Here is a 71248-nt window from a genome sequence, read left to right as displayed (position 1 = left end):
CGGATCTATTGGATATTCTCAGCTTCCTCGCCACTATGACATGGGTATGTCCATCCTTCTTCCCATGTAAGGTCTCTTGAAAAATTATATCACCTATTTCTTCACGGAGCTTTAAGCTATGCGATTTCAGGTCTCAAGAGTTAAAACCTAAGCCCTCCGAAGAGGAAGGCGGCATCTTTCATAATGCTCAATATATATGCGTTAACAATTGCAGCAATTCCGCACAACATTATAACAACTCTGTATAAATTGATTCAACGGTTCTCTTATCTCTCACCTCGCTGGTAGGGAAGCCGTCGGTCGGCGGAGAGTCGTCGCGGTAGTCAGAGCGACATGGGGAGGCAACGCCGCAGGGAAAGCTGGGAAGAAGCACCCACTGGGAAGAGGGGAAGACGCACAGCAAGGAAGCCACGCCGTCGGATCCCTCAGCTAGAGATGGACTCTATTTGAGTTTTTCTTTTTATGGGGGCGATCGACCTAATTTTTTAAGAAAATTTACGTTTGGCCTCCTAGGAAACTTAAACTCATCTTTGGACCCTAGGGGTCGGTGTCATGAGTCCTGTCCTCCTGGGAGATCTTCGGCACCGAGACTTAAACTCATCTTGGTCCCAGGAGGCCATGACTCATGACGCCGACCCTAAGGGTCCAAAGATGAGTTTAAGTCTCTCAGGAAGACAAACGTAAATTTTCTTCGAAAAAGGGTTAAATAGTAAAAAATTAGGTCAAGCGTCCTCCTAAAAGGAAAAACTCAAACAGAGTCCATCTCTAGCTGAGGGATCCGGCGGCGCGGCTTCCCTGCTGCGCGTTTTCCCCTCTTCCCAGCGGGTGCTTCTTCCTGTCTTTCCAGCTTCCCCTGCGGCGTTGCCTTCCCATGTCGCTCTGATTACCGCAACTCCCCGTCGACAGACGACTTTCCTACCAGCGATGTGAAGTGAGGAACCATTGAATCAATTTGTGCAGAGTTATTATAATGTTGTATGGAATTGTTGCAAGTGTTAACGCGTGATATATTGAGCATTATAGAAGATGCCGCATTCCTCTTCGGAGGGCTTAGGTTGCACCTCTTGTGAACTGAAGTCGCATAGTTTAAAGCTCCGTGAAGAAATAGGTGATGTAATTTTTCAAGGAACCTTACATGGAAAAAAAGGATGGACATACACATACCATAGTGGCAAGGAAGCTGAGGATATCCAATAGATCCGAAGAGCTTAAGAAGACGGTTGATTTGCTTCAAAAAGCTTTCAAATGTATAGAAACGTGTCAGTGCTACATGATACTAGCATGGATAGTGATTACCTATGGATAATCATGAATTTCTACAACATGTCTTTAAGCAAAAGAATACTATCTCTTGATTTGAAAGATACTTTAAGGTTAGTACATTTTCTTACTCGTTACTAATATTCTTATTTAAATTGGTGGATGATTGACCGTATATTAAATGACACTACATGATCAATGCCTTTTACAGGATGACCGAAGACATCACTCGAGGAACATTGGGTCTGTGGAATGTGGGCTGTAAGTGTATGGACATAGATTCAAACAGTATTTTAATTGACCATAAGAGGACTGCAGATGTTACTTGTTTCAAAGACGATGACATAATAAATAAATATATGGCATCTGAAATATGGACCAATCCTTCCACAAAAACTGAAAAATCTATTTCATGGAGTTTGAGATTCATTTTCTATGAAATGTTCACATGCCATAGCTTGTAAGTAATCATTTGCTTTTTGTGAGGCCATAACTTGTAAGTACCAATGGTGGTCATATTGTTATTATATTATATAATTGAAATGCAGATGGAATGAAATGAATGAGGATGAAGTTATGAGTTTCATGAAGAAACGGGATCTTCCTCCCTTTTTAAATGGAAGTTTTTATCTCCTTAACTGAACAAGATTATTGGTTCCTGCCTTAAGTTTGAAGCTTCAGAAAGACCAACTTTAAATGAACTACTACTTTCATTTTTTGAATGCCATGATGATGAAGGTGGGAGTCTTACATGGAGGTATGCCTCCGGTTAAACGTGCATTGTCTCTTACTTGCTTGCTACTTGCTTAATAATCTTATAAGTGTGAGCAGTTCTATAAATTGAACAAATCTTTCAAACAAGACCTTGCCAGAGAGGGAGGAAGAGTTGAATGCTTATCTGTAGAAGTGATGTCCTCATCATGTGGTCCAGTTAGAGTCTATATGTTCATCACTATATCTCCTCCGGCTGATGCCAACATATTGGGCTCCTGGAAAAATAAAAGCGCTGAACATTACCACATCACGAAAGTACTAAAATGCACAAAAAAAACTTAATTTCTAGTGTACCTCACAGCACCATTTGATATCATGAATAAGCTCTTTATGCGCTCTAGTCCTTTTTGCACTCAGCACATACACCTACATTGCACATTATTGTACTACAATTCACCATGTTATCACTTACTAAAACTACCAAAGAAGTTTTGGAGAAATCCACCTCTTTATCTTCCTCATACACACATATGGCCCTTCCCCTGCATGCGCTAGATATAAGATTGTTCATTCTGCACCAAAAGTAACAACTCAATTTACCCACCACCCAATAAGTGTGAAATAAGTCAGTCCTTTTTGTTTACCTTGACCAGTCTGTGCAAGTAATCCTTGTGATGTGTTCGTTCAGAGATGTTCCGAATCTGAGAAAAGAATGCATCAAAGGAAGGATTAAATTTGATACAATATATTCTTAAAAGATTTTTTTTAAAGTTGCATAAAAGCTTTCTACTTATGATTGTTTCTTAATATATACAAACTTGGTAGCCACTCATCATAATTTAGTTGAACCTTATTGACTATGTGTCTTTATCATCAATTTCTAATTTCTAAAGGTGTTAACAACCTTTTCATTCCCTCCTCTATCTACTCAGTGCTAAAGCTGTATGACCTAAATCTTTTAGAGAAGTACCATCTTTATTATTGTGAAGAAAAAAAATGAAGATCAGATATTGTGCACATAGTTCTGTAGTTTAGTTTATTCCTTTGCTTATTCTACACTTATTCTACACCCTGGTGCATCTACACCCTTTGGAATTACTACTCCACTAATGTTTACTCATGAGAAAGAAAATTAGTGACAATCTGAGTGTCTAACGTTCATATCAAGATGAGCAGATTTAGTAAACTTACTCCATGTTAGTAATTATTTACATGCTATTGGTATGTGTGTTTAAAATAAGCGCTATCATTCTCAATATTTCTTTTTGGTGATTACAGTTTCGTGATTTTGTATTAATTATTGTCTTTTTACACCTACACGTGGAAGCTAAAAGAAACCAAAATGGTACTTACTGCCATGTTTCTTTAGAGACAGCTGCCTTCTTGGGATTTAAATCCACTTGGCCTTTAGAGTCCAGCCATCAAAACTTTAAACAGAAATCATCCCTGCATTCACATTAATTTCATACAAACTTCAATTGGAGAAAAACATGAAATAGAGAATTTAAACATTACATATCATATTGAACAGGAGTGTCAGACATTACCCAGCGGATACTATTCTTCCATTTTGAGTACCAAAGCTAATAGCATTTACTCCTCAATGTTTATGATAGTTGCTACACAATATTGATCAGGGATTTAACTCAACGCAAACTTCACAGTTTATTTACTTAAATGTTGCTTTGAACTTACTTGTTTTTCTTGGAGTTAATAGATGCAGCCTCATGAATTTCCACACCCTCATTGCCATCTTTGACCCCATACATCTGTTGAGTTCAAAATTTTAGAGCTCAGAACAAATACATGAGTTAGAAACAATCTAATGTGCTAAGTTGAGGAGGATACATACTTGGATGCTATTAAAAGCTGCAACAGCAAACTTGGCGCTCCCTGGAGTCCACATTGCGCATGAGACCGGTTGATTTTTACCTATTGACATCCTAATACTCACCTCATAAGCTCCCATATGTTCTCTGATGATGGCTATGTACCCTTTATTGGTGCAACATAAGAGGAGCTTCCCACTTTCATTCCACGAAAGACTCATAATTTCCTCATTATTCAGATGCTAGTATTTCAAAGATTGAGGCAATATTAGTGAGTATATTATGGAATTCTATAAAAATGATATTTAATATAAATTATGGTTCACTCTATCACAAAGTAATTTGGCTCCATCTCTTAGGAGAGGGTCAGACATCAATGCTTCAAACTTTGTTTGGCTGCATTAACAATGGCCATCAAATGGAAAAGGAAGAAGGTTTTGGTGTCATTCAGATTGAAACACAAAACGAGGCAGTGTTAATGAAGAACTTGCACAAGTACATGGTCAAATAACAATGCCTCATTAACAATTTCTCCTGTTCTCTTTCTTTGCAAGCTAATTTCTCTTTCTAAACTCTTCCGTCAAAACAATGCAACCCGGTTCCATGTAAAATAGACAGTGCAGCTGTGTAGCTACACACACTAAGATGTATTGATAACTACTTATCCAAACCTCTCTATCTAACTCTTGCACACCAAACTCCAAACAGTTTCTAAATTTTTTAATGAATTGGCGTATTTTATTGATCACTTTAATAAAAAAGCCACTTACATGAATTTCTGTCATGACTGAGAACTCCTCTTTGGCTTCATCATATAGCCATAATGTTACATGATTCCAGTCTCCCGCAGCAAGCACGAGCCCATCTGGATGCCAAACGCAAGACCTGAGATGCTCCTTTGATTTCAAATCCTGTAAAGGCAAACTTAGCTAAGCTACGAATTGAGTGTCAAAAAATTTGAAAAAATAGTTCTCTAACACCATCCATTACCTTGGATGTCCACCGGGACTTGGTACATGACCACACAATTAGAGTGTCGTCTCTGGCTGAAGCAAGCATGTGTTCAGCCCCATTACATGGCTTGGGGTTCCACGATAGTTTCCGCACTTGCCCTTTGTGACCATTCAAAGAATCTTTATACTCCAATGAGCGAGACATCCAGATCCTGGGAAAGGATAGCACTCATATCACATTTGTGCCAACAGTTAGGAAAACCTACTTACCAATTAAATAAACAGTCAGAGCTAATTTTTACCCTACATGAGCCACTACTTGGAAAGTTAGCAAGAAAAGGGAAATGGAGGGAATTAGGGAAAGGAAAAAGTCTACTTAACCCCCGCACCTTTCATACTTGGTCTACTTCACCCCCAAACTATGAAACCGTCTGTTTTACCCCTGAACTTTATAAAACCGTTTATTTTACCCCCTGGGCGGTTTTCAGCGGCGGTTTACTACAATAACAGCGGGTCTGCTACAGCAACGGGGGTTTGCTACAGTGTCATTGGTTTTCAATTTTTTTTATTTATTTTCGGTGAATTTTTGAAAAATCATAGAAAAATCATAAAATGAAAAATCTAATTTTATTGGACTCCACATGAGTAGATCTACACAGTGAATATATAATACGGTATGCTTTAGTACAATTTTTTTGTAGCTTTAGATTAATTGGAAAATCCAATTTTGTCTGTAATTAATTAGAATTTATCTATAACTAAGTTATACATAGTCCAATGAGCACGAAATTTTTACTATAGTTCAAGCATACAATAATTAGCGTACCATAAAAATTTCACCATAATTGGACCATAGAAGCTGCAGCTATGAATTATTCCAATTAATTACAGACAAAATTAGATTTTTCAATTAATCTAAGGCTATGGTAAAAAATTTGTACTAAAGCATACCGTATTATATATTCACTATGTAGATCTACTCATGTGGAGTCCAACAAAATTAGATTTTTTATTTTATGATTTTTCTATGATTTACTGTGATTTTTCAAAGATTCACTGAAAATAAAAAAAAAGAAAATTCAAACCCACCGTTAGTGTAGCAAAACCGTGGTTTCTGTAGCAAACCGCTGTCAAAAACCGTCCGGGGGGGTAAAATAGACGGTTTTGGAAAATTCACGGGGTAAAACAGACGGATTCATAGTTTGGGGGTGAAATAGACCATGTATTAAAGGTGGGGGGTTAAGTAGACTTTTTCCATTAGGGAAACATACTAATAGTAGGGAGGTAGAACAGTGATGCCCACAACCATGCGTAAGTTGCACATAGTTCTTAAAAAGGGAAATAAATGATTCATTCTAGATTTACTAACGATAACCCCTATGTGAGTTACAAGGTGAATGAATGATTCCTTATACTGCTATGAGGAAATAGGATAGCACGTGCAAGTTCAACAAAACGGCAACAATGCCCAAAATTAATTTGGTATCTCAATCCGTCAAAATGCTGGTCAAGATTGTAAATTTGGCCTTACTAAAACTCAGATGTCGTCAAAATTGTAAATGCATAACAGGAGAGCAGCGTTGGCCATACTCATCTTTAGAAAAGACTTCGTTTTCAATTTCAATTGTTGTACGCAAACAAGGATAGTATGTAACACAGATAAACGTGGGCACCCAACCCCGTTCCTTAACTATCTGCACAGGTTCAGTAAATTTCAATCCCCGTTCGTCTACTGGGGCGAGGAGGGGAGCCAGAAGAGACGAGGTTCGTCTGTAGCGGTCGACTCCATACTAGTACTACTAGGAAAAGGGAAGAAATGGAGGAGGGGATTAGGGAAACCTAGGAAAGCTTGTCACCTCTTTATCTGCCGAATCTTGGCGACGGTGAAGTTGTAGCAGTCGTCCGCCGTGATGACTTGTCCTAGCTCCTATTCCAGCGTCCTCCTGTGGCCGGCGCACAAGATGCGGGCGGAGAGCAGCAGCAAGAGGTTAGAACAAACGGAGGAGAGCAGCAAGACTGCAAGAGGTTAGAACAAGCGGACGGAGAGAAGGAAACTGAGATGAATCTCACCACAAGCTGAAGAGGATTGTAAAGTGCAACGCGCCGCGGCGCTCGCCGGAGAAAGGATGTGTATTTCCTTTTTTCCTGCATTATAGACGGTGCGGGTCTCGTGGTCGTGGGTGAGCAGAGCGAGCGGTGGATAGCAGAGAATCTTTGACTGTAGGGGAGCTGCTCGGCGGGCTCCTTTTTTGCCGTAGTTGGGTCTGGAGGTGGAAGACGACCCTGATGCGGGCCCCATGTGTCAGCGTAACGTAAACAGAAAGCGGGGCATAGAGATACAGAGAAAAAGAAACCGGGCAAAAATTTCGCCGCGTAGGCAGACTGTAATAGAAAGCTGGGCTCTCTTGTCCATTCATAATGGGCTGGATGGCCTTGGGCCTGGCTAAGGGTCGGTCGGATGCAGGCCAGCCTGAGCCAGGATCCGTAGATGCACCCCGGCTGGTTATGGGTGAGCCAGGCTGGGCAGCGCTTATGTTTGGTTGGGTTGGCTGCAAGATAGTTTTCGCACCTGGTTGTGGCTACCTCAAACGTGGGCTAGATTGCAATAGGAAATATGACCTAGTCAAATGAGTTGGTGTTCAGTAAAGGTGAGCACTATGACCATTTGTTCCAGATAAACCAAACACCGCTACATGATTAGGAACGTTAGACTAATTATTATAGACATTATAATGCTACTATCATACCGCATACAACTTTGAAGGTGTAACTCTGCACAGAAAAGGGGGCAAAAAAGAAATCAGCAGATTAAACACTGCAGTCTGGACAAGAACCGATGAAGGACTTCTTGTCTTCTTCCCAAGATGGAATCAAGATGCGCAGGAAACACTGACGAGCTTCCATCCATCGCCGACTTCTTGTCTTCTTCACCATCTCGAACTTCACCGCCATGGCATGGATCTGCCTCTCCGTGCTTGTGGGGTTGCAAGCGCAACAGCAGCAGCAGCATGCATGCAGAGACGTGCGCAGCCTCTCCGACGGTAGGGTTGAACTAGACAGAGGGCGCGAGGGAGAAGGACGACGAGGGTGCAGCAGAAGCGAGGACGGCGGGGGTAGGCGTACCAAGGAGAAAAAGCGGTGCCTCGACAATGACATGTGGACCTCAGGCTGCATCGCCCCAGCCTAGCGAAGCTCGATTCGTACGTTCCCACCGGGACTGGCTGAGAGCAGTGGTCAGCCAACCAAACACACGAGTTGGGCCTGGCCGGGGGTTGAGCCAGGCGACCAATCACGCCCTGTCGGACCGGTCCCATGTCATTGAAATATATTTTAATAGTTGTACTCAATAATTTTTTAGAAAACGGAATTTCTTATTTCCACCCTCTACACTTCCAGACTCGGAGGCTTTGCCAAATGTAAGCAACTTTACCGAATGTAGGCAAAATTGTCCAAAGTCTTTGCTCAAAACTTGTCTCAGGATTCTGCTTTTGGAGCTCCAGGCTCGATGGTTGTTCCAGCAACGGCTGCATTGTTTACCTGAAGAAACACTAAGTAACTTAAGATTATAATAATCATCACTAAATAACTAAAATGATAATCATTTATGGCTAATAACATCTGATTATAATTTATTTTTAGCTAGAAATCCTTAATAACCACTAATCATAAGTAACTATGGGAGTTGACAGAAGCTAGCTGGATGGCGTGGTTCAGTCTTTTTTCTTGAATGGGATGGTACATCTTGATGGCATATTCTCAGAATTTGTATCATCTCATTCTGAACGAAATGGTTCAGTTCAGCCAACCAAACAACACGATAGGGGCATATCCAGCATCATCTCATACATGCACTACCCAAATCCCCGTAACAGTGCATCTGAAGCTGCTGCAGTAGAAAACTTGGTATACACACCAAGATGTCGAGCTTCCTGAACTTGGCCTTGACGAACTCAACTAGCTGCATGATGCTCGACCCATCCGCGACGTCCAAACGATGGAAGATCACGTCGGAGAGGCCGGACTTCTGAAGCTCCTCCACGGACTGTGACTCTGGTGTTATATTCATCTCAGTCTAATTTAATCGCGTTTGCTAACCGATACAAATGCGGAATTAAGACTCTCGGTCTAGCCAAGACTATACCCCACTATATGTGTTCACCAGCACCTTGCAAAGATAACAATTATGCAATAAAGGTGCCGGGCTAGTTAGAGCTCTCCTAACCAATTCTATAAGCAAGGTCATACAAACCTATGCCGCTAGTACTTTAAGCAACAAGGGAGCTCCTACACTTGCTAGTAAGCAAAAGCACAAAACTAACTAAGCTCACTAGCAAGGCTCAATGTGACAGAACCGCCCAATTTATACAAGATCAAGTATGGTTGTCCTCGCTAACACGTTGACACACCCATACTTTCACTCATATAAACCCGGTAGTCCGCCGAGTGTCCCGAAAGACCTCGGTAAATCAACATCACAACCAAGATCACGTGATTAAGCAAATACACATCACATACATCGGGTTGCAGCGGAAATAATATTAAAAAGTGGTTAACAAATAATAGTACAAGTTTGGGGTTTCAAAACTGCTTAGTGGAAACAACATAGCTTTCAATGATTACATTAATATAAGTTTCAAATATATTGCTAGCATAGTGACATCATCCGACAAAAGCATATAGATGAGAAGTAAGTATAGAATCACCGAGCCCGCCGTTGGTTAGCCACCATCATCAACAGGTCGAGAACATCACCTGCAACAAGGTGGGATAAACCCTGAGTACTCGAATGTACTTAGCCAGACTTACCCGTCGTAAACCAGAAATAAAGTGACGCCAAGGATTATGCAAGGCTTTCTTTAGTGGGCTAGCTGACTTATTTGCGAAAAGCATAAGCTATCATGAAGAAACCATTTTAAGTACTTTGCATCATCTTTATTATGACCTATCCATCTAGGTAAGCACCTGTACTATAGCAATCACTTGATTAACCAATAACATCCAGTTACCAATTTAGATTTAGCATATCCCATACCATCTAGATAACCATCATTGTTCCATAATAATTACTACGATGAAGTAACTCGAGTCAAGTGCTCACTATCTAGGAGCGATGGCGATTCGAATCGATTCCTAACCAGCTGGTGATTTATTCCTTACACAAACCTCACTCACCCGCTAAAGTGAGATATTGATCACCGAGTCAACTTTCCAGGAATCTCGAGTTTGCCAGGAACCACATGTACCCGGGGGCCGACCGACTGCACTTTGGCCTTATCATCCCGCCCCCGTGTCCTACCACACCTGCTCCGGCATAGTGCGTTGCGGGCAATCTACTCGGCCCGAAAAATCTCCCAGCTTCGCGGTCGGAAGGTACTTTATCCGGCCAGCTAAATGTAAGGCATGCGTTCAACATGACTCGAGGCCCAACAACGGTCGGTCCTTAATCGACACAGACGGGGATAGATCCACACCCAAGACCTCCATGTCTTGTTGCTTCTCTATCGACATCCCGCCCGGTCTCCATTTACATTACCCCATGGTTACTTCCAGGATATCATTCTTTCCATAGCTAAATTCTTCCAGTAACCACCTACAATGTAGGTGACCGGATATCACCGATCGCTACCGGTCTAAGCAAGGCTAAGCAGTTATTCGATCCTGACCTAACAGGGTAACAAGGTAGTAAGGTAGGCAAGGATAGTAATAAATGCATCAACGGTTTCAATCAACTCCTACAACTTAATGCAACAATATATATATAAACTCATATATATAGAAAGAATTGCTTTTATAAAGTAGGAGACTTATAATGCTCCGGGGCTTGCCTGGGATCCGACACAAGTCAGTTCAGTTAGCTTGCACCATCCTGGTGACATCTCAGATCCTAGCACTCGCTTAGTCCTTCCATCTTCGGGACAGATCCATCCAACACCATCTTCGGGTTTGGCTCCAACATCACGTCCTTCACATGGTTCATCTAGCGTACCTAAATGAGATGCAAGATGCATGTGTATGAATGGGATGAATGGTAATACAAGATGCATCACATAAGCATTCAAGACAACACAAGATTATGTAAGACATAGACACCAATAGCTATTTAACTATCATCACACAACTAAGTATAGAGAGCAAGCACATCAAGCATGACACAAGTTTAATAAGGTCACAAGTATCATAACTTGATTATCAACAAAGCCACACTTAGCAATATACAAGCAAACAACTATAATTGGAATCTGTCAATTTCTGGACATGCAAACAGCAGCTATAAGATTTAGCTATAACTGGAGTTACACAAATCCAAATGACTTGCAAGAAGACATTCTAGAAAGCTTATGAAATTTTCTACAATTCATCTTTAATCATCTTAGCATGATTCTCAAGTTAACTAAGTCAAATATATCCATTTACAGAAACTGGTCCACAATTGACAGAAAACAGCCATTTCTAAAACCCAACTTTAAACAGCTATAACTCTTAAACTACTTGGCCAAATGACACCAAATTTTAATAGAAGCTAGATACATGAATTATCTACAACTTTTGTATAAACAAGTTTCACAACAAAGCACATTATCATGAAGAACTCTGCTAAGTTCCCAGATCTGTCCATAAACCACATCGGCAAGAAAATAATTATTAACTTATGTTGCAAATACATAATTAGGCAAAACCAACTTTACCAACATGTCACACATGACTAAAGAACACCAGAAAACCTAGTGTCCATGACCAAATAAATTCTTTTAATGCATTTCTTAATTTATTTTAGATAATGAGGTGACTTAATGAACATATACCAAAAGTATACAATAAACTCTACAAAAATTACAGTGGCTCACATATCCTCTCAATAGTCTACTGTACAAATTTCACTCCATTTGAATATGTATAGCAACCTCTATGAAAAAGACAAGTTGCTAAAGCAAGAATTCATGTGAGAGCAAGGTAAACCAATAACTCACTCATACTTCATCCAATACTCATGAAATTTTTACCACACATCAACTATCACATGAGTAGCATGCCACAAAAATTTCACTTCATTTGGAGCCCTAGATCTACAGTTATGAAAAATAACAAATTCAACTAGCATTACAACCTTACTGCACAAATCTATTTTTACCGCAAAACATTTAAACTAAAACATGCCATATTATAGATCCACTGCATAGACAATTTCACAAGGATTCCAAAAAGTCCTCATTTACTATTTTACGAATTTCCTATGAATTACTATGAATTTCCAAAGTTCTTGCAAAATAATTACAAACCAGTCCTTACGGTACTATTCACATGAGTCACTGACTTCGCAGTTAGGACCCTGAACTTCGTCGAATTCTTGTAGGAGGTCCCTGACGGGATTTTGGAGCAGAGGATCGCTGCTCCGGCCGGAGGAGGCCATGGCGTCGGCGGCTGAGGGGCGGGGGAGCACCGGTGGGTCCACGCGCACCCGTAGGTGGCCGCAGCTTGCTCCGAGGAGGCCCGACGCGGCCTGGCCACGCACGCCGGCGGCCTACAGCGACGGCGGCTGCTGTCCTCCGGTGGCGACGGCGATACGGTGACCGATGGCTTGGGCGAGCGTGCACGCGAGGTGCAGCACGACGAGGCAAATGCGGTGGTGCACGTGGCTGCGGCCGTGGGGGCTTGGAGCGGCGAGGACGCGGCGGCGGCGAGCTCGGCCAGCCGGCCATGGCGGACGCGCGTCCCGGCGCGGAGCAGAGCGAGGAAGAGCAAGTGAGGGAGAGCGCTGGGGAGTGGGGAGCTCGGCGTCCAGCTCTATACCGCGCAGGGGAGGCAGGGCGCGTGGCAGAGGAGGCAGGGCACGCGGCAAGGAAGCTCAGCAATGGTGGGGGCGCTCTCGGTGCATGGTGGCCACGCAGACATAAACTCGAATACGTGGCGTGCGTCGCTGTGCCCGACTTGGAGTTCGTTTTTCGGCATATTCCGTGCATATTCGGACCTTGGCGCCAGTAGCAAAGTTGTTCTACTCTGGATGCTCTACAAACTTGATTAAGGCGGTATGGTCGTTAGAGCTCTTCATCAGCAGATAATTAAGCCATAAAATGACAGTGTCAGCGCCTTGCTAACGGTCACAGAAATTCACTTTCGGAGGTCGAAACTCGGTCAAACTCAGTGCAACTTTTTGCATGCTCTTCTCCATAATATAACCTTCAACTTTTATTTTTGGACCAACTCAAATTGCTTAACGAATTTCGGAGAACGCGGAATGCCAACAGTGATGACAATGGATTCCAGACTTAGAAATTTTTCTAAGTACTGAAAACAGCTGTCAATTCAAAGTTCGAGCCTCGATTTGACTTACTTCCAAGCTGATCTAGCTCTTAGTCCAAAGACAAAGTTTGTTCTACATGATATGGACTACAACTTTCATTTAAGGTCCAACCTCAAAACTGGTATAGAACCTACTGTTCTAGTTTGACCAAAGTAGGATCACTATGAAGCTTAAATTATCCTTTTTGCTCTATTGGAGCGTTTTCTTGGCATTTGCCCAACATGAACCTTTCATGACTTTTGTTGTAGAGTTCATCTAGAGTCATTTGGGCATGTTTGCGAAATTTGGTTGATGATCGAGAATTCCCTTCACTTTATAAAATAATTCAAGCAACGACATAACTCGTCATTTCATGTGACTTCTTGATTCCAAACTTCACGAAACTTTTCCACGGATCAATATAGGTGGTTATTGATGTGAGACATACGAAGATATTCCAATAACACCACCCAAGCATATGTCTTGAAAAGGGGTCTATAGGCGAGCAAAGGTGCAATCTCCAAGTTTAGGTTGGGGCTTGTTTCTATAGGTTCGACCTTGACATCTTCATCATCACTTAATATACCATGTTTTAGCTCAAACCCATTGCTTAACTGGTGGCAAACACCTGGGGTGTTACACTCAATAACAAGGCAACCAATGCCAAATTAGAGAGCGCAATTACTTAGCTACACAAACTAAGTAATGTGACTAATAAGGTTACACAAATCAAATTAGCCACGCAAGGGAGCTACTTCTATGCTACACAAGCATGAAGGTAACTAGCAAGCTACACAAGCTAACTAATTACAAAAGCAACAACACAAGCTTAATGTATATGAAAGTAAACGCAAGCTTGTGTAACGGGGATGCAAACCAACGGGAAGAACAAGGTTGACACGATGATTTTTCTCCCGAGGTTCACGTGTTTGCCAACACGCTAGTCCCCGTTGTGTCGACCGCTCACTTGGTGGTTCGGCGGCTAATTAGCATCACCCGCTAAGCCCGCACGTCGGACGCCGCAAGAACCTACCCCTTGAGTGAGGGTAGCTCAATGACACGCTTTACTAAAGTTGCTCTTCGCGACTCCCGCGGGGCGAGCACAAGTGCCCCTCACAAGCACTTCTCCGGAGCGCCGCACAATCTTCTTGCGCGCTTCGACGGAGACCACCACCAAGCCGTCTAGGAGGTGGCAACCTCCAAGAGTAACAAGCACCACCGGCTTACAACTCGATCACCTAGTGCCACTCGATGCAACCTCACGATGCAATCGCACTAGAATCGCTCACTCACACAGTCGAATGATCACTATCAAGTATGTGTGTGATGGAGGGCTCCCAAGCACTCTCAAGCATGGACACAAAGTCCCCCAAGGTGCTCCACACCAGCCATGGCCGAAGGCTACTTTTATTTATAGCCCCAAGGGCTAAACTAGCCGTTACCCCTTCACTGGGCAACGGTCGGGCCGACCGGACGCTCCGGTCGTGTTGACCGGACGCTGGACCTCAGCGTCCGGTCGCTCGCAGACGACCACGTGTCCCGGTTCCAATGATCACTTGACTTGACCAGACGTAGCAACATCAACTGACCGGACGCTAAACCCCCAGCGTCCGGTCATTTCCAGTAAGCTCCCGAGCATGACCGGACGCGTCCGGTCGAACGCGATCGGACGCAGCCAGCGTCCGGTCACACTCCAGTTACTACGTCACCGTACGTCAGCCTGACCGGATGCAGCCTTCCAGCGTCCGGTGCATTCAGATCCAGCGTCCGGTCAGTTGACCGACGCCGGCATCTTCGCGACCAACTCGTTTTCACTTCTAACTTCTTCACCCTTGCACCAATATGCTAACCACCAGAATTTGCATCCGGCGCAATAGAAAATAGGCATTCCATTTTTCCAAAAGCGCCAAATCCCGCCGAGCAAGCTCGGCGGGAGGGAGAGAGGGACCCAAACCCATCTCACCCCTACAAACACCACCTCCTTTGTAAATGTGCCAATCACCACCAAGTGTACACCACCATATGTATGTGTGTTAGCATTTTCACAATCATTTTCCAAAGGATGTTAGCCACTCAACTTGCCACGCCACTCGATCCTAGCGATAATGCAAAGTTAGATCACTCGAGTGGCACTAGATGACCGATATGCAAACAAGTTTGCCCCTCTTGATAGTACGGCTATCTATCCTAAACCCGGTCATAAACTTCTCTACACACCTATGACCGGTGAAATAAAATGCCCTAGGTTATATCTTTGCCTTGCGCATTTCATTCCATCTCCTTCAATATCGATGCAACACATGTACCAACACGATCAACAATGATATGATCCACTTCATATCATCACATGATCATATTGGTTCATCGATCTTGACTCTACTTGCACTTCACCGTTGCCATCGTCCATCGGCGCCAAGTCTTGCTCAAGCTTCACCGCCACGCGGTCCATCACTCCAAAGCCTTCGACTTGCCCTTCACGCTTGCAACCGGTCCATCAAGCCAAGTCTTGTCTTGATCTTCTCCGCCTTGATCACATGACTCAATGTCATGTCTCATGTGCATTTAAGCTCCTTCATCATCACATGTGTGAGCTTTACAACATCTCCTAGCCATTTTCACCTTCATGGCATATGTTGCTCACACACATGTACCTGTGGACTAATCACCTGTGTATCTCACATAAACACAATTAGTCCACCTAAGTTGTCACTCAATTACCAAAACCAAATAAGGACCTTTCAGGCACCCAGCCATACTCCTAGCTGGTGGCCCCCATCGCAGTGCCTATAAAAAGGAGGTGGGGGCCAGGGGCTCAGGATATGAGGTTCGCCGCCGCCAGTAACCCCACCGAGAAACCCTAATCGATCAGAGAGGCGCTGCCAGCGACGGAAAGCTCCACCGGCATCGCTGCCTCCACACCACCGACACCGACGCCACTTTCATTTCATCTCCGTGATGAGCTCCTCCACCAACTAGGATGGTTAGTAACATCTTCTCTCTCTCTCTCTATCTCTCTCTGGTTTGTGCTCTATGATGTTCTACTGGTTTTATCCCAAATGGAAGAACTGTACCCGCTACATCTACACCTAGAGGTCCTAAAGAAGCTATCAATGGTATCAGAGCCAGATTTTGGAGTAGATCTAGGCAGGGGTAGAATTTAGAAGAAGCTGATTCATTTTGGATGAAATCCTAACCCTAAAAATCTCGATCCCGAACGAACCCAACCCTAGCACTCCAATGGGAAGAGACGGAGAAAGGGGGCTCTCACCGAGGTTTCTCCGCCACTGTCACCACCGCCGTCGCGTGGGAACAAGACCGCGCTGCCACCACCGCTCGTCGTTGTGTGTGCAGGCTCTGGCCTACTTCGGCAATGGGCACCGCCGCTAGATCGCTTGACGGCGGCGCGTTCACCTTACGGTGAGCGCGCACACCGGCGAGGGGATCGACGGCGGCGCCGCCATCTTCCTTCGGCCATCGCGCTGAGATGGGGAGAGCAAGGCTGAGAAAGGAAGGAGAAAGGAAAGAAGTGGAGATGCCAACCGGGACTAGACTAGCGGCACCAGCCCCTCACAGTCGCCGGCGGCCACCGCAGCTGCCGCCGCTGCCGTCTGCGGCGCTGAGGAAAGAAGGGAAAATGAGAATGGCTAGGGTTCAGGGAGGCGACGCCGTTGCGCCATTTTGATCGGCCGAGAACGCCGGACAGCCGTCCGATTGAGATCGACGGCTGGCGGCAGCCAGGCCGCCTTTCGGCCTAGGCGGGAGGGCGCTTTCCCGGCCCAGGCCGAGGTTGCGGCCTAGGTGCGGGGAACGCGGCGCGCGCGCCTCTGCTGATTGGCCGGCCCGCTTCGCCGAGAGCCTTCGGGCCAAATTCAAGAAGTCATATTTTTTAGTCTTATTATTTCAGAAGCAATTTTTATGAATCAAGTTGTATTTTGATGTTTAAATCTGTGTCAAAATTTGAACCAACGGAACAATTTTGCAGAGAGTAGCACAGTAACATGCTTCTAAAAAGTAGATAAATTTATTTTTAAGTTTTCCGCTGCAAAGTTAATGTTTACTATCTTCCAATTAAATTCAAACCAATGGGAGGATTTAATTTGAAGAGCAGCTAAATTTATTTAGTAAATTATGATTATGTTGATCCTCTAATTAAATTGGAACCAACGGGAAAATTTAATTAGAGGCGTAGTCATATTTATGTTAAGTTAATTATGGTATTGTTATTTTCTGATCAACATTGATGATAATAATATTATAATGTTATTTGTGAGATTAAGTTTGAAGTTTAAATCTCTGATAAATTTTGCACCAACGTGATCAAATTTTTAGAGAGTAGATAAGGATCAAGAAATGCTTCTAAACTAGTAGAATGTATTTTATTCTCATGTTTCGATGGAATTATGTTGATTATCTTGTAATTAAATTCGAACTAACGGGGGAATTTAATTTTGAAGAGTAGCTATACGTGGTTTTCAAGTTAAGAAAAATATTATAGGATTATTCATGAGTTTTTTCATATATTAATTCCATTTTTGACCAACGGTGATGTGGAATTAATGTAGAAGAATGATGTTTTATTCTATTTTCTGCCCAACGGAGATATAGAATATGCTCATTATTGTTTGATATTTTTCAGACAAAGATCTCCCTGCTTTCATTCTTGAAGGCAGAAAAAAAATAAGATGGGTACTTGTGACTCAATGATGAAAAACCTAAGTGCAAGTTCTGTAAGAAAGAAGGCCATTGCATGAGGGATTATGTTCTCTTTAAAGAATGGCTTGAAAAGAAAGGGATTCATGGATATAATTAAGCCAAGAAGAGGTGACGAAGCAATAAGAGTCACAAATAGTGTCGAAGTTGATATGGAAGATGTTGGTCAACTCCTATGAGAGCTTGACAGCAACTTCACACTTAGTTTAAGAAATGTCTTTTATGTACTATCTATGAAGAAGAATTTAATTATAGTTTCAGTCATTATGATAAGATATGTAATAAGTCAAATGCATATTTAATTTGACCAATGTTGGATTAAGCATATATGTTACACAATATTTGGATTTATTTCTGAATCTGATGGATTCAATGCTCAAACACTTCTAATGTCCTGAGAGCTAATTATAGTATTTATGTCCCTTATAGAGAATTATTCCGCATGGCGAGAGAAGTTTTGTCATAGCATTCATGTTGTATCGCGGGAGAAGTTCGTGATGTCTCATGTGTTTAGTATATCCCGCACAGCGAGAGAAGTTTAGGGTAGCTCTTATACTACCTTAGTACTAACCGTGTGATTATATTGTATCATGGACATTAAGCACTCAATGAGTTTAAAGACAAAGGAAGTTTCATATGAATCAAAAGATAAGAAAACATGCGAGCATGACTTGCAGAAGTATTGCTAAAGACTTTGTTAAGTTCTCGAAGTGGAATGAGGAAAGTGTACTTCCATATGAATTAAGAAATAACTTTGTTTGCATGATATATTCATGTAAATGAAGTAAGTCATAAATGTCTCCTCATCCACAAGAGTTTTGAATAGTTTTCGAAATTATGGCAGCAAAGTTTATGCCATATTTCGAGGGGGAGAATTGTGAGATCAATTAAGAAAGACAGTTAAGAAAGATACTCCCCTATACTTCAGATAATGCAATGCATAGTGTGCATTGAGGCAAGAGTGATTTATAAAATATAAATGTGATCGTTGAGTGAGTACAGCGGTCATAATAATGATACCCCTAAGTAGAGAAATAGCTAAATTCCTGGACCTTTTTTAATAGATTAAACCCAAATTAGAAATTTAAAGATACACTATATTTATAAAAGATGGAATAATCTGGAGAAGCATGATATGCAGAGACCTAAGACTTGAAGAGAAGTGGGACTGCACGGCCACTCCAGTGATTCAAGAGCAACAAATAACTGTCGATGATGTATGACTTATACAACACCTGTTGTTAGCTCATCAAAGAAGATGAAAAATATAAACAGGGATCTGTTACACAGGAGCATGTAGAATCAATTATCTTCTAGCAATAAAGAGCAACAACAGCTCCATATGAAAGAAGTGACAATAGCTGAGGCCACGTAAGGTCTCAAAGAATTAGAAAATCAGCTATTTTTGATGACTATAAAGACTATGTTAGTGAAGAATATGCTAGTCAAGAATATGTTAGTGAAGAATTTTGGGTGATCCCACCTCGTTTAAAGAAGCAACAAATTTTCTTTTGATACATCTTTCTACCTCCTTATGACGATTAAGGGCCTGTTTGATTCTAGGCAGTAAGATCTTCGCATCCTTACTTTTTTCATCCATAAGGACATCCTGCAACAACCTTATTATCGTCATGTGCTTCCACCGCTATTGGATAGCCGACGAACCTCGAGTACGGAGTAGTTGAGTACAAGGTCTTTGATTCACACACTTGCCATTCTAAAATCGAATCCGTAACCCATTCGACTTTGGCGAGTATATATAGCCTTCTCTCGCCATCCTACCAAACATCAGTTTTCGGCTCAAGGACAAGACAAAGTTATTAGCAAGTGCTACCAGCCATTCAGGGGTGTATATCAGTGTATGACCCTGACACCCCGTCAAACACTCGTTTCTGGGCTGATCGATCTGCTAGAGTATTTCTTTTGGGCTTGCTCGATCGAGCTCCGGTCTCCCGCAAAGGCTACGTCGAGCAAGCGTGGATTCTTGGCTGTTTGGACTCATATATACAAGCGTACATGCGACTCCGTATTAGTATACATAATAATAAATTATTACGAAATGTAGTAGTCAAGTCATTCAGAGCCTGAAAAGGACGATCTCTACTCTCTAGCTAGTGGCCAAAGCAGTCGACGAGGATGGACAGAGCCATCTCGGCGGTGAGACGACCCGGCGACGGCGACGGCGACGGTGCGGCGGCTGCAGCAAGAAGCGCATCATCAGCATCGCCAGGCGAGCCGGAGCCGCCCGTTCCAGAGCCGATTGGATGACGACGACTCACAGCCGCCGCAGCAGACTCCGACGAGCCATAACACGGCGGTGGCCCGGCCGCCCGTACGACGCCGCCGCCTGCTCGCTCGTTCGCCACCGCCGCCGCAGGGACCGGGCGTCCGAGGGCATGCATCAGGATCGCTCGCCGTCCCTGCAGCCCGCCGCCGACCAGCTCGCTCAACGACATCGCCGCGCGCGCCGGCCGGGCGACGATCGAGTACTGGTGGTCGACTGGACGATGGACTCGGGGCGCGCGTGGCCGAGAAGACGACGGACGACGCGGAGTTTGTTTGGCTCCCTCGATCTGGTGGGTGGGTGCAGCTAGAGTGCAGACTGCTTGGTCTTGGATGTCTCCGTGGTGTGAGTGAGTTCTTTATAGTAGTGGCGGTGTGGTCGGCGCACGAGACGGATGCGCGCCCCGTGGGGAAACCAGGGCCACATGCCCGCCCCTGGAACGGAGACGACGCACGGCTGCGGTTTTTTGGGGCCAGACCACACAGCTTCTGCGAAGTTTCGGCGCCGGGCCAACAACGCCGAGTGTCCGCGTCGCAAACACGTGATGTTGGAAAAAAGCACTGGCCAGCGGCGTGCTTGTCAATCCCGTTCCAGAAACGGAGCCGGATTCAGTAACTTTACAGAGCAAAGTCATGTTGTAACTTTCTTTCAATCTCCATCCTCCAGTTAGCATCCGACGGCTCCAATACTTTTAACGCCCGGCTCTAGGTTTCTCAATCGGTTTTCCGGCCGCAGGCCGCACGGACACGGGCCTTAGCGCACGAAAGCGGCCGAACTCGTGGCAGAGCCGGCAGGGAGCGCCGTCGCCCGTCGCCATCGCGGGCACGGACGGCCGCGGGTGCCAGGAGCCGCGCGCATCGGACCCACCGGCACCACCATCGCGGGCGTGCGTGCAGCCTTGCGGATGCTGCGCTACTCGCTGTCGCGGATGACCGGAACTTGAGCCGTTGCGGGAGATGCGGGAGCACCGTGGTGGGCGGCTGGGAGCCGCACTTGGGATGCATCGGCCTCCCGACGGACTTCACGGAGCTGCGGTCCCGCGCCAAGAAGCTTGCCGAGCTCTTGCAGCAGGCGACGCGGGCCGAGCTGAACGAGTGCCCAGCCACGCACGTCAAGGCCGACACGGAGGGGGCGCTCCACAAGGCAGCGGGCATGGCCGCACGCTGCTTCCAGAGCCACTCCCGCCTCTGCCGCTTCTTCACGTTCAACCCGGTGTTCGCGCTCCCGCGCACCCTCGCCCTGCTCGACACCGCGCTCGCCATAAGACGTCCAAAAACCTTTTCACGGAGTCCTCGCCACACTGAGTTGCTGCTTCTTCACGTTCAACCCGGTGTTCGCGCTCCCGCGCACCCTCGCCCTGCTCGACACCGCGCTCGCCATAAGACGTCCAAAAACCTTTTCACGGAGTCCTCGCCACGCTGAGCCGCTGCTCAGAGCTGCACAGCACGCCGCGCCGCCGCAGAAGTCTCGTGCCACACTAGCCCTCCCGCACCGCGTGCAGCTCGTGCGCAGCCCTCCCGCATGTCGCCGTCATCAGCCCCTTCCCGGAGAAGGCGGAATTCGAGTTGTCCCAGAGAAGATGGAGTCCCGCGCAGAGTCAGATCTCTCCGGCGTCGCGTCGTCCCGGAGGAGTGGGAGGAGATGGGGACAGGCATGCTACTCGCCGCCGTGGAGGAGATGGGCGCCACCATCTCAGGCGCAGTGCAAGACCTCGTCGGAAGGGGCCATGCTCTTCCGCGTCGACAGGCTCACCTCCGCGGTCTGTCGCCGCCAGCACGCGTCCACGCACGTCCAGCACGCTGAAATGGTCAAGTTTGGGAATTGTTTATGCTAGAAATCACTAGATACGTTAGATGTTAAATGGACGCACCAGATGAATGAAAAGTTACGACGTAACTTTACAGAGCAAAGTTACTGAGGCTACGACCCACTTCAATTTCCTGGGGTGCAACGATGTTGCAGGCACGTAGGACTGAGCTAGTATAGGCAACAGCAAGGCAAGGAGCATTAAATATAGATGAAAAAAAAAACTAATTGCACAATTTGGTGGAAAATTACGGGACGAACGTTTTGAGCCTAGTTAGTCCATGATTGAACACTAATTACTAAATAAAAACGAAAGTGCTACAGTAACCCCAAATTCCAAACTTTCTAAAGCTAAACACACGCTTAATTCCGGTGGTGTGCTGGTCGCTCTGGAAACACGTACGGCTGCCTCCACTATGCCTGACAAAGCACTGCGATGGGGTGGGGTCCCATAATCCACAGCTTTCCCCAGCAGCCAACAGTGTACAGTGTGGCGTGAACTGGCCTGGACCTGGGCCTGGAGGCTAGAGCGTAATGAAACGTTCCTTTTGGCCCAACAAATATTATTTTTGGCATTTTCTATTTTTTATTTATGGGACTTTGCTTGCTTGTAGCCTTTAGTACTCTCTCGGTTCAAAAAAAATGTCATTATAACTCTTGGATTTAATCACACATCGGTAATTGATGGTGGTAGAGCATAATATTTTTTTTATAAACTTAGAAAGATGGACGGCCTAGATTGCTTCGTGGTTGATGTTTCTTTCCTTTTAGGCCCCGTTTGGATCATTGGTATTGAATTCATTGTATAAACTATAGTTGTGGAAGAAGAATCTTTAGAATCCGTTAAGTAAAGTCTACAGCTTTACTAAGTTGGAGAAGAAGAATCCATATAATCCATTTCCAATCTTCCACCCTATGAATTTAAGATAGGATTATATGTGAACTTTGGAAAGTTGTGCAATCTCAAATTCCAAGCCAAATAGCCTAATTTCTTAAGTAGATTCCACTTCCTCCAAAATGAAGGGATCCAAACAGGCGGGCTTCTCTAGTGTTTTTTCGAAAGCGACTCATAAGAATATTTTAATTACATAAGTCGATGGAGGGACCACTACAGCAAAACTTTTGTGTGTCAGGACTCAGGACTCAGGAACCGACCGCAAAACATGAGCTAATTTTCACACCGATTAAAATAGTATTCATGCAGAAAGAAGACGAGGAGAGAAGGGATGGAAATCACTGGCTCTCTTTTGCATGTGTCCTGCTCACGAGAAGAAAACATTTTTTTATTTGATTGGCCCATGGGAAGAGTTGATCGACCTCCGGAGATTATTGGAATCGACTCACTGCCGCAGCTTACGTGGTCTTCTCTCTCCTAAAAAAATCGACTCACCACTGCGGATGCCCTTAGTCGCCTGCTCTACCTGGCAGATTTCACAGCTCTTTCTATTTTCTCCGTTCAATATCATGGACTGTTTTGACTGTTTAAATTGTGGTTGTAGAGCACGTGAAGTATTTCCTTTGGAAGACCACGGAATTCCCCCTGTCAAACAAATCCAAATTCCCGCATGCTCTTTTCCTCAACAAGATTTCTGCGGAATATGGTTTGGGCACAAGGAGAATCCAAGTCAATACGAAAGTCTTGCAGCAAGAGATTAAAGTATTGACATATAATTTAAGGCCAACAAAACACAAACTATTGACATATAATTTAAGACCTTCATGCTATGGGTTTGCTCCTCTTCACTGGAAACAGAGCATTTGATCCCCCAGTATATCTGTACTTGTATTTTTCTGACAGATTTGCTCTCTTTTTTGAGTAAGTATTCCAACCTTTCTTCTATTTCCCTACAAGATTCCATTTCCGGTCTTCTCTGTCCCTATTCCCGTTATCTCTCCAGGAGTACAGGTTACATGGTTTAGAATTTCAGGTGCAGCAAGTGGTACACTGGTTCTACTAACTGACTTTCCTTTTCTTTCTGAACCCAGTCCAAGATCAATCCTCGTAGCCGAACGGGCGCATGTGCAGCCCATAAGTCGAGCAAGTGAGAGATCCGATGCTGCAGATCCTGATCCTTTCGTTGCACCAGTTTCTCACCGCCGTGCGCCACAACATGGCAGCCCGAGGTTTACCGTGCGCCGCGACACGCATGGAGTTATGGATGAAAACGGATCGGATACGAACGGATATCTCCGATATTGTATTTGTTTTCACATTTCTATTCAGAGTCGGATTCGGACACGGATAGCTACCGGATACATATACGAATACAGATTGTCTCGGTTACGGATACGAATAATGAGTATCGAATACGGTATGAATCGGATTTGAAGAATGTCGGAAACAAATATCTATTGGGATATTGAGTAAAAGCAACATTTATATATATCAAACCATTACACCATTATATGAGTCTAGAATCCATCTAGATTAAGCCTAAAGAGTAAAACAATAAATAAGAGACTGGATTTGGGCCAAACCATCGCTATTGGGCCACACGGAGAAAGCTAGCAGCAAGTCAGCGCTGTTGCATGCTGCTGTTGTCTGCACTCCGCGACGCGAGGAATCGAATTTGTACCACCTCGCTAGCAAAGCAAAGCACCCATGCCCAGGTGGGGATGCTCCAAAGGCACGTAGCCTTGTAGCATTGTCTTGTTCAGCCTAACGTTGGGCAAGGGTTGGCCTGGGCTCTGGTGGGCTATGGTGGCCGATGGCCAGAGCCATCTGGGGCGGATGTTGTTAGGCTGGGTGGCTAGGGCTTCTGCCTTCCCTTACCCGACCCCCTCTTTCTCCTGTCATCCTTCTTTCCCTTGTTGCTGGCCAGTTCGGCTTGCTGCTAGCTGGCTTCGGCTGGTTATGGTGCGTGGCGGCGGACAACCCCCTTGGCTCTCGGTGGCATCGGTGTTGGCGGGGATGTCCGCGTTTGTCACTGGCACCTTGCTTCGTGAATGGTGGGTGGGTATGAGACATCATGGCGAAAGCCTGGATGGTGAGCTAGGATTTGCGGGTGAAAACCTTTCCTTGCAGCCTTGCGACGCCGGTGCCTTTGGCCTCGTTTTCCTTCTTGAAGGCATCACGAGGCTTCCCAGCTTCACTCCGCTGCTCCGTTTCCCTGTTTTTTTTTCCGCTCTCCATAGCTGGTACGTTTTTTTTATTCATACGACATCCCCTTAACGGACTCGGTATTGATGTGGAAAATAAAACAAGAACACGAGGAAAATATAAGATGAGAAGCTCGTACGTGCAACCTATGCATAGGTACGTACCACGGCTCCAAAACCAAACAGTTACGAGTATTATTAATCGGTGAGCAACGGAAGCGGTCATCGTGGGGCGATACCGATGTTCCTTGTGTTGGACCTCCCGCTGCTCATGGTGGTGGAGCGCGAGATGCAGATGGATGCTCGGCCGGATCGATTCAAGATGTAAAATTTCTGTCGTTAAATAACTTTCGTCCAACCTAATCCGCAAGTTCCGTGTCGGTTAACCCCATAGAAATAGAATCAGCCACCCACCGCAATGCTCTTTTATTCCGTGTCCGTTACCCACAAGCTCGGTCAGCCACGGAAACCTCGGGCCGTCCAGGCGTCCACCCACAGAAACGCTTTTTCCCCCTTTTTCCGTCCGTGTCCTTTTTCTTTTCCTGTTTTTTCTATAAACAATAAAAATAGATAATAAATGTATTTATAGCTCTTTATACTCCCGACTCTTTCCTATAAATAAATATTCGCATCACTAAAAATATGACGATGGAGTGTTGATTAGAATGAAACTTTTTTATTATTATTATTAGAACTTTATCAGTGGATGGTGGTCCAACCAATAATGAAACTGTGAATTAAAATATCAAATAGTTTATTATTAATCTAATCTATATCTATACCTAATATTAGAGAGCCAAAAGTTTTTGCCCTTAAATAATTTCGTTAGCGTTACGCTAGCTTCAGTATTTTTTTTTTTCGTTTTTGTCGGACCGTGATGCTCTTCCGTGACTTTTCTCTTTTTCTTGCGAGTGTTCATTTTTTTCATAGGCCTTTCATGTGCTGTTGGTTCCATGACTTTTCTTTGTTTTTTTTCCTTGCCTGCGTCCATTTTTTTTCATCGGACTTTCATGAGCTTCATTTCTTGTCCCGTTATTTTTCCTTTTTAATTTATAAAAATAATATTTCCTTTTTATATAGTGTTGATGCAGTTTTGACTAATCAAACCGTGACATGAAATCTTAAACAGATTGCCTTCTAATCTAATTTAAAATTTACTCTCAAAATTATTATTTGGAGAGTCATTTCATTAAAAATCACTTTCTACATCTTTTCAGCCTCCGACACTTTTCTATATCTTGTGCGTACTCTAAAGAGTTATCTCACTCTTCATCTTTGGCTAGCGAGAAATTTGGAATAGAGGATGTCTATACTCCATCTGTCCCTGAAATAATCAATTTCTGAAGTCGTTTTAAGTCAAACTTTTTAAATTTTGATCGAATTTCTAGAAAACAAACCAGTCCCTAATGTAGCTACGAAACAAACAACCCCCTTCATATCACAATATGTACGCTTTGTGTCATGTGGTAGCAATCTAAACAGTTGCCTCTTTCAATTTTGCCACAACTCATTGGAAAACAAACCAGCTTCATTCTACCATTTAGGTGGGCCGCTTCAGCATACAAGCAATGTTAGCCATAACATGCCCTTAGGGAGTAACAAGCATAAACATTAGTTACGCAGGCAGTGACCAGGGAATCTCACAGTCCCAAAAGATAAATAGAAACATCACTCAACACCACAAGATGGGATCATAGGAAAAGGAAAGATATAAAATTTACAAGTACTTTGTGGCCACTTGCATAAGAAACTAGAAGCAGCCGTATCATCTCCAGCAAAAGGATTAGTAGAAGTAATCCCAGGCTTCGTCACGACCAGTAGAAAGGACACTTCTGCGAGCAACGGTGTCCCCATGAGAAGCGAAGTAGGCAGGTGCGACTAGACAGCAAGAAATAAGCAGTAAGAACACCTGAAATATGCAACAATAGTGTATGGCATGAATGTAACAAGCCACACAAAGGCTTCAGGACACGCAAACGCAAGAATGACAAACAATTAGTCATGAAAGTGTTAGTTTCTGTGGATCGACTAGGGTAGATCTAGACGGATGTACTGTTGAACATGATGAACTAGAATAGGCAGAGAGTGGGAGAAAGGAGAGGAGAGTGAGAAGTTCACAGACCATCGGATCCCGTGGAGTTGGAGCTCGATCCGGTCATCGCTGGTTCGTTGATGGAGGCAGCACATGGGCAGCGGCGGTCGGTGAGGAGAGGCGACGCAGTGGAGACGGTGATGCAGTGCAGTGGCGACGGCGAAGTCAGTGGAGCTTCCCGTCGCTGGCTGCGCGCCCTCTCAGATCGGTCTAGGGTTTGTCGGTGGGGTTTGCGGCTCACGGTGAACCTCGTACCTCGAGCCGCCGGCCCCCACCTCTATATATAGCGCAGTGCGACGGGGGCCCACCAACCATGTAGGGTTGGGCGCCCCCGATCAGGGCGCGTGACCAAGGCCCAATAGGCCGTTGGGCTTATTGGCCGGAAGATCAATCTAACATTCTCCCCCTTGATCTCACTATTACTTTTATCCTTAAACTTTAAACTTCAATCCTTTTATCCTTACTCATTTCTTCACAGATGATGCATAGAGTATATTTCATCGTCACGGTCAATCGCCGATAGATTTGACAGCTACAATGCACGTCTCTGATCTGAAATAGTTACTTTAACTTTTGGGCCCTTTATAGTCCAGGAATCGTAGGCTTTCCCTTAAACCCATGCCGGCTACATGTTCTCTGAACACATTGGGTGGTAAGCCTTTTGTAAGTGGATCCGCGAGCATCTTTTCGGTACTTATATGCTCAAGACTTATCATTTGATCCCGGACTTTATCCTTCACAACATAATACTTTATGTCAATGCGTTTGGCAGCACCACTTGACCTATTGTTGTGAGTATACTGTACTGCTGGATTATTATCGCAGTATAACTTTAGTGGTCTATTGATGTCGTCAACCACCTTCAAACCAGGTATGAACTTCTTTAGCCAGTTCACTTGCCCCGTTGCCTCATAACACGCTACAAACTCGGCATACATTGTGGACGGTGTAGTGATGGTTTGCTTTGAGTTTTTTCATGAAATAGCTCCCCCTGCGAGAGTGAACACATATCCAGACGTGGATTTTCTATTATCTCCCGCATAATCAGAATCTGAATATCCCACTATATGGAATGAATTAGATCTTCTATACGTCATCATGAGGCCTTTCGTTCCTTGCAAATAACGTAAGACTTTCTTTACCAATTTCCAGTGTTCTATTCCAGGATTGCTCTGGAATCTGCCAAGTAACCCGGTAACAAATACCAAGTCAAGGCGCGTACACACTTGAGCATATTGCAAGCTTCTGACAGCTGAAGCATATGGAACCACTTTCATTTGATCAATCTCATATTGGTTCCTGGGGTATTGAAAATCCCCATATCTGTTGCCCTTGACTATAGGAGCAGGTGAGAGACTATATTTGTGCATACTGAATTTCTTTAAGACTTTTTCTATGTATGCCTTTTATGACAGTCCTAATACCCCATTACTTCTATCTCGGTGAATCTCAATCCCTAGAACGAACGAAGCTTCATCAAGATCTTTCATATCAAATTTTGAGGACAAAAACTTCTTTGTTTCCAGTAGTAGACTGACATCACTACTAGCAAGTAAGATATCATCCACATACAGGACAAGGAAGATAAACTTCCCATTCTTAAACTTTACGTAGACACAATTGTCCTCAACATTATCTTTAAACCCAAAATTCTTTATTGTCTAATCAAACTTCAAGTACCACTGTCTTGAAGCTTGTTTTAATCCATAAATGGATTTCTTTAGGCGACATCTCAAATGTTCTTTTCCTTCCATGACAAAACCTTTCGGTTGTGCCATGTAAATATTTTCTTCTAAGTCTCCATTGAGAAATGTCGTCTTTACATCCATCTGATGTAATTCTAAATTGTAATGTGCCACTAATGCCATTATGATTCTGAAGGAATCCTTACATGAGACTGGAGAAAAGGTCTCATTGTAATCAATCCCTTCTCTTTGTGTAAAGCCTTTTGCCACAAGTCAGGCTTTATATCTCTCTATATTCCCTTGAGAGTCAAGTTTTGTTTTGTAGACCCATTTACAGCCTACTGTTTTGGCTCCTTTAGGAATTATCTCCAAATTCCAAACTTTATTTGCATTCATTGATCTCATCTCATCTTCCATGGCCTCAAGCCACTTTGATGAATGATCACTTTTCATGGCTTCTTCAAATGAGGTAGGATCATCATCCATTTGAAATTCTTCAGTGTTGTACACTTCATAATCAGCAGGAATAGCTGATTTTCTAACTCTTTGAGACCTTCTAGGGGCCTCCTCATTTGGCACATTTTCTGTTTGAGGCTGTTGTTGCTCCTCATGTGTGGCAATAGTTTCTATAGGATCCTGAGGAACAGGTTCCTCATCATCATTCATTGTTACCACAGGCGGGATAACAACAGGTGCTGGCACCACAGTGTCTTGTACTGTCTGTGCAGTAACAGCAGGTAGTGAGAAAAATGGCTCATGAATGATCAGAGTGGGTGCATACACCCGCTTCTCTTCAAGGTCAATTTCTCGAGCTACCATGCTCCCCCTAATCATTTCATCCTCTAGGAAGACAGCGTGTCTCGTTTCCACAAACTTTGTATGTCTGTTAGGACAGTAGAAACGAAAACCTTTTGACTTTTCTGGGTAGCCAATAAAATGGCAACTCACTGTTTTGGGATCTAGCTTCCCAATATTTGGGTTAAAAACTTTAGCCTCAGTAGGGCTCCCCCACAAACGCAAGTGGTTAAGTGAGGGTACTCTTCCTGCCTACAACTCATACGGTGTTTTGGGCACCGACTTACTTGGTACTCTATTGAGAATATGAATGGCGGTTTTTAACGCCTCCATCCACAGACTCATCGGTAAAGTGGAGTAACTTATCATACTATGCACCATATCCATCAGGGTACGGTTACGCCTTTCAGCTACTCCATTCTACTAAGGTTCGTCCGGTGTTGAATACTGGGCAACTATACCATTCTCCTGTAAGAACCTTGCAAAAGGTCCAGGAACTTGTCCATATGGGGTATGCCGACCGTAGTACTCTCCCCCATGGTCAGACCTGACTATCTTAATCTTTAAATCATGCTGATTTTCAACTTCTGCTTTAAATATTTTGAATTTATCCAACACTTCTGTTCTTTCTTTAATTGGATAAATATAGCCAAAGCGAGAGTAATCATCCGTGAATGTTATGAATGAATCATAACCATTCACACTTTTCATAGGAAAAGGACCACATATGTCTGTGTGAATAATCTGTAGAATTCCTGCGCTTCGTTTGGCATCTTTCTTAATTTTCTTTACATACTTTCCTTTTATGCAATCTCTACATTGTTCTAAATCTGAGAGCTCTAATGGAGGAAGAATATCATTCTTAACTAGTGAAAGGTCCTAATATGGCTAGAGGGAGGTGAATAGCCTATTTAAAAATCTACAAATCAACTAGAGCAATATGATTAGTATGACAAATAGCGTAAGAAAATTTGCTCTAGCTCTACAAGGGTTGCAAGCCACCTATCCAATAATTCTAGTTGCAATGATTACTTAGGCATACAAACTTGCTATGTAATTACTCACTAAGAGCTCTCAACCTTACTACTCTAAAGAGCTCAACTAGATGAGTATAAATAATAAAGCAAGCTCTCAATTCTAATTACACTAAAGAGCTTGTGTCAACTAGTTTGCAAGAATGTAAATAAGTGAGTAAGGTGATTATACCAATGTGTAGGGGATGAACCAATCACAAGATGAATATATAGCCAATCACCGGGAGAATGCCAAAGACAAGAGACAATCGATTTTCTCCTGAGGTTCACGTGTTTGCCAACACGCTATGTCCCCGTTGTGTCGACCAACACTTAGTGATTCGGCGGCTAAGAGGTGTTTCACAAACCTCGTCCACATGATTGGACACCGTAAGAACTGACCCACAAGTGAGGTAACTCAATGACACGAGCAATTTACTAGAGTTACCTTTTGGCGCTCCGCCGGGGAAGGTACAACTCCCCTCACAATCACTGGAGACGGCCACGAACAATCACCAACTCGTGCCGATCCTCCACCGCTGTTCCAACCGTCTAGGTGGTGGCAACCACCAAGAGAAACAAGCGATCCGTAGCGCAACACGAATACCAAGTGCCTCTAGATGCAATCACTCAAGCAATGCACTTGGATTCTCTCCCAATCTCACAAAGATGATGAATCAATGATGGAGATGAGTGGAAGGACTTTGGCTAAGCTCACAAGGTTGCTATGTCAATGAAAATGTGCAAGAATGCTCCCTTGAGCCGGCCATGGGGCTATAAATAGAGCCCCCATCAAATAGAGCCATTATACCCCTTCACTGGGCAAAACGCGCTCTGACCGGACGCTCCGGTCATACTGACCGGACGCTGGCCCTCAGCGTCCAGTCACCCAATGGACGCCATACGTCACCAGCTTCAAACGCTGTTCGTCAGATTTCAATGGCTACGAAGCTGACCGGACGCTCCGGTAAAACTAACCGGACACTGAAGCCCCAGCGTCCGGTCGTTTCCAGTAAGCTCCCCAAGGCATATTTTTCGACCGGACACGTCCGGTCCACCTTGACCGGACACAGACCAGCGTCCGGTGCTCAACCCTAGCCACTATGCTGTCTGACAGCTCGACCGGACGCAGCCTTTCAGCGTCCGGTCGCTGAGTGACCCAGCGTCCGGTCAGTAGACCGACGCCAGCATCATTTCGACCAATTCTATTTCAACTCTAACTTCTTCACCCTTGCTCAAATGTGCCAACCACCAAGAATTTTGCATTCGGCGCAATAGAAAATAGGCATTTCATTTTCTCAAAAGCGCCGAATGTGCCAACACCACCAAACCCATCTCAACCTTGCAAACACCACCTCCTTTGTAAATGTGCCAACACCACCAAGTGTATCACCTTGTGCACAAGTGTTAGCATATTTTCATAAACATTTTCAAGGGTGTTAGCACTCCACTAGATCCTAAATGCATATGCAATGAGTTAGAGCATCTAGTGGCACTTTGATAACCGCATTCCGATACGAGTTTCACTCCTCTTAATAGTACGGCTATCTATCCTAAATGTGATCACACTCACTAAGTGTCTTGATCACTAAAACAAAATAGCTCCTACATTTTATACCTTTGCCTTGAGCCTTTTGTTTCTCTTTCTTCTTTTCCAAGTTTAAGCATTTGACCATCACCATGCCATCACCATTGTCATGATCTTCGCCATTGCTTTATCACTTGGAGTAGTGCTACATATCTCATAATCATCTTGATAAACTTGGTTAGCACTTAGGGTTTCATCAATTAACCAAAATCAAACTAGAGCTTTCAACTAGTCTTTCTATTCTCCCCCTCGAAATATGGCCTAAACGACAGTGCCATAATTTCGACAACGCATCATGAGCTCTCTTTCGTTTTCTGTTTGCATTGTTTGATGAGGATACATTCTCATTCACATCACATACGAAATTCACATTTTTACGAAGTGATAACAAATAAAGCTCGTCTTGTCGGAAGGCAAGACCAACACATTTATTGTTAAACAATATCTGACATTTGCCATTTCCAAAATGGCAATCATAACCATCATGGTCCAACTTTGATACACTAATCAAGTTTCTTTGCAAAGAAGGTACATAAAGAACATCTCTAAGAAAAAGTATGAAGCCATCAGTAAGCTCTAGAGGAAGATCTTCAATGGCCTCAACATCTACTTGTACTCCATTTGCGACTTTAATGAAACTTTCGCTTCTTTGCAAAGTTCTTATCAAACGGAATCCCTGTAATGAATTAGCAACATAAATAGTTGCACCTAAATCAATCCACCAAGTAGATTTTGAAAACTTTACATGCAAGGATTCATTTACGAACGTAATAATGTTCTCACCTTTATTTTTCATTATCATCTTTAGGAAATCAGGACAATTTTTCTTATAATGTCCCGTCTTCTTACAGTAGAGACACTGGTCTTTATCCACTGGGAATTGCTTGTTCTGAGACTATTGCATGGGACCCTTTCCAGATGACTTGGAGGAAGAACTGTTATTATAGTTCTTTTTCTTATCTTTTAGGTAGTTGACAGTACCACCTTGTAAAACTTTTATTCTTTCCTCCTCCTGCACACACATGGCTATGAGCTTTTCTAAATCCCATTTTTCAGGCTATATGTTGTAATTAACAACAAAGGTGTCAAATTCTTTGGGCAAAGAAGCAAAAATCAAATGAATAAGAAACTCATCCTTGAGTGCCAAATCCATTGGTTTGAGCTTAGATGCCAGATTGCTCATTCTCACTATGTGCTCTCTAATGCCACTGCCGCCACCAGAGTACCTTTTTGTTACCAGCTGCTTGATTAGATAGGTTGCATATGTCTTTGAAGAGCCAGTGAACTGACTCTTTATTCTTTCTAGGTACTTTGTGACCGTGTCACAGTCTGGAATTGAGCCCACAATAGCAGGCTCAATCATGTTCTTTATCACTGCCAAACACTTCTTGTTGGTAGTGACCCATTTCCTATGCTCAAGGTCATAGGACATCTTTACGGGAGCAAAATCTCGCTCTCTGTTCTGCCATGCAGCATCAGTCTCATATGTCTCCCTCACCGGTGCCACAGGTTCTTTGGGACACGGTGTGGTGACTACCCAGTCTACCTCAGCGAGGATAAAAGCCAAGTTTATCTTTTTCTTCCATTCAATATAGTTATCCCCTTTGAGAGTTGGGATATCTTTGATATAAGCCATCAAGGAGTATCCTCCTGAAAACACAATTTCTCTTTAAAGTGAGAACATAATATATATAAAATAAAACAACAATAATTTGCATGCCTTAGTTTCAACGTTGGTCAAAATTAAAACATACAATTGTTTTATACATTAAATCCACATCACCGTTGAGCAGAAATAGAAATAATGCATAACAAAAAACCATAATTACATCAACATTATAATATTGCTATTAATCAACGTTGGTCAGAATAATAATAACATTATAATCAATTCATATTCATTTCTTGGGTCTTAAAATCAAATTCTCCCGTTGGTTCGAATTTAATTAAAAGTCCATAACAACTTTAAATACGCAGCGGAAACTTTGAATAAAATTCTCATGATAATATTTTCTAGAAGCAACATTACTATTTACTGAACAAAAATATCATTGGATAAATTTTGTACAGAAATTAACATCAAAACTTAGTTCAAATCATTCGAATATGCATCAAAATTTGCTTCTAGAAAATAAAATTGAATTTTTTCGCTCTGTTCAGCGGCGGCCCAGTGAAATGCGGCCCATGGCCTGCTTCACGCGTGCGCGTCAGCGCTCCCGGCCCAGCTGATTTCCCATGGCCCAGTAGAGCCCACGACCGGCCTGCGTGGATGCGAGCGATGCCTCCTCCACGCCCAGGCCACAACCTAGGCCTGGGCCACGAGTTCCTTTCCCCGCCTAGGCTGAATGTGGCCCGATGCGCTGGTGGCCGTTGATCTCCGATCGACGGTTCTCCTCGCTTTTCGGCCGGATAAAACTCACCCCGGTCGCACCCCTCCAGAAACCCTAGGTTCATTCTCTCCCTCCCCTTCTCTCTCAACGCGCAGCGCAGCTCGGAGAGACCCGCAGCAGCAGCTGTCCTCAGTGGCCGAGGGAGAAGAAGAGTGGCTCCGTCCAGCGCCCTCTCGCTGGCGTGCGTGCTCGCCCGAGGTTGAGCACACCATCGTCAAGGGGCCGCATGGTGGTGCCCTATTGCCGTGACCGCACATGTGAGGTGCAGTGCGGATCTCGGCTCTGTCCCGCGTGCCGTTCAGGAGCGACGCCGCGGTCTCCTTTCTGCGCGGTGGCGATGCCGCCGGCGGTGGGTAAAAGCCCAGGTAGGCTTCCTTTTTAGGGTTAGGGTTTGCTTCTATTGAATCCGAATCGAGTTCGAATTTACTTTTCTTTTCATTCATTTTTCGTTGCTTTTGATTCGAAAAACCGAGATCTACACCCTAGGCTGACTAACTGCTAGGGTTAGGGTTTCCTTTTTTTGTTGAAACCGTGTCCACTTTTCTCGTACCCGATCTGATTTAGGGTTAGGGTTCGATGTTGAGACCATGTCTCAATCTATTCGCACTTTTCCCATACACGATTGAGGGTTAGGGTTCGATTTCTTTCTTTCCCCGATCTAGATCTACCGCTAGAAAGGCTCCGGTACCATTGTTAGTTTCTGTGGATCGACTAGGGTAGATCTAGGCGGATGTACTATTGAACATGATGAACTAGAACAGGCAGAGAGTGGGAGAAAGGAGAGGAGAGTGAGGAGTTCACAGACCATCGGATCCCGTGGAGTTGGAGCTCGATCCGGCCATCGCTGGTTTGTTGATGGAGGCAGCACACGGGCAGCGGCGGTCGGTGAGGAGAGGCGACGCAGTGGAGACGGTGATGCAGTGCAGTGGTGATAACGAAGTCAGTGGAGCTTCCTGTCGCTGGCTGCGTGCCCTCTCAGATCGGTCTAGGGTTTGTCGGTGGGGTTTGTGGCTCACGGTGAACCTCGTACCTCGAGCCGCCGGCCCCCACCTCTATATATAGCGTAGTGCGACAGGGGCCCACCAACCATGTAGGGTTGGACGCCCTCGATCAGGGCGCGTGACGAAGGCCCAATAGGTCGTTGGGCTTATTGGCCGGGAGATCAATCTAACAGAAAGGACTCACCCATGGGCATATCTCCGTAGGCCCAACGATGATGGCTGCAATACCAATAGATGAGGGGTCAGAGGTGCCTACATAATTATAGTTGGTCATAATAAATTCAAGAAAGCATTTGAAACTTACGGGGTGTAGAGATTGAGGCATATTGAATTAAGCTCATCAAGTGTGAAATTATTATCATCAAGAATAACATGGTAATGAGCAGTTCCCTGAGAAGAGAGATATATTTGCAATCAACCACAATGGATAATATTGTTGAGGTGCTATAACAATACAACTTTGCCTCAGTGGCCATCATAATTTACCTCAACAGTATGCTCAACATCAAACTCAAACTTTACAGCATGACAAACTTCTCCAACTTCAGCTCCTACAGATCCAAGGAAAGAGAGGAACCCCCTAGTCATGCAAGCTCTGCTAGAGATGGCACATTTGCATGTCTTAGGGGGGGAGGGAGGAATGAAAACAGAAACGGTATACACGAACCGGGGTGAATGTCGCTTTTGTTTGTCATCTCATTACTTCCTTCATTTATGGAAACAACTACTATGTGATTTTCGGACTCAATCCCTCGTATATAGACACACAACTCTATAAAGGAACCACAAAAGCATCAAAATGAGTGTCCAACCAAGCACTAGATATAGTAAGGCACATCATACTGCATGCCTACCTCTCTAACAGCAGCTATTTCATCATCATAAGTGTGGTCGCTAAGACTTCTAACTTCATGCCTGGGCAGGGTGATGCACTGTCAACAAACCTCATTCATTCAACTGGACGAAAGATGGAAGCATTAGAAGTATATCTACCTGAAGAAGATTACTCTTTTAGGTATTTTCATTGTTTCCTAGAAGAATTCATGCAGAAGCTCCCTGTTAAAAGACGGTTAGTTCCCTGAATGAACAAGTGACACAGTGACACTACGAATCATACTCAAATTAAAAAATTACCTGACCAACTCGTCATCTACGACTTCAGACCATATCTGTTGTTTACAACGGACCAAATGTTTATACCTACTTACTTCAGGCCAGTTCATTGATGCCACCACCTACATGAATCCACCAAAATATGATTGCCCACTGTTATGTGTAACAAATTTTTAGAAGGCCATTTAATGATTATCTACCAGACAGATTTAGAGACATGTTAGACATACAGAGAAAAGAGAAATCCCACGCTTCTCGAGAGAGATGTCAGCACCGAAAACAACCGTGTGTTCTGACAGAAATGGTATGGCCTTGCGTACAAAGGGTTGCAGCTGACCACGCCCTACAACTTGAGAAAGAACTTCAAACATGAGAACTCTGTAACAAACAAAAATAAGACCAGAGGAGGAGGAAAAAGATAACCTTGTGTCTTATTTCTTGAGCAGCTTTCCGCAGATACTCATTTATTGGTAGAATAGTAGATATGGGCCAAAAGTATTGATATACAACCCCCATATGTGTACACACCTCTTCAACTTTCCCTGCGAAATTGCACATGGCACTATAAAAAAAAGGTAAATCAAATTTGCTTCTGATGCATAATATAACTTACATACCATGGAAATCTCTGTCTTGGGGCAAAATTATAGTTAGAAGGTCTAACTTGCATTGGAAATCATAATCATCCATGAACTCTTCGTACGCATCCCACAAACATTCTTCTATATCCTTGGAACAAGCTGGTTTTTTCTTCACGAACAATAATGGAAGCCAGACAAAATCCTATCATGTTGATAGTTGAAGTCAGATGAGTCATATGTGATTACTTGAAACCCTTGGTTCTGGACAGTGCAGTAATTTACCATTCCAATGGAGACACATATGTCTCGGAGCTTTCTAGAGAATTTCTGAATTCTGTAGTCCGGCAAAGGTGCAAAACATACGCATGCCCACTTTTTCACACTTCCTTCTTTAACCTAATTCGAGAAAAAAGTATGTAAGAATGCATCTACAATCCAATCATAGATGAGTGCATCTCGTCTGGGCAGAACACACAGTTTAGTCGCCCCAGTACTTGACTTCAAGTCCGTCTAATTTGCAACATTGAAATTTGAAATTAATCAATTTTATTTTAGCCCTGTCGTCTTTCGGAGCGGTTTTACACAACATGGACATGATGTGTGATTTCAACATAATCCCTCATGACATGCACATCTAGTGGGCATGCTTTTAGGATGTGTGACCTGCTGCCATGCGTGGATAACACAGATATTGTTATTGATTATGGGCCATGTGTCAGCCAATATCATGTTATCATCAAATTAGTGTCCTAGCTAGCTTTAGGTGGCATTGCCCTAACCCAGATGTGGTCGCACTCCTTCTGTGAGAGAGAGAGAGAGACCATCACGATCACACTGGTCCTACCACATGACTCTCAATCTGGTGGGGTGGAGCGGGAAATGCATTATGGAAGAAAAGACCGTCCACAAATTGTAAGGATAATGGCAACATATTCCAACACAAATTCACATATAAACTACAACTTTAAAATCACCTTGTTGCTCAACTGGCTTTCACCGTGTAGGGCTCCTTTGGAACACAAGATTCTCAAAACAGAGGTATAGGAAAAAAACACGGTATTGGAGTGCCCTATTATGTTCAATCCTACAGAATGGAAAACAATGGCTGTTTCGATGGAGCGCAGGGAAAACACAAGAAACAGATGAGAGAGATAGACGCAGATGATGCTTTCCAAGAGGTTGGACCTCATGTTGAGAATCCTCCAAAATTCCTATGGAACAAGCCGTTCCATAGGAATGTCATAGGAATAGATGCTCAATTTTTTTTCCAAAGGGTCACATAGGAATTTTTCCTATAGGATTCAAATCCTATGAAATTCCTCCATTTTTCCTTAGTTCCAAAGGAGGCCTAAGGATTTCAGATGGTTCAGAGTTGGGTGGTTAAAAAAGAAAGTAAGGGTAGGTTAGTGGTTAAGTCCCTAACTTAAGCATGCATGATACTATGTTTGATGAAATCTAAAATGTCAACTGATAAAATTATTCTAATTACATCATTCGAACATGGTTGAAAACTGGCGATTGTGACATACCTTATTTGCAACTGGAGGCTCCTCATCCATTGGCTCCACTTCCTACAATGAGATTCCCCAAACAGAACATCACATCAATTTCAGTTTTTAACTACACTATTATTATGTTGATTCAAGTAAATATGCTTATTCATTAACATAGTTTAGTGGGCAAACAAGGTGGGATTAGTAAAACCCAATACTGAAACATACCTGCAGATCCTCACAGTCAGCATGCTTTCTCTTCTTAGAAAAACTCTTCTCCACATGCAGCTGCTGCTTCTCGCTTGGTTTCCCCTCAGAGATTTCTTCATTGCCGATATCAATTTTGTTATTGTGGGAACCATCAGTATCCTCGTCCCCAAAAAGTTTTTTATAACTTTCCAGTCTAGAAGCATGATCTTCCATCAGATCATCCCAACAATCCACCGGGGAATTAAGCGCAGTGAAATTCAGTACCTGGTTAAGAAACCCTAATAATGAGAATTATGTGAAACAAAAGACAAAAAATCAGATCAACAGAGAAATATTTGATAACCTTGAACATTATTTCAGAAGCAACATCCATCAGATATTTCTTGTTCAACCTCTGGGAACAACAATACTGATATGTAACTCAAAATTCCTCACAAAACTCATCAAAGTTACCTGCAAAATTGCACAGGCTATTGGATCCACATGATTTGTGGTTTTTTTACTGCTTTATTGTCCCACTTACAAATATTGTACAATGTGTTTTGATCCAGACGACATTATTTTGGCTAATAATTTTGAAGAGCCTTTCAGCGATATATATGGTAAAGGTGCCTGGAGCGAACTAAGCGAAACAGTTGCCTCCAACGTACATGAGAACATCGTTGCAGTTGCTTCATTCAGTGGTGATTTTACAGTACTGTTCTTTTTACTATCTCATACATGTATCTGATCACAACTAACTAGTGATCAATTATGTATGCAGGAGAAAAAAAGGTTTTTTGCATGCACTTCATTGAATGGAATGGATGTACAACTATTCTGACTACAGCGAGCTTGATTAGAGATTCTCATTGTGGATATGGGATTGTGAAAAACTTGAGGGTTGGTGCTTCTAGCTATCATGTGATCCCTGTTCTTTTTATGAATCAATCAATGAAGTAGATTGAAGTGCTGCTTCCAAGCAAAAAACGAGCAGCTGGGATATTGCAACATTATAATTTACATTACAATATTGCTCTAGTCAGGGTCAACGATTACCGTCCTAGCCATAGCCATTCACTAAAAATTCAACATCAGTTGCTTAAGGACTGTGAAGTAGTAGCTTTGGGATGTATCTTCAAATCCGGCGAATTAATGGCATCAAGAGGGGAAAAGGCTTGCATGTTGTACACATATGATTGCAAATTTCTTATGTTTTCTACATGTACAATCACTAAAGTAAGTCTGCTATCTTCTCTCCTATTATTACACGGTTGATAATCATGGTTGCATTGGACTGTGTATTAATGAGTTAATTACGATATCTGTTCGACATTTCCAATGAAGACTTCTCCTTTTACCTGTTAGACCGGCATTGGAGGGCCCCTTCTTGATTTTGATGGAAATATTGTTGGCATGAACTTCTACGACAACTACGCAAGTGGAACCCCGTTCCTACCATGGGACATGATCCTCAATGTCCTGGGACATTTTAAGAAGAAAAGGTATGCCTATTTCTTTTGGGGTATATTTAAGTGCTTGTCATGTAATGTATTTAGGTCTGGAGGATTTACAAGAGTTGTGTAAGCAATCTATTATAGAAGGTTCTGTAAAGCATCATTAATCAATTAAATATCTTCTTTGGTGTGTTTTGTAGGACCGTTGATGAAGCTGGCCTTGATGATTATGCATCTACTAAGCTTGACTGGACTATTGCTGGTGATCGCAGTGTCATGCTTAATAGGTATTCTGATGCATCTAATAATTATTACTATATAAGTTCAATGTTGGATGACATTACATTGTTGCCATATCATTGAACTACAGTTGGCATGTGCCCTTGCCGACTTGGTATCATCCTGATGATCTGAAAAGGCATGACTACAAAATGGAACTAGAAAATGTGAGGTCCCATAAAATATTCTTGTGAATGGAGTGACATCATCACATGAATGGGGTGACATCATTGCAAGTTTTGAAGGCATCAGCATCACGTCCTACTCCATTGATTTACTATCTTCATATATCTCATCTGATGGACCTGTTTGGGTTGTGCAACTGACAAGCATCCAGAAGTGACATTTTTGCCACACGTATGGCGCCCTATTTGTGAACTGTTACTATTTTGGGCTTAGCTATGTAATTATACTTGGGCTCTCTGCTTACGTTGTACTACATGTCATATTCGTAATCAAACCGTTCAGGTCCATGTTTAATTTACTCGACGATGGTGCTGCCTTGTTTAATGCATTTGGGAACACTTAGGTTATGGAGTACCATTCAAGAACTGAAATGTGCCATGCTAATTTTTAAATGGTATTCCATTGGCACGTGGCTTTGATAGTACAAATTGCAGCGCTAATGGTTTTTGTACTGGATGTTGCCATTTGAATCAAGTTCGAACCAAAAACTCGCCCTCCCGGGATGGTGCCACCACATAGGGACCACATGAAGGCCTACAGCATCGAGTCAAATATGGTGTCAACAACCTTTATTGTTAAAAGGTTCTATTCAACGGGGGGGGGGGGGGGGGGGGGGGGGGGGGGGGGGGGGGGGGGGGGGGGGGGGGGGCGCAAGTAGCATCTTTTTTTTAGACCAAAGGAACATTGGCCCATCTTCTATTGAAAGCTTGCTCAAATAGCATCATGTTTATTTTTTCTCTAAAAAACGCAGAAGAGCTACGCTTCATTATATTAAAAAGATAATAAAAGGGGTAACAACCCATACAACACAACACGCTCTGCAGCAGCTGCTGCTAGGAAACTAACGCGCCCGTGACAGAGAAAACACGGCCACAATAGACAGGGCGCTAACCACCCGGAGTGAGGGCATCCACAAGAGGGATAATCCTCAAGCCCCCGCCAAAGACCACGACCTTTTGTCATCTTCCGCTACAGCAAGAGTGCCTGCAACACTTGGGGTTGCACCATTAAAAACACATTTGTTGCGGTGTGTCCATAAGGTCCAAGCTCCCAGGATTATGAGAGAGTTGATTCCTTTCCTTACCATGTCACTAGCAGCATTGCTTACTCTTTTCCACCACGAGTGAAAGGATGTTTGTGTGGACTGCGGGGAAAAAGCTTGGAGTCCAATCCGAAAAAAGAAGCGGAACCAAAACAGCATCATGTTTACCATTACGGTGTTTCTGGTCTGTGATATTTAGAATGAATAGTTAAATTTGAATTGATAGTAAATTTACTTCAAGAAATTTCATAATTATGTCCGACAAATAGTATTTTTCAATATGTGTCCTTTGTGAGCGAAAGAAGATTATAAATTAAAAAAAAATCGGTGCATTACGCCTAGAGATATTAATAGGCGCAGACCATGTACTAATACAGGCCTTGTTGGGACCTATTAGCTAATAGTTAGCTAATAGCTCATAGCTACACATTAAAAAAATAGCTCATAGCTAATATTAGCTAGCTAACTATTACGTCCATGGTCTGACCCAACTCTTAGCTAATATTAGACCTGTTTGGATCATTAGCTAACATCAGTTGCTTAAGGATTGTGAAGTAGTAGCTGTGGGGTGTATCTTCGAATCCAGCGAATTAATGGCCTCAAGAGGGGAAAAGGCTTGCATGATGTGCACATATGATTGCAAATTTCTTATGTTTTCTACATGTAGAATCACTAAAGTATGTCTGCTATCTTCTCTCCTATTATTACATGGTTGATGATCATGGTTGCATTGGACTGTGTATTAATTAGTTAATTACGAAATTACCAATGAAGACTTCTCCTTTTACCGGTCTGTTATAGGCCGGCACTGGAGGGCCCCTTCTTGATTTTGACGGGAAATTTGTTGGCATGAACTTCTATGACAAGTACGCAGATGGGACCCCGTACTTAAAGTGGGACGCGAACCTCCATGTCTTGGGACCTTTTGAGGAAAAAAAAAGGTATGCCTTGTTCTTTTGGGGTATTCAAGTTCTTGTTATGCAGTGTATTCAGGTCTTGAGGATGTACAGAAGTTGTGCAAGCAATCTATGATAGCTGGTTCTGTAAAGCATCATAAATCAATTAAATATATTCTTTGGTGTGTTTATTAGGACCATTGATGAAGCTGGCCTTGATGATTATGCATCTGCTTGACTGGACTATTGCTGGTGATCGCAGTGTCAAATTTAATAGGTATTCTGCTGCATCTAATAATAATAATCAATCGTACTATAAATTTATGGATGGCATTACAGTGTGGCCATATTGTTGAACTATACTACAGATGGCCTGTGCCCTTGCCGACTTGGTATCGTCCTGATGGTCTGAAAAGGCATGACTACAAAATGGAACTAAAAAATGTGAGGTCACGCAAAATATTCTTGTGAATGGAGTGACATCATTTCAAGTTTAGATTAGAAAGCATCACGTCCATTTCTACTCCATTGAATATTTGAATTACTACCTCTTATCTGATTGATCTGTTTGGGTCGACGAGCATTCAGAAGTAACCTGGTGCCATATGTACTAATCTTTTGGTGTTTGTTTAACTAATTGACTAGAATACTCCTGTATCACGCCGCCGCCTGCACCATTTCAGAAATGACACAAGCGGCATGCCAAGTCTTTATTCCTAAATGGCTTCTTCTTTTTTTGAACCTATTGACATTTGGCTTTGACAGTTCAAATTACATTTGTCTTTATTCCTAAATGCTAGTGTAGTTCTTGGTCATCACAGTAATTTGTTATATATCCGATCGGAAGCTTTTGTTATCTCCTAGGGCTTGTTCAGATACCCATGGTGATTGGTGAATGACATATTATTATTTGAACAAGCCATGCAACTGCACGTTTAGTCAGTATCGTCACAGCAGAAACCAGCGATCAGAGCCTGAGAGCTAATAAAGCATAGGCTATTATATGGACAATCAGCTGCAGGGTCAGCGGTGGGCAATGCAAAGAAAAGAAGCCACGAGAGCCCAAAAAAAATGCAAGGTGCTAAATATCACCACCAGTGATATTTGTGACGTAAGCATATAGGTCACGCAGTGCTGACCACGTGCTACGTTATTTCTTGAAAGCTTGGTACTTGGAGGCACCTCCACTCCACTCTCCCAGTCCCATATAAATATGGCCAAATGGGTGTTTGCCGAGAGCATCACCTGGCATTCCAAATTTCCAATTTCAAACACGAGAGCAGTCAAGACTGTCAAACAAGCACACAAACGCCCAATCGTCAGGAGAACTGGAGCAGCAGACCAGAGCCCATATGGGACTCTCCTGCATGCCATCGCTCGCCAAGGTGTTCCCCAAGAAGCCATCCTCACCATCTTCGTCTTCCATCAAAGACTCTCATGACAATATCACCAAGAAGCAACAAGGAGTGAAGCAGGATGAGGGGAAGAAGAAGAAGAAGAAGAAGGAGCAGAGGAGCTATCTTGACAAGGCTGCCTCCACCACTCCCTACTTCCCCTTCCATTGTACTCTAGTCTGCCTATCCTCGGGTAGGAAATTCATGTACTGTATTGGTAAATCCTAACTAATTGGTGCCATTTATGATCTGGAGTATCATATACAGGCCCGGTGTCTCATGATTAGGACTTGAGAAAACTGTTAAGGTGGTGTTTAAATCTAGGGATAAAGTTTAGGGATGTCACATGTGAGTTTTCGGATAGTAATAATAAAACAAATTACAGAAGTCCACAGTAATCCGCAAGACAAATTTATTAAGCCTAATTAATCCGTCATTAGCACATGTTTACTGTAGCACCACATTGTCAAATCATAGACTGCTTAGGCTTAAAAAAATTCGTCTCGCAAATTAGTCACGATCTGTACAATTAGTTATTTTTTTAGTCTATATTTAATACTTCATGCATGTAGTCCAAACATCCGATGTGATATGAAATAAACTTTAGGGGGAGGAACTAAACAAGGCCTAAGTGCAACTATCTTGTGAGTCCACATCAAGATGCGTGGATCAGTATGATTCTAGTTAACATCTGGCACTAAATGCTACTGTATGTTTCAAATCTTTGTTTTCTAACTGTTCACTTGAGCTTATTTAGCACTATTTTTTCGCATAAGCCAAATTTCAGCATAAGCGAACAGGGTGCAAGTGGCAGTTGCTAGTTGCAAATACACCCTACTGTTAACCTGCACGCAATTTACAGCTATGTAACATGGAGGACGTCCTAATTGTATCACATATTACCTACGTCATTCAAGCGAAAATTTCTGCAGATCCGGGACCTGCAGCCCCTTGTTCCTTGTCGAGACGCCCAGAGTCATACCAACAGAAACAAGGGTTTCCAGTGACCTTTCGCTGTTTGCCACAAGATCAGCATCAAATTGGATCGCATCCTGCCACGCAGAGTCAAAGTTTCATGAGCAATAATTTCGTTTTAGAATCTGCATGTATGAGTGGCAACAATTTTTTATGCATAAAATGGACAAATAGTTAGCAAGCAGAGAAGCATGAGAGAACCTTCTCGAAGACGCATATCACTGTGCTCCCTCCAAAGGAGAAATACCCAAACTGGAAGAGAGAAAAAAAGATGGAACAGATAATTTTACACCTTCACACAAACATCAGAAGAAATTATCACAATATATTAAGAGGAAATGCATGAAAAATACCTCATCTCCTTTGTGGACGTAGTCACCCTCTTTTTTCAAGAACGTGATGCTTCCTACCATGGTTGCTCCAATCGCAACAAATGCTACCTGAACCATGCCATCAGGAACAAGAAAAGTCATTGCATGATGAGTAAAGGGCAGCTAAGCTTCAGGCTGTATTGACTTTATAATCAGTTCATCTCAAAGAAACGGTAAACAAGTGAATCATAAAATATATTTTGACATTCGTGTTGCTCCAAAAAAATATGCAGAAAGACCCTGATAAACAATCAATTTTAACATACATTGACAAATTCAACTGTAGCATCAGATCAGACCAGTTCGAACTATTCAATAAATACTAGGGAAGATTCTAAACTACATGAACATTGCACACCCTTTTCTGTTGAGTTTGCTGACAACTTTAGGAGGTAAAATTAATCCAATATTCAATAAAAAAAATTGATCCAACATAAGAATGTAAAAGAGAAAAAATGCAAACCTTTCCAAACTCGGAAGTTGATATTATTGAGACAACTCTTTTATTCTCAGTGAATACATTGCAATACTTGCTATTCACAGCAATGGGATTGACCTGTCAAATGCAAATAGACCAGCATCAGCAAGATGCTGAGAAATGACAAGAAATTTATAACACAAACATGCCGATATACTTCCGATACAAGTATTATATACCGTGTACAGGCACCCAGGAATTTCCACAAATTTCTCCACAGTTCCTGAGACTGGCACATGAAACCTATGGTAATCCTGCACATTACAAAGTGTTAATACTCATGATTCCAGAGTATATTTTCGACAAAACATTGAGCTTTTAAAAGTAAGGATTTTATCTTAACAAGGAGATTAAAATCTGTACCTGAGGTGCGAGCCGGAAAATGACCAATGATCCATTGCTTAAAGCATCTGAGTGCACACTGGTCCCTAGGAGACCCTCAATTGAAAATTTGCGGCCCTAGGAACAGAAGGATACTACAGTGAGACATCAACTAAACATTCTACCATATGAAGGATCACGCGTTGTGCTTTGCATGGACATGTCTCAATAAGTCTCATCTCTTAGTCAACTAGTGCCTTTACCTTGATCCAAAGCCTTGTGCTCTCATCAACGGAACTGAAAGCCATTAAACGGCTATCAGCAGCACAAGTAGCAACACTGTCTTGGTCACCATGTGCAATTGGTCTGGCACCAGGCTTCAGACCTCTAATGAAAAATTCATTAAAAGTCTACAAAGAAAAAAAAAACTAATTCAGCCCATACATAAGACTTTTCAAAATCAAATCAAATGTGCCATCCCATCAATGTCTATTATTACTTCATTCCAAAAACATTGGTGTCATAGGAAGTCCAACAGATAGTAAACATGATGGCTTGAATTACTACTATAGATACATACCTTAAAACTTTCAATAGGGTCCTTGACCTCATCCATATTAATTTGACCCTGCAGTTATATACAATGTATATCTAAGTTGACAACAATGGTTTATATAAATGCAAATGATCAAACTACATTCAGAATTTCAGATAGATAAGCAACAAAATGGATCAACAGGTAAATATCAAGACCAAATGGCTAGCATTTTAGCAAGACTCAACAGAGATAGTCAAGCTATTGACGAAGACTCATCCATGGACCAAATTCCCACACAGTTAAGGTTGAGCTGAAAAGATAACAGATAAAGACTGATTTTTGCTCCCAAAGAAAAAACAAATGAAGAATGGATTTTGTATTACCTCCAAGGACTCTATGTAAATTAAAAAATAGAAATTGAATGGGGAAAAGGGTTTGTTGTTCTCCTGCTTTTGTGTTTTCTATCATTCACCAAAAGCAGGCCTTCAATAACCAGTATACATTTCTGGGATCACACCTTCACATAGCGGATATTCTATATATATCTTTGCACCATTTGAAGGATAGGAAATTGTTGTGAAAGCTTCGAAAAAAGTACAGTATTTTTTAGAATTTTGTTGTAATTTAAAGTTTTATTCCATATATATCCAAGGACAAGGACTTTTAACTCCATACTACTTATGTTACTTGAAAATTAAAAGTGAAACAACTAAGTGCTGGAATTAACACGGCTCTGACATATAATGATTTGTGTATCTTGTAAGTGTTGGCACAGAAAACCCCTGCACATGTGAGCAATCAGCTCACCAGCACACTAACACTCACTCATGGCTAGAGGTAGAATAAGATGAGAACAGAGCACACACAGCACCAGCACCAGCACTGAACTGAACTCTGAATGTGTTGCAACTGAACTTTTCATTTCTATGACCAGAGTATATATACAACTCTTGTACCAGCTATAAGGTACACAAGAGTATGGCTGAGATCAGCCCCAACTACTCCTACATGGCTGAGATCAGCCACTACAACTAGTGGCCTATTGCCATACATCTACTTGTACTAACTAGTACATGAAGTAGTTGGCCTATTGCCATACTTCAGCAGTAGTCAGCAGAGCTGACCGATTGCCAACTCTACTGCTGCAGCAAAACAGAAGAGAGGGGCAGCAGCAGATTATCTTACAGTAAGTGCATTTTCATGGTAATATGGAAAGAAAATAAGAAAAAACAAAAAAAAATACAGATAAACAGCATATGAGCATAACTCAGGCAGAAGCTGGCAGTGGTAGTAAGAAATTACAACATAAACATAGGACCACAGAATATTTCCACATCACATCATCTCTAGGGTTCGTTAAGTTTGCAAATCATGTGCAACTGTGCATGTACTTCATCAAGAATTAAGTAAAAAAAGGTTTAGTCATACTCTGCACCTTAAATAACTCAAGGAACTTGGGAATATCTTTTGCAGATTCCGGTGAGTTCATCTTTTTTCCTTGCTTCTCAGATAGGTTCTTCAAGAGGTCTTTAGCACCTGCATGACAACATTGTGATTACATTGAATGAATCTGTACACTGGCTTCTAAGTAGCCCATAGTTATCTAGGTTACTCTTGCCTACAGACTACAGACTACATAAGCACAAGGGGGTGACGAGCTACAGGAATTTTGTCTTCCCTTTTAAATGCAAGATTGTAATTGGTGACCAAACAGTTGGTTTCTTGTTCATGACCTGCTTCAGCAACTAAATATCGATTGCAGGAAGCTTGTTGTACATCACAACAGGTCAATTCGCAAACCAGCATTCTTTAGTATGATTCCATGGTTCCATCCTTAGGAGTGAAGCAAATACAGATCATTTTCGGTGAGTCTGTCTAGTGGACCACAGCATATGATCATCTAAATTAATAGTGGGAACATGAGACGAACTAATATTATTCGATATAACATACCTGTATTTATAAGAGTGAGGCCTACTTTTGATTGGTATAAAGCCCTCATGGACAATACAATTTTTCCATCAATAACTTCTTCGACTATCCTCTTTGTTCGCCGGTCAAAAACCTTATATCACAGCATTGATTTAATGAAGGGCACAGTACAACTGCCATATCTCACATCACTCAAAACTTTTAAGTTAATCTACCATATGGAACAACTTAACACACCAGAATATGTGAAGCTGTAGAGCCGGAGCGCAAACCAACATCATATGTGGAGTAATGTGCCCATTCACTGAGCTTGAACATCCACCTGCAGATGACAACTATGTGACTATAGTATAACTTGCTCATATTTTCATGATATTTCATAATAAACAAGATAAAATGGCAGAAATAAGACTAGACACATCAATAAATGAAGCATCTTACCCATAAGAAGCTTGCTTGTCAGTTAGAAATCCACCAGTCATAATCTGATTACCAGTTCCCTCATCAAAGCAAAGTGTCATATGTATCATATCATTTATGTTATCATATTTCCCAAGATCTTCACCACAGACAGGGCAGTTACTTATAAGTGGTTCTCTGAAAAAGAGGGCAGCATAATCAATGATACTGCTATACTTACGAGATAAGCAATAATTAATTTCAAAACATAACAAAATACAAAGTAGCAAATTGTTACTTTTCTTGTTGATCAGCCAGTAGGGCTGCCAGTTCATCTATGTCAACTATGCCATCACTATTTGTATCTGCTTGACGGAAAAGCTCTTCAATCTAATGTATGAAAGAAATTAATAAGATGCACTCAACAGAAGGGACTGAATACAGGGAACATACTCTCCAAGAAAATGGAATGGAGTCTAACCTTTGCAACTGCTAATTTATTACCAAAAGCTTTCATCAAGTCTGAGAACTCAGATAAGGAAAGTGTTCCATCTTCATCATAGTCCTGTTGCAGTGCAGGAAATGTTATGTCTTGCAGGGTGGAACACAAAGAAATAAAGGCAATACACACAAAAAGAAATTGACGAGCATCATATTCGAAACCATTACAATGATACGCAGCTCTCCTGCGTACTCGAGAAAAAATATTCGAAAGCATTCAGCAACATTATGATCACTGGGCATTAAAGAATATTGTCTTTGAGTCGGACACTTGGTAAAAGCAACAGCAACAACAAAATTAGACGAGGTGCAACTGCAGTAAATAAGGCATATTATAATACAAGCACACTCATTGCAGAGCATTGTCTTTTAGTCAAATGCGCCGAGTCCTAAATGTTTTTTTAATACAAAAATCATCAATCCAGGACATCCCAACAATTTTTTCTTTCAATTCTGCTGAAACCCTACCTCAGTTCTTAGTTTAACTGCTGCAGTGCCAATGCACTCACTTGTTACAGCTAAAAGCTATTAATATGATTCATATCTAAATATCATGAGCACAAAATTAGTTAAAAATAGCATGAAAAACGTTGGCATGTTCCATTCTTCCAATGATGTGATTTGTAAGTAATAATCATATATGAAGACATGGTATCAGTATTAAAAGAATACCACTATAGCTAAGACACGGCGGGCAAAGCTTTGTTCTGTTTCAACAGGGTCCTGCAATGGAATAAATGGACAAAAATAAAATCAGTACATGAACGGTGCTCTGTGAGTTCTGATAAAAAAAGACAAATAATCAAGAACAGTTACTTCGATGTGACAGGAGATGGATACGCTGCCCACGTTAGTATTGGGTGACGATGGGTCCAACAGAGGAAGGTCCTCAGAGTGTTCCTCCAAGTCCTGATACGGAAAAATTCAAGTTCAGGAGCATTCCCAACATAATATCTACATTTGAAAAGGAAAAGAAAGCTTCTAGTCTTAATCACCAACAAGCGGAAATAGTGTCTCCAACTTTAAAAGACACAAAACATTCCCTAGGGTCTACTCTAGCTAACTGGTATGCAGCCGACTAAACTGAAGAGGACATGAGCCTCTCCAAAAGAAAATAAGAAATAGCCCGTGTAGGGAGACAAATATGACTTAAGGATGAGATGAACAATAGTGTTACCTTAGTAAGCATTTCGAAGAGATCAACTTCGCAGTAACCAACCAGAGTATTCTTTGAAAATCGGTTCGTCTGCAAAGTAGAAGGAATGCAAAGTCACTATCTATATATTTTAATATTTACTTTACCTCCATCAATAAAAGTAAAAGCTGTAAAGGTACTGTCTATATATTGTAATATAACTTTACTTCCATCAATAAAAGTCTGTCCACCAATAATTTGCTTGTTTAGAAGCATGAGTATAAATAAAATGATTACACTGTAACAGAAAACCATACAGGTAAGAACGTAGATAGCATGCTTTTAGTTAATCCAAGGGCAGCACTCAACATGCTTTTAGTTATTCCAAGGGCCACATACCTCAAAAACAGAGATACGTGCGATATGAGGTCCATTTGTCTCTACTATAACCTTCTTCTCCTGCAAATTTATCAGCACTATGGTAATGCTTAACTAGATGAGGAAGCAATCTTAAATTGACATTTCAGTAGGTTCACAGGGAGTGTGAGGCTCACTCACCGAGTCCCAGACAGGCCTGTGCGTACTGCAAGAAAAGAAAAAAGGTTCACATATTCGAATCCAAAACTGGTACTAGTATGGATAGTAATGTCTCACTACGGTGGTAATAAATGCATGTCAAAATTCAAAATTAAAAAAAAAAGTACAGGCAAAGCCAATTCACAATATGCAGTGGATGGTAACTGGTTGTGGTAGTTTTCAGTAAACCCGCGTGGAAGTTAAAATTTACTACAATTCGAGGGACACAACACAGCACACAGACATGAGAGTGAGACAGGAATATTCTTGCAGAGGAATGGAATGGAATGGACATAGGACAAGTATCGAGTAGTAAAGGTAGTGAAAGGAAAGCAAGGACGACGCACTTGTCGGACGTCTCGGTGCGGTACGTGCGCTCGCCGAGCGACAGGCACGCGAAGAACTTGTCCTTGAACTGCATATCCGCCTGTCCCCACCAACCGAATGAGAGGATCAAACACGGAGCGTCAGAGATGCGATACGAATCAAATCCACGGATTCCGCTTCCACTGGCCGCATCAAAGCGGAACGAAACATATCGTAGGCACTAGACTACTAGCACGTAGCAGCGGAGTTGCAGCGCGCAGCCTACGTACCTTGACTATCCGGATGCGCGCGATGCCGGCGAAGTCTTCGGCGGCGAGGGCCTTGGCGGAGGCCGAATCGTCGCCGTTGCCGCGGCGGCGGTGGAGGCGGTGGCGGAGGCGGCGGCGGAAGCGCGCGAAGCGCGAGGGCAGCACCTCGCCGTCGCCGTGGCCGTCGCCGGCGCAGCCATTGGGCCGCGACGCCGCGTGGCCCATCCGGTTCGGACAAGTTGGTGAAGACGAACCGCGCGCTCCGCGGGACCGCGGCGTAGTGGCTGCGGGGCTGTGGGCGTCAGATGGGGAGGTTGGAAGAGTCGACGCCCGCTCACCAATGCCAAAGCCGAGTCCCTTTTGCACGCCGGCCGGCACGCGTCGTCGACTCGTCGCCTGCCCGGCCGCGGTCCCAAACGCCAGTTGCTCGCTCACTGGACCCACAAGTCAGCGGAGTTTCGCCGGCCGGCGCCTTCTCGCCTCCGCTGACAGACACTGCAGTGTGGTCCCCAGAACCGCTTTTCCCTGTTCCGCGAAACCTGCCGTCGGAACTCGGAATCTCTACAGGTCGACGGTGGATATGGGTTGGAAGTCAAACCTGTGCTGATGGCGTTGTTGGACAGGAAAGATCCACACGCCTCGCTTTCTTTCACCTGGGCAGGCAGCGCCCTGTTTCGTCTGGGCCCATGGCTGAAAATAGTAATTTAGAAAAATATTGTTTGTTGGCTGAAAAAGTACGATTTAGAAGTTAAACATGTTCAAATAAACATGTGCTGAAAAAGTACAACTTATAAATCAAATAAGCTCAAATAAACAGTGTCATGCTCCTCCACTGCTGCCTCCATCCATGGCGATGGATGGACCATCTCCCTCCGGACTTTGGAGTTTGGAGTTTGTTTTTTTTTTCTGAATGGGAATCGGCCGCTTCTTGGTGCTGACAGTCCAGGACAGCAGCAAAAGGAGACGATGATTTGTGACGTGATGCGCGATTATATAAAAAAAATTATCAGCAAACCCTTTTCTCGTGCACTTGCATTTGTTCACACTTTCTGCAATGGGATTAGCTAGTATTCTAAGCATATATATACACATGCTGGCTCAGCATAGTAGCTGGAGTTGAAAGGAGGTGTCTTTTCACATGTTTATTTATGGTTCAAATTCTTACGGGTTAAGGAACCGAAAATGCAAGACTTCTCATCCCAAGAATACAGGCATGATTTTTTTTTTTGCTACAAACAAAAACAATGAAAGCAATAAGCAACAAGTCCAAGGTAGACTATTAGAGTAGGCATACAAGGAAAAGTCAAAAGCACCGTTTGTTTCCACGGCAGCGGTGCGTTTCAGTCAAATAAGCTAGAAAAGCCCGCCAAACACATGGTGAACCCCCCCCCCCCCCCCCCCCGCTCATTGCAATCGCGCGTCCGCGTTGTAGTATCGGCCGCAATGTTGTTCGAAACATGACCTCATACCGACGATTTGAAAAACGCGACTCGTGTTTTTCCCACCTGCTAGTGCGCTCGCCCCTCCTCCTGTGCGGGTGCTCCTTCCCCGCCACCTCCTCCCTCCACCTCACCGCCTCCCTCTTGACAGCCGATGCCCTCCTCCCTCCCGATAGCCGGTAGCCGGCGGCCTCCACCGAGCTCCAGGATGCCAGCACGCTCCACCAGGCTTCGGACTCCCGCCTGAGCTCCTACCGGGCGCCTGCCTCCCGATGTGGAAAATAAGAAAGGAATTGTGTACAATGGCAATGTACAACAATTTAGAAAAGGGATGTAGCGTAGCTTGGTGGGTACAAAATGTCACATGTTCAAATCTTGCCATCCCTACCCATTTATTATCTCGTCTTTTATGGGCAGTAGTGGGGAGATCGATTAAAGTAAAGTGGGTATAACTTGAATTTGTGGATACACAAACATGAGACACATTAGGAATAGAAAAGGATTTTCTTTTTTTTTTTTGTTTTAATTTTGAAAGCGCTCTTAGTTCTGTCTGGTAGAACGCGGGTCTCCAAAACCCAATGTTGTAGGTTGGCTGGATCCCGTGGAGGCTCCGTCCGTCCTCCACCAAGCCGCCTCCCTCAGGGTCCCGCCGGCCTCTAGTTGTCAAAATAATCTCCATAGCCAAACGTCCAATTTATTCATACAACAGATTCTTTTAGATCGCTGTAATCTTGCTCAGCTTGTAAGCGAGACTTAGTAAAGCTCAAACGGGGCCAAAATTAGGGAGCTCCTGCGGTCCATTTCCACGGTGAAAAGTGGATGCAGGAGCTGGGCTGTATAGGCTTGGGCGAGCTAGCTATGACCCATCAAGACGAAACTCACCTGCTGGGCTATTCAATCCATCTCGTGTTTGATACGGCCCGTTTCGCATCAGGCCCGACTTGCACAGCGCGCGCGTCCCTCTCGCATGATCACATCCGCCTTATCCGTCGCGGTGCGGCTCTCGTGTGGCACATCGCGCGTCCGGACAGACTTGCATTGGCTGTTGCCACCCACCAAGCTGAGCAATCCCTCGCCGCGCCATGGAAGCCCTCGCCTCGGCGCCCCGGGCGCTCTTCGCGCGCGCGTCCCCGGCGGCATTATTGGTCGCGACGGCGGCGGCGGCGGCGGCCCGGCGCCCTTGCGCCGCTCCCGTCTGCAGGGCCTCCGCGGCGGCCGGGGAGGAGACGCCGCCGGCTGCTCCCAAAGCAGCAGACGCCGCGGCGGCGCCCAAGAAGATCCTCAAGAAGAAGCCGGTCTACTCGAGTAAGACGACTGACACCACCGCTACTTCCTCTAAACTGAACTGGTCTCAACTTTGGATGCTTGCTTCTGGCTCGTGCATGCATGCAGTGAAGAAAGGGCAGATTGTGCGCGTCGACAAAGAGAAATACCTCAACAGCATCAACGTCAGTAGTTCAACTAAAAATTTTACAAAATCTCTCGTTCTCGCATTGCAGGCGCTACTACAACGTATATACTTAAGCTGAGTTGCCGAGTCGTGTACATGCCTGATCTGTGTGCACGTTGTATGCTTTCAGTATCTGTCAGTTGGACACCCGCCCTTCTACAAGGGGCTGGACTACATATACGAAGACCGCGGCGAGGTGATTAGTTAATTTGCCTTTGTCACAGTCACAATACTTGCTTGCTAATTATATACAGTATATGCTTGCTCATGTACTGATGTACCTGCTGATCGTCGATCACCTCATCAGCACAGTGTATGGTAGCAGCTGCTAGTGTTTCGTTCTTAATTTGCTAGATAGATAGATCATATCTTCTCGTCCTTTAATTTGCTACCAACCAACGAGTGCAGGTCTTGGACATCAGGAACTTTGAAACCGGAGAATACGCCCTGGTAATTCCTCGTTAATTACTTACACAGCTGCAGGCTGCTTCAGTTCATGCTTTCTGCCTGCAGTACTATGTTCAGATTAACGTGTGTCTTGGTGAGATTGGTTTTCCTGACGAGTGAATGAATGTAATGAAAAAGAATTCGTCTTCCTCTCTCTTTTGCATTCAGATCGCTTGGGTAGGGATTCCGACGCCACCGGCATGGCTACCAACATACATGCTCATCAAGGTAGTATCTTAATCTACTACTATCACTTGACATTCTGTTCTGCTGCGTGTGCCTGCAGTCTGAATAAATAAATAGAAGTTAGTAGTAGTAGCAGGTTCAGGTACTGAAACCAATTGCCAATTTGCATTGCATCATCAGGAAACTAAACCACTCATCTCTCACTGTGTGTGGCTTGTGATTTGTTGCATTGCAGTCGGACAAGCTCGACTACGAGAGGATATGAGATGGCCGGCGCCCGGCGGCCCTCGCAGTTGCAGGGCATCGTAGCACACCACCGCCAAGCCATGCTCCGTCGGGTTAGGACACGGTGTTGTACATAGATGCCAATGCCAACACAGTCGAGAGGCAATTCTGCCATTCTGGCGTTACTCCACCTCGGCTGAAAATAAGGAAGACATCGAAAGCGACGATGACAAGATTCATAATTGCTGTTGTACTGCACTTCTTATTATAATATAAACACACATTTCGTACTACCTTTCATGCCACGTGACTTGTCACGGCCAATTTCATAATCAGCGAATTAGTTGATGATTATTTCGTGAGAATCATAAGCTTAATTGGGCTGTTAACATTTAATTAGTGTTTAGCACTTTAGCCTCATCCCCGACTGAACTGGCCACCTAGCATTAGGGATGAAAACAAACGGAAATGAACGGAAAAAACAGGAACAAGACTAGGATTGTTAGGAATGAGAATGAAAAGGGGGTATTGTTATAATGCTATGGTTTAATATGCCCATGACTCGAAGTGCATCATGGGCTTCTTGATGCCCTCTCGTGAGGATTTCCAAATTTTGGAACTAACGTTTTGAAGCGACGACCATACGCTACAATAACAACCACTAAAATATATCTTAGATATTGTTAATGCAGATCTATCCTTCCTAAATACGAGATCCCGCAAAATATGTATGAAAACATTTCGTCGTGCTTCCCATCATGTTTTCGTATTTTTCCGCAATCGTCTCTGGCATCAACGAATTTTGTTTGCATGGGTTATACGTGGCTATCTGGCGTAGCTCCTCACTCAAGCGTTTTAACCAAACATACCTTAAATGTCATCGTAGTGTCATGCACGTACCGCCACACAGCTGTGGTACCACGAAATCGTCATGGTGTTAATATCAACTCCAAGAGTTCTCCTAAATTCTAATATAGAGGGCATTCTAACAAAAAATCTCTCTAAAATATTTCTCTCTAATAGCTCGTCTATATAAAATAACATATAAGTATAAGGTGGACAACATGTAACCCAAAATTTGAGGAAAAGAGAAGACGATCTAGGATCCGTTAAATAGGATGTTGGATATGGAAGCGTGAATTTTTTTTTTCACATAAACATTAATTCTAACTTCAAGAGATGGATGCGAGAACTCTTAGAGGCCTGTTTACACAGCTCTTCCATGTTTGGAAAAACTTAGATTGATTTAGCAACATGTCATTGCATTTTTTTTAACATTATTGAATGGAACCTATGGTGTTTTGGTATTATAAAAAAAAACTTACATATCCTGAAGGGCTTGAAAAACTAGAAAACCTTTTTTGTGAAGGTTGAAGGGCAAAAACCATCCTATTTAACTTATTTGATCGAAATGTACTTGTAACTAAAAATAACATGTACTGTAAAATTAATTTTAAATAAAAACTATTTAGACAATATAATTGTAGAGAAAACCTTTTTCTTAGCTACTAGGCTAGTATAATCTTCCACTGATTATTCATATATATCATTTATCATATACACCTAGAAAGTGCCATTCAATTCGAACCTGTATTTTTCACTCGTATGATGCTATCTTGTGAAAGTTAATTAAATTTTTATATGTTCCTACTTAGGGTCTGTTCGATAGCCATGACTACTACTCCCTTCGTCCCATTATATGTGACATTTTAGCTCTGTATCAAGTACATCAAAGATTCTTTCAATTTGTACATGGGGTCTGTCCACATGCATGGAGCTTTGAATGAATCTAGACCTCCAAATGAGATGCCAGAACGTCAAATAAAGTGGAACAGAGGGAGTAGTTATTAGTTGAGGCTAAAATTAACCTAAATTGGTTGTAATTAGCTAACTAGTCGGCTAATAACTAGTTGAAGACTCAGCTAAATAATTAACCCCACCTATTAGCTACCAGCAAGGCTAGTGCCTACACGGTCCGGCCCCAGGCCCGTATCAGGACGCAGCTCCCGTTCGACGCACTCAGCGTCTTGTCCCATCCCCCGCGTAGAAGCGTGTCCGCCGCACCCACATAACGGGGGAGCCCGCACGCTGCGCCCGCGTCACCACGCAGGGCCTCATCCTCACCGTGCCCGCGTGGCCGTGTCACCTGCGGTGTGGCTCGCAACAACCCGGTTGTTCTCCACAGCCAGATTCTGCACTTCCTACGCTGTACCACAAGCTTTTTCTCTAGGACCTCCAGTGGGGGCACCGGAGGCAGCATGTCATAGGAGAACGGGCCACGTACGCCGGTGCGGACGTAACCCTGCGCGTCCTTCGGTGGAGTACTGCCGCCAACTTACCAGCCGACGCCGCCATGGCTTCCGCGCTAGCTCTCTCTTCCTCGCTCAACGGCCCTACTTATAGATCTACTTTTGTAACATTCATATAAAACAATTGCAACATACGGCCGAAAACAGATGAAACATTTAGAACATACACTTGCAACATATACCCATTGAATATATGCAACATCCGGATAAAAACACTTACAACATACGTCAGAAATAAATGAAACATGGAACAAACTCTTGCAACATAGGTGCATAGCTATTCCAACATCTGCAACATCCGGATCAACATTTGCAACATCCATACGAAACACTTTTCAACATACCTCTGAAACATTTGAAACATCTGGAACACAAGTTTGCAACACACGTTTTTTAGCAACATGGCACGGGCGATGCGGCGAGCTAGCGCGGTGGAGACGGCCACGACAGTGGATGGCGGCGCCCCGGCATGGTGGAGGCAGTTGCGGCAGGCGGATGGAGGTGCCTCGGCGCGGAGGAGGCAGTCGCGGCGGGTAGAACAAATCCGCGTGGCGCCGTAGAGACGGCCGTTGCAGTCAAGGCGCGTAGCACGGTCGGGCGCGAATCCGCAAGAGCGAGGGCACGCGACATGGGCGGCCGCAAAATCCGAGCGAGCGAGGGCGCTCGGCGCGTGCGGGAGCAAGCAGGCGTCCAGATGGACGGCCGCCCGCTTCCCAACATTAGCGATTAGCTATTTTGACTAGTTTTTAGTTAGCTGACAACTAGACCTCGTATCAATAATCAATATGCCCTTAAATTTGAGAGTTACGAATCTTCAAAAAAAAAATGGGAGCTACAACTTATTACAAGTGGAGAAAGAAAACCAAAGACAACAACAGTTACAAGAGGGAGAAAAATAATAAAAAAAACTCGGAGGAAAGGAGAAGGGGAAGAGAGCAATGGAGACGAGGGTCGCAGGAGTGCCCGAAGACGAAGAGTCCGGTCTCCTCCCCCGCCCATCCGCCGCCGGCCGCCGGCCGTCCTCCCGCGGCCCCCGCTTCCCGCCTCCACCGGCGGCCTGGGCGACCGTGGACGGCCCCCTCGGGCTGCCGCTGGAGGACGCGGAGGGCCACGCTCGCCGCTTCTTCCTCTGGGGTTTCGCGTGCCTCCCCTTCCTCTGGGCCATCAACTGCTGCTACTTCTGGCCCGTCCTCCGCTCGTCGGCAGCGTCCTCGCCCTCCGCCTTCGCTCCCATCCGCCCCTGTGAGACTACGACCCCTTCCTCGTCTCCTCTCTTCCTTCTCGCGCGTGAGATCTGATGCTTCGTGATGCTTGTATGTGGCGCGTTGGGGATTTCAGCTGCTCTTAATCGTAATTTAGGTTTGAAATTGTCCCGTGCTGTATTGACTCTAGCATCACTTGGGATGTTGGATGTCGGATGCTGAAATATTCCCATTATCCTTGCAAGCGTGTACTTGTACAGGAGTTCTTCGGAGAGTAGTCGTCCTATGACGACTCTGGATGGATCAGTTTGATTTTATTTTATTTTTGTTCAAACTGAGGCTACAGTCGAATGACCTTTAGTTCAGGGAAACATCAATTCTATCTTTATAGAATTAAGTTACATACATTTGGAAGCTAACCCAGCTTGTACAAACTACAAAGTAATTAGGTTTATATATGATCATATTGCCATGCTTTCTTCAAATTGCATCATTGTTTTTGTATTGTCATCTACAAAATCAAATACTCGAGTAATTTTGGGAAGATACAACATACCCATTTTCTTGTTATGAAGATTGCACCGTTGTTTCAACCAGTTTGAGGCTTCTCAGTGGCATACTGTTATGTGCTACGAGTTGTTATGAGGTTCACTGGGATACTCCTTAGATAAGAGATAAATCCAAGAATATATTTTTTCCCATCTGAAAAGGCTTCCACATTCTCACACCTCTCGAGTCTCGAGGATATCTGTCTGGTTCAAATTCGATAGAACCACAATACTCACATGTGCTAAACAGTGTTGATCTCTACTTGTTTTTTTTTTTTTTTTTTGCTAAACAGTGTTGATCTCTACTTGTTTGTTGATTGGATACAATAATTGTAAGGTTGTGATTTCTTTGTAAACTGTGTATAATCAGAAAAGAAATATTATAATTAGAGGTTATTTGGGTTTAATTGGTCCTCTGCCTTGTCATCAGAAAAAGATCTGCCATCCTCACCGGTTTAACTGCATTATAAATGTTATTCTTTCACTTCTCTCACACGTTCAACTGTTACCCTCTCTATCCTGGTTAGATGTCAATGCTATTACATCTCACGGTGGCCATTTTCAGCTTCTTACATATGTGAGCATCTTTTGCAGATGTTGTGCGATCGGCAATTGGCTTCACCATCTTCTCTGTTGTTCTGATCACCTGGGCCACGACATTTATTGTTGGAGGCGAGCAATTATTTGGACCAGTATGGAATGATCTAGTGATGTACAATGTCGCCGACAAGCTTGGCATCACTGGATTCATGGGATGAGCCTGCGATGTCCTCACTTCGACAGGACTTGCTCCAACCAAGCGTGGAATGATCTGTTTTATGGATCTTCCTAGGAATTGCTACTATCTGATGTACTGTATTATTATTGTCGACTGCCTGACTGGTTAGAACGATGTTTAGCATGGCCTGTGTTGTAGAAAGAATATGGATCGATGATTATGATGATAAATTGAACTCAATCTGATGGACAATGTTTTTGTGTTGGAGACGTCATGGGATGCACTTTGACATATGACCTTGCACTGAGCAGTGTGTTGTGACATCAGACATTTTTTTAAATCCAATTGCAACAAATAGGAAAACGAAATGCATCGCCAGATGAACTGAATGGTCTGGAATCGAATCGAGAACGGAGCGCTAGCTGCAGACGCTGTAGTTTGATTAGGATTTCAGAACTCGGCACTGCAACTAGGCAACGGAATGCACCTCTGATCCAACGGTAATGCTGTGGTAAGGACGTCTGTCTCCGGACGGACACTTCCATTGGTGAGCTACGACACTGGCCCAACACTCTCCACTGGCCCAACACTCTCCACTTATGTATCCGCTCATCTACTCGCCCCACCCCCAATCATATCCGTTCGTGAGCCCCATCGTCCGTTTCTCTCCATTTGCCGCATTGTCGCGTCCGCGCCGTCACGGTGTGCTCCAGCACGACCACGCTGCCGCGGCGCTCTCCACCGCACTCGACCAGCCACCGTCCTTCCAACGCCACCGCCCGCCTCGCCATCCTTCCTCTCCACGGGCCATCCGCCTGTTGTGGCGTTCTCCATTCCGCCAGTAGCCTTCTCCACTGAAGCTGCGCACCACTCCACGGCATCGTGCTCCGCGTCGGCGTCGAGCTCCACATCAACGAGCCTCCATTCTTCCAAGCGACAAGCAGATGTTGCGCTGAAAGCGCATGTTGCAAGCGTATTTTTCAAGTGTTTCAGATGTTTCAGAGATATGTTTCAAGTGTTTCATACGGATGTTGCAAAAATAGATCGGAACCGTTCAGAAATTATATCAATTTCAAATAAATATTTTGCTTTTTTTTTAAACTTGTGTCAGCGGTGACTTCAGACACCAGTTGAAAATGACGGGTTACTCGACTGAGCGCAGCACTGTCCAATAGGAAAGGGAATCGTCTGAGCGTTCGCGGGTTAGTGCGGCCGCAACCTCATGTACGAACAGGCAGCTAATGCAATGTAGACATAGAAAATTCAAGATTGGTCGCAGGGAGCCGTAAAACAAGCAACTAGTTCGTTAGTTGACTGGCCTTTTCTTTAGTTTTGTCAGCCTACTTAATTTTATTTGAAAACTTTCAGACTTGAGAGACCCTTTGCCTTGAGCAACCGGATCAGCGGTAGCTACTGGTAGTACATGCCAATGCACATTTTTTTCATTTCCTAACCCTTTGGCTTTTGTCCCTTGAACAACAAGCTAACAAATCTTGCATCAAAAGTCAGATGGTGAAGGAAAAGTCAATAACTGTCTGTAGGTCATGTCAACGACCATGGTGGTTGGATCCACATACGTCTGGCTAGACTGGATTGGATGGCAGTCATGTCACTCTGCTCTGCTCTTCACCAAAAATGGGAATGGGATGCATGCACGCAGAATCGCAGATGCAGGCGTCATTAACGTAAAATAGTACAATAGTAACTGGTAACTACTGCCCCTACCTGTATCAAGTACTATCATGCATCTCCAAAGTACTCCTTCTCACACTTAAATTACTTCAGTAATACTTTTCAGTGTTTTCCTCTAGCAACAGATCAGTATAAGCATCAGCATAAGACAAATTTCAGCGAAACCAACGGAGCCTAATCACATGAGGTAGCTGGTCTTATTAAACTGCAAGGCGGAAATAACATTGCGGTTGCTGGATGTTGGTTGGTTGTTGTCCTGGACTGCCAAGGCAAAAGGGACTAATAATATAATGTACCGGCAATGCACAGCACAGCAGAACAATAATTAAGCAGCTCATCACATTTTAACCACTGCTAGTGTGCGTGGTTGGCTGTCTACTTGATCGTGTGTACATAAATATCGATCGATGATCACATATGGGGCGAGAGCGAGACCGGCCGGCAGTACGTTTTTGTTTTTCTACAACTGTGTATGTGTACCGAATGCATATTGTGCATGCTGCGTACTGGCAAGCAGCTACGTACCTACCTAGCTAACTGGGATCGGTGTCCGTTTGTTCTTTCTTCTCCAACTGATCCATACAATATATATGCTACCACCTCTATCATTATTGCAATGGCCCAGCAGCAAGTTTATATATATAGCTTATTAGCTAGCAGATGGAACAAGCAAACAGAAGAAAAGCCAGTAACCTGCTTGTAGATTAATTAGCCTTAGTTATTATTTTTCGCGAGCGGGTTTTCACCCGTTTTTCATTAAGAGGAAAGCGGTTTTTGAAAACGTTACAAGAGCTAAGATGAATTAGCCTTAGTTATCTTGATCGATCCGTACGACATTGTATATTCATGTGTGTGTATATATTGTTAGATATTTAGGCATTTTTATTATCAATTTAATTCAGAAATATAACATCAGCAGATTCGTGACGGCATATATGTGCATGTGTATATCCCTAACGAACGCTACAGCATGCAGAGATGACATACAGATGAATACATTAAAAACGCAAAGTACAGTAATCACAGAGATTATGGTGTACCCAGCGGAGGGTCCTATGCCGAGAGCATCGAAGGCTCCATTCGCACTAGTCGACATAGTGCGTTGCTCGAAGTCGCGGACCACAGTCGATGTAGGACGATGTTCGCAGTGTAGTCCCACGAACGGATCACCAGGAAGAAGATGCCTTGCTGTTCCGCAGTCAATCACCGGGAAGACGGGTTCCGAGAGCGATCGTCACCAGGAAGAAGGCGTACGTAGACGAGCAGTCGCGGATTGCTCCCCAAAAACCTAATCGTCGCACACCCCGCGCAAGGTTCTTAGGCGGGCGAGGGTTCCGGAGGCACCTGCTCTCCCGCTACTCTGTGCACGCAGAGGTACAGGACGGGGAAGCCAGAGGGCTGCTGAGATGTGGTTTCTCTCGGGAGCGGTTGCGGAAGACTCAGATCTAAACTGACAGAGGACTACAGATATATGGCTGCGACGGGAAGGGAGAGAGGCAGCGGAGAATCCCAGGAGACAGAGAAGCGGAAGCGGAAAGGACGATAACTGACGCAATCAGTTCGCCTCCACCATCAATGGGAGTAACTCCCGTGATTATGTGGATTAAGTGGCAAAAGACTGGTCACGCCCGCTCGCTCGCCGCCCTGCCTCGCCTCGCCACGGCCATGGCCACGGCTCGGCCCGCTCCCACGGCCCGGCCCGACCGGCGGCGGCGGCGCGCGCGCGCGTGGCACGTCTATGTCCTTTTCTCAGCTTCTCAATTAAGATAAATAATTTCCAACTATATAAGCTGAGTCAACGTTCAGTCAAAATCCTGTATGGTATTAAACCATACAACGCTCAATGTTACGTACCATAGAGTTTTATTTGATTTATTAAATATTATATGGGCCAAGCCCATATTATATCCAACAATCCCCACCAAACTTTAGGGTTTGTAACAAAGTAGTCTCAGAACCATATTTCTTTTATATACCAGTGTTTCGATTGAGACTGTTAAGTTGAACATCCATCTAGAGCAATAGTTTCACTCAATCATAACTGAACAATGGACTAGGCCTTGAATTGCCAGTTTTATGTAAGGTGAATGTCACTAAAATCATTAACTGATACTTAGCTGCAAAAGGTATCCCCTCTATTTGAAGCATATAAGTCATACTCCAGTGCCTTTCATGAGTATTTAGAGATCACCTAAATCTCATAGACTGTGACCAGCAGTCTGACTCATATAGGTGTGCTGCTCAAAAGATGTTTTGTAGGACAACATCTTTGCTTTAGCAAGCCACTTTAAACACATTAAGGTAAAAACCAACCTGCCTTATAGATAGGAAAGACGTGCATCAGAAATGAGTCTTATTAAGGATCTTTCCTCATAATTTACTACTAGCTTGTTTCACCATCCTACTTCACAGGATCTCCGATCACATAGAATAGGTTACCACTATAGTAAATTTCAAGTGGGTCTCAAACCCATCTCTCTTGATGCACTTTCTATCATATTATGTGACAGACCCTTAGTGAATTGATCTGCCAGATTGTTAGACGTGTGAACATAGTCCAACGCTATTACTCCGGAGTTTCTCAATTTTCTGACAGATTTTAGTCGTCTCTTAACATGCCTTATAGACTTCATGTTATCCTTAGAACTGTTAACCTTCGTAATCATAGTCTGGTTATCGCAGTTCATAGAAATAGCCGATATGGGTTTTTCAACAACCGGTAAATCCATAAGGAGATCATGAAGCCACTCGGCCTTAGAGCCAACGGTGTCTAATGCTGTGAGTTCTGCTTCCATTGTAGACTTCGTTAAGATAGTCTGCTTGCAAGACTTCCAGGAAACAGTGCCACCTCCAAGCGAAAACACATATCCACTCGTGGCATAAAGCTCATCAGCATCAGAGATCCAGTTGGCATCACAAAAGCCTTCCAGCACTTTCGGATGTCCGGTATAACAAATACCATAGCTTATAGTGCCCTTTAGATAGAGCATCACTCTCTCAAGAGCACACCAGTGATCATCTCCTGGGTTTGATACAAACTGGCTCAGCTTACACACAATAAATGAGATGTCAGGCCTCGTTGCATTAGCAAGATACATAAGTGAACCAATGATTTGGGAATATCTCAACTGATCCTTTGCTATTCTCTGATTTTTTCCTCAATAGCACACTAGGGTCATAAGGTGTAGGAGCATGTGCACAGTTACTAAATCCAAAGCGACTCAGCACCTTTTCCATATAGTGGGATTGTAATAGAGTTACCCCACCATCACCTTCTCTCATAAGCTTGATATTAAGAATAACATCAGCATCTCCCAAATCTTTCATCTCAAAATTATTAGTTAAAAATTCCTTCACCTCCTCGATCACTTTGAGGCTGGATCCAAAGATCAGTATGTCATCAACATATAAGCACAAAATGACTCCTTCACCCCCACCATACCGATAGTACACACATTTGTCAGCTTTATTCACAACAAAGCTAGCAGATGTTAAAGTCCTATCGAACTTCTCATGCCACTGCTTAGTAGCTTGTTTTAGGCCATATAATGACTTTAATAACATACACACCTTGCCTTCTTGACCATTTGCTACAAACCCATCTGGCTAATCTATATAGATCTCCTTCTCCAACTCTCCATTTAGGAAAGGTGTCTTAACATCCATTTGATGAACGATGAGGCCATAAGAGGCTACCAGGAAAAGCAAAACTCGAATTGTGGTCAATCGGGCGACCGGTGAATAAGTATCAAAGAAATCCTCACCTTTCTTTTGAGTATAACCCTTGGCCATAAGCCTTGCCTTGTACCTCTCGATAGTACCATCAGGCCTAAGTTTTTTCTTGAACACCCATTTGCACCCTATAGGCTTGCACCCATAAGGTCGATCAACAATTTCCCAAGTTTCATTAGACATAACAGAATCCATCTCACTCCGTATTGCTTCCCTCCATAAGTCAGCATCAGGAGAGGAATATGCCTCTTCAATGGTCGTTGGTGTGTCATCTACAAGGTACGCAATATAGTCATCACCAAAAGACTTTGTAGTACTCTATCTCTTACTTTTCCTTGTGAGTATAGTGTCATCCTCCTCAGGATTTTGCATATAGGGTTCCTCAGTTTGTTCTATCGAAGTAAAATTTTCATGCTCATGGGGAATTTATAAATTCATGATCAGTCGTGCTAGGTGCATTTTTTATGGGAAGCTCATTCTAAAAATGTAGCGTCTCTAGATTCCATAATTGTATCAATAACCATCTCAGGAACACTAGAATTTATGATTAAAAATCTATAACCCACGCTATGAATAACATAACCAAGAAAAACACAATCAACAGTCTTTGGTCCAAGCTTTTACTTTTTGTTTATTGGCACATTCACATTTGCCAAACAACCCCAAGTTCGCAGGTAAGAGAGATTTAATCTCTTCTTCTCCCATCCCTCGAATGGTGTAATTTCTTTGTTCTTTGTGAGCACTCTATTCAGGACATGACATGGTGTCAATATAGCCTCACCCCACCATTTCTTAGATAGTCCCGCAGTCTCTAATATGGCATTAACCAAATCAGTTAGAGTGCGGTTCTTTCTCTCTGCAATCCCATTGGACTATGGTGAGTATGGTGGCATCCTCTCATGAATAATTCCATGCACCGCACAAAACTCAGAAAATTCATTTGAGAAATATTCTCCCCCGCGATCGGACCGCAAACGCTTGATTTTCTTCTCAAGTTGATTGTCTACCTCAACTTTATAGACTTTAAAATAATACAACACTTTATTTTTAGTTTTCAATAAATACACGTAGCAAAATCTAGTACAATCATCTATAAATGTCATGAAGTATCGTCTACCGCCTTTAGTCAATTCGTCATTCATTTCACATAAATCAGAATGAACGAGTTCTAATGGTGCCAAGTTCCTCGCCTCAGCAGCCTTATAAGGCTTGCGCGGTTGCTTCGATTGCACACACACCTAGCACATAGAATCTTTGACTAAGTTAAATTTTATGATTAAATTCAGATTTGCAAGCCGCGTGACAGCCAAAATTGATGTGACAAAGTCGTGAATGCCATATATTCGACTCATCCGAAACATTAACATTGTTCACCACTTTATTACACACATCATCAAGCAAAGATAAGTGGAACAAGCCTTCGCAATCATAACATTTTTCAACAAATATTCCATGTCTTGACACAACACACTTATTAGACTCAAGCACAATTTTAAAGCCATCGCGACACATCTGAGAAGCGCTAACAAGATTCTTCTTGATGGACGAGACATGCTGCACGTTCTTTAATAGCACCATCTTTCCCGAAGTAAACTTCAGAACGACCGTACCAGCACCAAGAACACGCGCATGCGAACCGTTTCCCATCAGCAAGGCTCCAGTCCTGTCGGCCTGATAGGAAGTAAACAAAGAAACATCAGCACACACATGAATATTAGCACCGCTGTCCATTCACCACTCAGGTAAAAGACAAACTGAGATAACAAAGGGTAAAGAATTACCATACCCAGATGTTCCTCCTCTAGTCTCGCTAATCACCACGTTTGCTGATTTCTTTTCTTGCTTATATTTGCGGTCTGGGCACACACTTGCCCAATGCTCATCACTCCCACAAACAAAGCAACCTCCACCTTTCTTGTTGTTTTTCTTCTTGAACTGTGCAATTTGCTTAGGCTTTGCATTGTTATTCTCTTGCATGTTCTTCTTCTTTTTATTACGAGATGCAAATGAGTTTTTCTTCTGCACCATATTGGCAGCGGAAGACTCAACTCCTTTTCCACGGTTGTCTTTTGCTCTCGCCCTCTCTTCAACATCAAGAGATCCAATAAGCTCAGCCATGCTAAACTCTTGTCTCTTGTGTTTTAGAAAAGTAGCAAAATCCCTCCAAGAAAGTGGCAGCTTAGCGATTATACCACCGGCCACAAACTTATCGGGCAAAAAATATAGGAAATGTTCTACTTCCTTTGCTAGCGCCTATATCTCATGAGCCTATTCGACCATAGAACGGTTTTCAACCATTTTGTAGTCATACAGCTGCTCAATAAGGTACAACTCACTGCCAGCATCAGAAACTCCAAACTTTGCCTTAAGAGCATCCCATAACTCTTTGCCTGATGTGCAAGATATGTAGTTTTTCTCATACTTAGGATGAAGTGCACTAATCATGGTGCCTCAAAATAGGTTATCGGCAGCCAAGAACTTTTGCTCCTCCTTAGGAGTAAACTGTTTAGGCTTCCCCTGCGTGGCGTGATAGCAGTTCATCGCAGTCAACCACAATACCATCTTTGCACGCCATATCATGAAATTCTTGCCATCAAAATTATTTGGCTTCAAAGCGACGGCAAAACCACTGACAGAAAATTGCCTAAGATTATGTTTTTGGAGTGTTAGATATTTAGGCATTTTTATTATCAATTTAATCTAGAAATATAACATCAGTAGGTTCGTGATGGCATATATGTGCATGTGTATATCTCTAACGAACGCTACAACATGCAGAGATGACATACAAATGAATACAGTAAAAACGCAAAGTACAGTAATCACAAAGATTAGGGTGTACCCAGCGGAGGGTCCCATGCCGAGGGTATCGGAGGCTCCATTCGTACTAGTCGACATAGTGTGTTGCTCGAAGTCACGGACCATAGTCGATGCAGGACGATGTTCGTAGTGCAGTCCCACGAACGGATCACCAGAAAGAAGACGCCTTGCTGTTCCGCGGTCAATCACCGGGAAGACGGGTTCCGAGAGCGATCGTCACCAGAAAGAAGGCGTACGTAGACGAGCAGTCGCGGATCGCTCCTCAAAAACCTAATCGCCGCACACCCCGTGCAAGGTTCTCAGGCGAGCGAGGGTTCCGGAGGCACCTGCTCTCCCGCTACTCTATGCGCGCATAGGCACGGGACAGGGAAACCAGAGGGCTGCTGAGATGTGGTTTCTCTCAGGAGCGGTTGCAGAAGACTCAGATCTGGACTGACGGGGGACTACAGATATATGGCTGCGACGGTAAGGGAGAGAGGCAGCGGAGAATCCCAGGAGATGGAGAAGCGAAAGCGGAAAGGACGGTAACTGACGCAATCAGTTCGCCTCCACCATCAAAGGGAGTAACTCCTGTGATTATGTGGATTAAGTGGCAAAAGACTGGCCATGCCGGGCTGCCTCGCCACGGCTATGGCCTGGCCGCCGCCGGCGGCGGCGCGCGCGCGTGGCACGCCTATGTCTTTTTCTCAACTTCTCAATTAAGATGAATAATTTTCAACTATATAAGCTGAGTCAATGTTCAGTCAAAATCCCGTATGATATTAAACCATACAACGCTCAATGTTACGTACCATAGAGTTTTATTTGATTTATGAAATAATATATAGGCCAAGCACATATTATATCCAACATATATACTCCCTCAGAAAATGATGCATGCAATTCTAGTATAACTAAACGCTATAGTAGAATTGCATCTTTTCTCATACCATACATATGGAGTGGTATACATATAAATGCAATCATGCATGGGCTGATCGATTTATTGGACAGATGACATGGGTTAGATGATGGTGTCGGATCCGATCGTTTATTTGACCATATCCAGCATGCAGAGCGTACGTGCAAATTATATTATCCCTAGCTCATATCTAAAGTGGAGAGTATCCATCATCTATGGGCCAGGTATATGATGATCGGTCAGTCTGATCGATCCCTTGATGAGGTATATATTATGTACCGTTTAGATGGCAAATTTTTTGACGAAATGCAACTGTAACACTTTCGTTGTTATTTGGTAATTAGTGTCCAATCATAGTCTAATTAGGCTTAAAAGACATGTCTCGTGAATTTTATCTAAACTGTGTAATTAGTTTTATTTTTTATTTATATTTAATGCTTTATGTATGCGTCTAAAGATTCGATGTGACGAAGAATCTTAAAAAAATTGGCATTTTAGAATGGAACTAAACAGGGCCTTAATGTAGTAGTGGCAAACAACTCATGACCAACAGGATTCAGGATAGGAAATACAAATACAATTGGATAAAATGCCGTCGTACATGCCGTCCAATTGGCATGCAGAATTATAGCTTTATTTTTATTTTATTTTTTGCCAAATTGGACTATATATGTGTTCAGCTTGGTTGCGACGCTTCAGGGGTGCTCTTGCAATTGATTCGTACGTTCTGATTACGTAGTAGTATAATCTTGGAAGGATCGAGTGATGTTTACGCATGCAATTATATCATGCACGGTCGCTAGCTCATCGTGCATTTGAATCATTATTAATTACATGATGATGATGATGATGTTTCTGTTGTTCTGTTGTTCGCTAGTCGTGGCTCTCCTAACCCAAAAATGAATGGTTTCTATATTCAGGATGCCGATTAATGCAGCACTGTAATTAAGGAAGAAAAGTGACAAAATGGTTTCTTAAACAAGAGACTATGTCTATATGAGAACCAAAACTTAAAGAAATTTGATAGGTACATGATAGAAGAGAGATGATGTGTGTTTGGACAAAATTTATTTTGAAGAAATCATCCATTGATAATACAATTTTTATATGTAGTGTCTGCGTGACTTGATAAGTACAGAAATTAACTCATAAATAGTTTTTGGGTTTATCGTCTAATAAAATACAGCAAAGCTCTTGCCGCCTTTAAAAAAAAGTTTCAAGGTTAAGACTGCCCTTATTAGTGTTCACTCTATCTACATTATATTATTTAAACCTTGGTCTGATTAATTGTTGAGATCATTGCATACGTGCGTCCGTCTCCTATTATATACAAAACTTATATAAAAACAATCTACATCAGTTTCCGGGCAGACGAAGTGATCTTACATTTTGGCCAATCACATCTAAAAAATATTATTAGTTGTACGTACTATATATGTATTGAGTAAGTGCGTACAGACCGTAGTCGTCCCGTACGCGCGCATGCGCAGTTATTGCCCACACGTACGTACACGAATTGCTACGTCGACGCACGTGTACCACACACGGGACGCACACCCGTCGCGTGTGAGCGACCGAATTTTTACAATTTAGCTCTTTTTTTAAAAAAAATTCTCATAAATAGACCCCTGGCGAAAAGAATTCATAAAAT

At 43.3% G+C, this 71248-nt stretch overlaps 5 protein-coding genes and 1 long non-coding RNA gene across 7 annotated transcripts; 3 read left to right on the top strand and 3 right to left on the bottom strand.

The window, feature by feature from the left end:
• Positions 1-1972: 1972 nt before the first annotated feature.
• On the bottom strand, positions 1973-4595 carry LOC136451159 (uncharacterized). Of its 2 annotated transcripts, XM_066451919.1 has the most exons (7): positions 4574-4595; positions 3827-4045; positions 3670-3743; positions 3522-3593; positions 3328-3420; positions 2619-2675; positions 1973-2546 (listed from the first exon to the last, which is right to left on the bottom strand). In XM_066451919.1, exons 1-4 carry the CDS (start codon positions 4586-4588, stop codon positions 3575-3577), a joined length of 327 nt encoding a protein of 108 aa, XP_066308016.1. In that variant the 5' UTR covers positions 4589-4595; the 3' UTR covers positions 1973-2546; positions 2619-2675; positions 3328-3420; positions 3522-3574. The 2 variants fall into 2 exon arrangements, with proteins under 2 accessions (XP_066308016.1, XP_066308015.1); XM_066451918.1 differs by having other exon boundaries at positions 1973-3420.
• A 263-nt stretch (positions 4596-4858) lies between these two features.
• LOC136451160 (uncharacterized) lies at positions 4859-6963 on the bottom strand. The gene is made up of 3 exons (XR_010758561.1): positions 6827-6963; positions 6613-6699; positions 4859-4968 (listed from the first exon to the last, which is right to left on the bottom strand). It is a non-coding gene; the product is annotated as an uncharacterized lncRNA (long non-coding RNA).
• A 32466-nt stretch (positions 6964-39429) lies between these two features.
• On the top strand, positions 39430-42869 carry LOC136455606 (uncharacterized). The gene is made up of 4 exons (XM_066455557.1): positions 39430-39577; positions 39658-39776; positions 39837-40112; positions 42639-42869. The coding sequence occupies exons 1-4, from the start codon at positions 39430-39432 to the stop codon at positions 42867-42869; spliced, it is 774 nt and encodes a 257-aa protein (XP_066311654.1).
• Positions 42870-44649: 1780 nt separating this feature from the next.
• Positions 44650-52404, bottom strand: LOC136454114 (phosphatidylserine decarboxylase proenzyme 2-like). Its single transcript, XM_066454657.1, has 21 exons — positions 51950-52404; positions 51701-51780; positions 51336-51360; positions 51177-51236; positions 50820-50888; positions 50459-50551; positions 50315-50365; positions 49623-49706; positions 49440-49531; positions 49184-49339; positions 48980-49064; positions 48764-48875; positions 48246-48346; positions 46853-46900; positions 46536-46682; positions 46315-46410; positions 46131-46205; positions 45937-46029; positions 45456-45542; positions 45304-45354; positions 44650-45179 (listed from the first exon to the last, which is right to left on the bottom strand). Exons 1-21 carry the CDS (start codon positions 52151-52153, stop codon positions 45036-45038), a joined length of 1953 nt encoding a protein of 650 aa, XP_066310754.1. The 5' UTR covers positions 52154-52404; the 3' UTR covers positions 44650-45035.
• Positions 52405-54382: 1978 nt separating this feature from the next.
• Positions 54383-55968, top strand: LOC136454113 (NAD(P)H-quinone oxidoreductase subunit O, chloroplastic-like). Its single transcript, XM_066454656.1, has 6 exons — positions 54383-54672; positions 54760-54815; positions 54948-55013; positions 55226-55267; positions 55433-55492; positions 55686-55968. Exons 1-6 carry the CDS (start codon positions 54450-54452, stop codon positions 55713-55715), a joined length of 477 nt encoding a protein of 158 aa, XP_066310753.1. The 5' UTR covers positions 54383-54449; the 3' UTR covers positions 55716-55968.
• Positions 55969-58878: 2910 nt separating this feature from the next.
• LOC136454111 (probable gamma-secretase subunit PEN-2) lies at positions 58879-60704 on the top strand. Its single transcript, XM_066454655.1, has 2 exons — positions 58879-59226; positions 60329-60704. The coding sequence occupies exons 1-2, from the start codon at positions 58923-58925 to the stop codon at positions 60490-60492; spliced, it is 468 nt and encodes a 155-aa protein (XP_066310752.1). The 5' UTR covers positions 58879-58922; the 3' UTR covers positions 60493-60704.
• The last annotated feature ends 10544 nt before the right edge of the window (positions 60705-71248 follow it).

This window comes from Miscanthus floridulus, chromosome 5 (genome assembly GCF_019320115.1).
Source record: "Miscanthus floridulus cultivar M001 chromosome 5, ASM1932011v1, whole genome shotgun sequence".
NCBI classification, from domain to species: domain Eukaryota; kingdom Viridiplantae; phylum Streptophyta; class Magnoliopsida; order Poales; family Poaceae; genus Miscanthus; species Miscanthus floridulus.
The sequence above is the reverse complement of the archived record's forward strand: the minus strand, read 5'-3'. Positions and strand labels throughout refer to the sequence as shown.

Coding starts and splice junctions, on each gene's coding strand:
- LOC136454111 (XM_066454655.1), top strand. CDS start 58,923: ATGGAGACGAGGGTCGCAGGAGTGCCCGAAGACGAAGAGTCCGGTCTC. Junction 59,227..60,328: donor CTTCGCTCCCATCCGCCCCT/GTGAGACTACGA, acceptor CATCTTTTGCAG/ATGTTGTGCGATCGGCAATT.
- LOC136455606 (XM_066455557.1), top strand. CDS start 39,430: ATGTGTTTTGATCCAGACGACATTATTTTGGCTAATAATTTTGAAGAG. Junction 39,578..39,657: donor TGCAGTTGCTTCATTCAGTG/GTGATTTTACAG, acceptor TTATGTATGCAG/GAGAAAAAAAGGTTTTTTGC. Junction 40,113..42,638: donor CTACATGTACAATCACTAAA/GTAAGTCTGCTA, acceptor GGTCTGTTATAG/GCCGGCACTGGAGGGCCCCT.
- LOC136454114 (XM_066454657.1), bottom strand. CDS start 52,153: ATGGGCCACGCGGCGTCGCGGCCCAATGGCTGCGCCGGCGACGGCCAC. Junction 51,237..51,335: donor ACAGGCCTGTCTGGGACTCG/GTGAGTGAGCCT, acceptor ATAAATTTGCAG/GAGAAGAAGGTTATAGTAGA. Junction 50,366..50,458: donor CCATCTCCTGTCACATCGAA/GTAACTGTTCTT, acceptor ATTCCATTGCAG/GACCCTGTTGAAACAGAACA.
- LOC136454113 (XM_066454656.1), top strand. CDS start 54,450: ATGGAAGCCCTCGCCTCGGCGCCCCGGGCGCTCTTCGCGCGCGCGTCC. Junction 55,268..55,432: donor AAACCGGAGAATACGCCCTG/GTAATTCCTCGT, acceptor TTTTGCATTCAG/ATCGCTTGGGTAGGGATTCC. Junction 55,493..55,685: donor CAACATACATGCTCATCAAG/GTAGTATCTTAA, acceptor GTTGCATTGCAG/TCGGACAAGCTCGACTACGA.
- LOC136451159 (XM_066451918.1), bottom strand. Junction 3,744..3,826: donor CAGCTTTTAATAGCATCCAA/GTATGTATCCTC, acceptor TGAACTCAACAG/ATGTATGGGGTCAAAGATGG.